Below are 72,089 nucleotides of genomic sequence, written 5' to 3'. Positions count from 1 at the left end.
GACTCAGGTCTTTTTGAGTAAGACTATAGCATGAAAGTTACCTTGCTTCATGTTCTAATGTGATATAATCACATCCTATCATGTAGTACTTCAAGCTATAGGCTGCTAAATCTTAACAACGAACGTGATACCTCTACTAATTGATTTGATTATCTTTTCCTTTAATATAAAGTCAAATGCTACGTTGAACTTAATTTGTATATTAGTCGGACTTGATTCACTTTGACTACTCGGGTCGGAATAGAAATCATCATCGAAACAAAGGTAATGATGGAAATGAACAAAATAGTTCAACTACTAGCATCTTAGTAATCTTATAACTTTCCTTGATCCAAGTGCGAGTCTTGTGCATCCGGGAGTATAGGCCTCTACTACCTTTCACACCTACTCATACTCATCCCAAGTATTGTCTCGCAACCCACTAAGTTATAACAAAAAAGAAATCATACAAAAAGCACATAACATAATTTAGGAAATTGCATTATCTCTAAAAACGGTTACAAAATTTATTTATTTTACATGCCTTTTATATCAAGCTACGTATCCTAATACTAGTTATCCTAAACTCTGGATACACCGCTCTCTATTCCCGACCTACTGGTACTTCGTCAATGATCATATGATATGTCCTCGCCTTCGACTTTGGTGGTACATTCTGCCTTGCTACTTCATTCTTCTTTGGGCAGTTCATTATAATATGCCCACCATCTCCATATCCGTAACACTTCTTGTCATCGAATGTGATATCTATAGAATAGTGACATGTCCTTCCATATTTGTAGCAGGTCACTTCTCCATCGTATCTTCCTAAGTGCTTCTTCTTGGACTTTTTGCACCACTTAGCTGTTGGGTTTTGAGCAATCTAACACTTCCTAAGTGTGCATGCAACCCTAATAAACCTTGGATCTATGTTTTCTTCTAAAATACATGCAAATAATAACTTCCAAAGTTTCTTCCTAACTAGCATAGCATAAGGATTATGAATCATAAAACTACTAGTAGAAATACATACCTTTTGATGATGGTTGATTGTTTGGAGTTTGAGAGCCAAGCACCAATAGTGTGAATGCCTCAAATGGAATCACATATCACCACAAACGTTTGGAAAACTTTGAGAGAGTAGTATACTTTCTTGTGGAATCGGCCACCACTAAGTCTCACACAACTAGAGTCTACACTTAGAGCCATATTTCTTGCATCATATGCTTCTTTATATAGTGTGCATGGTTAGGGTGAAACCCTAATAACCCATGTATTTTCCTTTCCAAGGATCCATGGGTTAAAAGCTCGATGGATCATCCATGGACTTCCATATTAGCTTAGCCCATTAACAAATGAGTATTAGCCCACACTATATAAAATATAATAGCCCTAATTTAATCAATCTTCTTTTTAATCTCTAAATTAATTCATAATTAATTTAAGACTAAAACTAATTAAATAACATGACTTCATATTAATATATTAGAACTTATAATATATTAATAAATAGTAAGTATAAAATTCTCATAAAATTATCCATAAATCGTTTGGATGAAGTGCAACCCAAATGGACCATGCCGGGTCGGGTCAAGTATGTACCAAATAAGTTATGGACTTAGACACCTTATCCAACATTAAATTCACTACTACCTACATACTTCTTATCGTTGGGATCTGTTTTCAAGAACCTTCCTTTCTTATCAAACCTTGAAGATCCTTCAAGCTTTCTTTTCTCTCCGTTCTCGTCCCTTTCCAGACTCTTCTCCCTTATCTGGATCTCAATATTCCTAACTGCACAAATAGCGACTCTCAATGTGGTTGCGTGTTTGAACATTGGACCAAAGTATGCTGGTAGTCCATTAGCAAACTTATTCACCTTGGAAAGCTCGGTGGGAACCAGGTATGGAACTAGCTTCATCTTCTTTGTAAAAGCTAAAGCGTACTTGATGATGGTCATCTTGCTGATCTCTAGAAGGTCTTGTTTGGTGTAATATTCTCTCTTTAACTGCATAAGGAAATTTTCCCACAACATCTTATTAGCCTCTCCTTTCAGCATGATATCATCCAACAGCTTCCACAAGCTCAATTCCTCAGTCTTTAGTTGCCAGACTTCAAGGACGGTTCTCTGCTTGTTGCTACAGTTGAAGCTCTCAAATACATCTCCATCTTAGAGATACAGTCCATAATCTCTATTGGATTTAGGTTTCCTGAAAGGCTTGGTGGTTTGGCTTCCATAAAGTCCTTGTACTTGCATCCTTCTCCTTCAATCCTGACCTCAGGGTTACTCCATCTAACCACTTTAGGTTTCACACAACTCACCGTTCTACTATAATTTCCTTCCTCAGATTGCTCCTCGTTGAGCTCAGGTCGTATGATAGGTATAGTAGGATCTCTTCCAACTTCTTGAATGAACTATCTCATTTCTTCCCTATGTTATGCTAATAGTACCCTAAGCATTGCCATAGTGATAGGTTTAGCTACTAGTACTACTCCAGGTGCACGTTTGATTACATGGGGTTCAGGCTGTTGATTCTTGTTACTGCTTCCTAATCCTCTACAAGTTCTCACCATGACGTTATAGATACCAAAACAAAGTTTAGCGTACCAAGACAAGAATATAGATAGAGAAAGTTTAGACGTATAATTCTCCTTATCGCTCTGAAAAGTTATATGTCAGTTCTAATACGGTAATTAAATGTTTAGATACCCGACACATAAAATTTCCTAATTCTAGGTCAGTAATAAACCTTAAACTTATTCAGATAATACCAATTCATATAGGTAACTTAAGGCATGTTATAATTCCAACCATTTAGCATATACAAGCAAATAGGCATCTTATCCTAAAGTGAACTAGTTCTTGTGTCATTTCAGGTGTACTACCTAGAATATAATAGACACATATATCACGATCATCACTTAGCATTCTAAGTTGAAGTCTATAAATCATCTAAATTTCTAGTTCGCTCAAACTAATGCTTTGATACCAAATTGTGACATCTCCAAATTTACGGTCATTTAAAAAAAATTATTTATTCTTATTTTAAAACATAGTAGTTCTTTTGTTGCGGAATTGGTCCTAAAAATATCCTTGATGTGATATAATATCAAATCAAGACGTTTTAGATGAAATGCTTTTCATTGATTTATAAAAGTTTGGGATGTCATAACTGATACAAAACATAAACATAAACGGAGACTTACAATGTCTCAATAATCTAACAGTCTATATCTCCTTGAATCTCTCATCGTACATATAGCTTTGTATTGCTTTTTGTGATACAAAGAAACTAAGTGGGTCAGGTTGGGAAACCTGGTGAGTACATAGGGTTTTCAATACGCAATAATATAGTTAATATGTTTAATTATAAAACAATTAACCTAATTACCCATCACTATTTTATTATTCTTTCTTCCTTAAGGATTTATCCTAAAGGTCATCACCTACATCACATTTACCTATCATTGCCTACATTGCATTTACTTATATGTTTGTTGCTAAGGAATTTTCCTAAGTATCATTGTGTACACCACATAGACATTACTGTTTTGGGAGTACTCCCTTAATACGTATCCCGTAAGGGTTAGAGTATCATCGCATGAGTACATAGTTACTACATCGCCTGAACTCGTAATTCATCACCTACAGGTTTTGAGCCTGCCGGTGTTTCCACATGACTTGTTTAGATTAGTTAGTGGTTTCCATCTATACTTTGGTAGATGACAACATTGCAACAACGCAAGTCAAGGTCAGGGAATCACATAGTCATCTTTTATTTATCATCACCTATCTACCATCACATATCTATCATTTACTATCTACCATCACCTATTATTACCCAATATATTTTTATAAGTGTATAATACTTATAGGATTAAATCAAGTTAAATATCATCTCATAATATCATATTTAACACATAATATTCTCAGCTCAGATAATAAGCACATAAGCATGTATTTATCTAGATACTTCATATCTATGTCTAAGATGAAAGTAACTATGCACTCATTTGATGAAAATAGGTGACTAACAATTTTGGCAGGGCTTCACTTCTTACTTTGAAAATCTATCAAGTGAGGATCAGTTAGACAGGACAGTTGGGATGCAGGACCATTTTGACATAATAGCTTTTCTGAAATCCAACAACCGAGCAACGTGACCATTCTAGAAACCTCTCCTATAAGTAGATCGATCAGTATAATGAAATTTAATTGCTGGTAAAACTTATTTATGGGTTTATCATAATAACTTATGACTGTAAATATAAGTTATACTGAAAAAACTAGATTGTAGCTTAACTTACAGAGGTTATTTCTGACAAAAGTTAGGAAATTGCATTGGCAGAGCTTTTACTTGCTAGCTACTACTACTTCAGGGGTCACAGGCTTTCACCGAAGACTAAAACTAAGGCAAAATGGGCTAAAATTGAAAGCAACTCAAGAGAGAAGATGTTGGGAGGTGTGGGAAGGGAATGAGGCTTGGCCTCCTAATTATATCCATTTTGGGTGCACGTCGCACATTTTAAGGCTACGTCCCCCCAGCCACTTAGTGCCATGTGTCGGCCTCTCAATGGTCCACGTTTTCACCTTCTAGAAGTGTGTCACGCACTCGGCACGCTCTAAACGAGGCACAAATCAAAAATTTTGTAAATTCCATAGCTTCTTCATATGAACTCCGTTTCTGATGTTCTTTATATCACCGGAAAGCTTTCAATGAGATCTAAAAATTTCCTTTTGATTCCATCAGCTAGATCTGACTTTAGTTTTCATCCATATTTTTATAAGATTACAAGATTTTTCTAAAATCATAACTCGCTCGTAGGGACTCCGTTTTTGGAATTCTTTTTCTCAAAATTCATATCTTAAAGAGTACTACGATTGTCCTTATGGTGGCTTTAGCTAAAAGTGATCCAATTTTTTCATAGCTTTTAACGTCACACATTCATTGTGGGTGACTAACTTTTATATCTTATAAAAATGATATCTAATTCATACGAAGTCGGATTTCAACGAAATTTGTATTTTCAGGATTGGGATGACGTGTACTTTATAATATATATATATATATATATATATATATATATATATATGTTTTTGCGCACTTATTTTTACAGTTTATGGACGATTCGGTTGGTTTTTAATATTTTGTAAGTGGAGACTGACGTAAAAGAACGACACTTTGATATACTTCTTTCTAAACAACAAAACTTGGATTAGGATTGGTTTGGTTCACAACGTCTTTGGAAAGTATCAGGAAGTGGATGTAATCATCAATTTAACAAACAAAAATTTAGTAGAATAGAAAGGTTATATTTGATTCCACCATCGAAGATAATCGGAGGATATGAGTTTGATGGTTAACATTCGAAGGATGGTGGCAAGAAGAAGAGAGAATCAAACTTAGTGTCGGATGAAAAAGTATTGGAAATCCGGAAAAGCTTTCTCTTACCAATGGAAATGGATCGACCATAATCAACTTAGTTGACTAAATGGTAAAGAGAAAGGCTAAGTCTGAGATTGTCCCATGTACCATTACCAAAGAGTTCATATGTTTCTATTGCCAAAAGAAAAGGGAATTGGAAGTGAAGCTGCCCTAGCTACCTGAAAGAAAGAAGAATCAAAAAGTTTGACTCTGCTTCAGGTAAGTCCATTATCTAACTCTATTAAGTTCCCAGTTTATGATTCTTAATACAAAATGTGACTCGGTTGGATTTTGATATTTAGCAGGATAAAGCAAAGGGAAGGAAACTTAAAGAAAGAGTATGATGAATCTGATCGTGTAGATGGATTTCTATCGCATGGTTTGAAGATCGGATTCTTGAGCTACTTCATAAGAGTTATGATAGATTGCCAGGAAACATGTAATAGCATAGTTTTCATTTCAAGTTGCATTGTAAGGAAAAGTTTTTTCCGTATTTTTATAAATAAATAAAAGTTTTACTTAATTTTATATCTCCTTGCATTGACATTTTTGAAAACTTGATGTTCGTATGTTTCTAGAAATATTGAAAATCTGAATTTGATTCTTTCATTTGTGGTAGTGTTTAAGTTTACCAAATAAGGAAAGATTATCATCACCCAAGTTTCAATTGGACCGAAACTTGGAATCATGCAAGTAGTATGATGAATGAGAATTTTCATCTTTGGAAAATTAAGACTAGTTCCTTGTTCACATGTATATGTGAGTCAAGTGATGGACTAACGGACCGGGTACACATTCTTGTGCACTGATCAGGTCCACCACAAAAGATCGATAAGACTATTCGTCATGATTTACTAAAGTTTAATATCATGTTTTATGATCATCTTAATGATCGTGAAACCATATCACAAAATAATCCTCTAGGGACACCTTAGTTCATTCTTATGGCTAAGAAGAGGAGTCGTGAATTGTTGAAATGGTTAAATCAAGAATATGAGTCATACTTCGTTCTAAAACAAGTATTAGAGTCATACTCCAAGGTTAATCCATATGAGTTTGGGTTTTTATTAACCTTGTCTTGTGATTATGGTGTTGATAAATTCAGATGAATAAGAACACATACACCATAAAATCTAAGGGTCATAAGGTTTCTCTCTGATTCATGAAAATGATAGTGAGGAAACACTTCCACCAAGTAGATTTTAAGTAAGATAGCAATTGTGATATTTGCATTCTCAAATTCATTAGCGGAGCATGCGTGGTTAATTGGCACACTAACATGGACTTATGCGAAATGACAAAAGTCTAAACAATTGAGACTATGATTAGGGCATCCCTTTTCATAGTTCTAAAATTGTTTAGACACACCTATGAGCTATCTAAGATAAGGTGTATGATTTTGATAAAGTCTTATCAAAGCAATCTCGTATCAGAATTCAGAACTTTGGTAAGAAAGTCAATAAAGTATTGACTTCTAGAAGTCCACCTGTTTTCTAGATACATGTCAAAGCTAGTGGGAGCATAAGTGTTATGCTAATAATCATCATGTTAGTAGGAGCATGATAATTATGATAAGTATTGCAAGTTAGCAATGTTAATTATAGAAAACAAAAGTTTCAATTCGTGAGGTTTCAGGGGTTGAAAAAGTTGTTTTGCTATAATTAAGGGAGAGGAAATTATACTTCATTTCAATTCTAAAAGGCTTAGATTGAGATTTTAATCATTCTAAAAAGGCTTAGATTGAGATTTTAATCATCTTTAGTCAAGTGTGTGTGTGTGTGTGTGTGTGTGTATATATATATATATATACGAATTTTATGTTGTTTTGGTTCAACTTAAGAATATTCTATATATTGCGTTCTCAAAATTCGATTATGATTACGACATCCCTCTTCATAATCAGAATTTGAAAACATGGCAAATAAAAAATATTGTAGCAAAAGACTGGTCTAGAATCATGTCTATATGTGAGATATCATGAATCGTGTCCCATTTGCTTTGGGTACAAGATCGATTGCATGTGCTATAATATTTATCCTTTCTAAATTTTCCAAATGCTTGGGGCATTAAGAAGGGGAAAAGGTCTAGAATTGGATATGACTAAAATGATTAAACAATTTTCGAGTACAACCTTAGATATGTTTCTCAGGGACAATCGGAAGTATAGTGTTAACTTTGGAAGGACCATATTGACATATTCCGAAAAGAGGCAACTCTTGTTCAGAAATGATCGTCAAAATGGGAATATGGAGTTGTCTCCATAGATGGAAGCAATTTGTGTAAGATTAGAAAAACTTAATGCAAGAATCATATTCAAAGCAATGTATTTTGAATATGAGATTTTGTTTCCACGGAGTAGATCTTCATTGGAATACCCTGTAATGATTGTTGACAAGTCTTTGTGACTTTGTACATATTCATTACAAGATGGTAGTGCATATAAGTTTAAAATCTAACAGATTTCGATAAATGATAAGAATTTGGAATTCTTACATTTATGATAAGGATTTGGGAGTGTGAAATTAGAATCACTGAAATTATGTTCAAATTGGTTTATTTCACAAAGTAAGGATCATAGACAAACATAGAGTGCATAATTGGTGTATGGCAAAGCTATTGTTTAGAAAAACATAGTGTACATGCTTGGAGCATGGGACAACTAGTGTTTTAATTCAAGTATAAAGTTAATAAAACCGAAACAATGAATAATGAGTAATCATTATGGTGATAAATAAAAAGTGTTCTATTTATATTCATAGTTTTGATACCATATTGAATTCAATTATTCTTGTGTTTCATTTTGCATGTTTTTACTTCCACAATAAACTAGGTCATTCTTCCCGAATGACTAAATTATTCAAACCATCCACAGTCGGTCATGTATTGGAAGTAGATATGAATCAAGACTGTCATGTGTTGGCTTGTAGATGTCTAAGATGTTTGTCATAGCAAGAGTTGCTACAACACTCATGAGTACTCATAAGTTCTGAGTATTGTATTCAACCCACGCTCATTTGAATCACTTCATGGATTTTATCATGAGTGATCATGAGACGATAATATCTTATATTCTTCAAACCTAGAGATATGAGTTGTTACTATGATTTGGTTCTACATTGATTGCACGAAAATGCATTGGTAACTCGATGTTATAAAACGTGCCTTTGTGTATGATTCAACAAGTAGTAGAACAAGCCATATGAGTCAAAATTTATCCATTCCTTTTACCTTCGGGATAAAAGCGATATATGTGGGCCCCCTGATGATTTACTGATGATACATGTGAGTGCTTGGCCAAGACAGGACTGATTTGATCTGTTCAATCAGTTAGTCATCATGAATCGAAAATCGGGAAAGAACAAATGGACAGAGAGAATGATTTATAATCCATGTCTCAGTCCATATGATATCTAGAATGGATGAATATATGATCCCTCATCTAATGGAATAGTCATTGACAAAGGTTAGAGTTCATCGACGAGGTCAGAGTTCGACAGCGGCTTTTGAGAGCTACTGTTGGGATTATGATGTTGCGTCTTGGGCTGACACCATCATTGGACAAAACGAATCCAGAGGTACCTGTTCACTCTAAAGCACCTTCTCCTCCACCTGCTTCTATTCCTATTTTTTACCCACAACCTTCATAGTTATCACATCTCAACCTTCTTCCACGATTCCCATCCCTACACCCATTTTTGTTAACGCTACTACTACCACAACCACAGGAGTTCAGACCAACATATCTGATATGGAGGTTCGTTCTTCTACTCAACATCCTGAAACCCCCGTCACTACTCAACATCCATCTCCTACCCGTTCAACTGACACCAACACTATTCTTGGAGGTGAGATCAGAACGCTCCCCTTCATTTGGACTTTCGGTTGAACTTGATGAATGTGATTATGGATTCTCCCCCTTAAATGATGAACCCTGATTATTCTATAGAGGCAAACCCTCCCCCTGGATAGTAGAACAGTCACCAGAAGGTTCGCTTGAGTCAGGCCTTTCAGTTGCCTTTGGTTGTTCGGCTACCATCTTCTGTGCAACATCGTCAATAATTTGCTTCAAATTGTCGACTATGTTATCTTCAGGCTTGGATTCAGAATCAATAGTTTTTTCTTTTTCATCGAAGAGAAGCATATATTGTTCGAAAAGATTTGAAATAGGCATAGTGACTTGACTAGACTTTGGAAAGATATCCTGCATTGCACCTTCAGTTGTCTTCAACTTCTTGACATAACCGTCATCGAAAGTTACATAGTATGTCTCTTCAATCTTCTTTGAGAGTTTATTCAAAACTCTATATGCCTTAGAGTTCAAGGAGTAGCCCAGAAAGATCCCTTCACCAGCCTTAACATCAAACTTGTTTCGATTCTCCTTTGAGTTGAAGATGAAGCATCTTGAACCGAATACGTGAAAGAACTTCACATTAGGCTTGCGGCTGTTCAAGATTTCGTTAGGAGTGATTGAGAATCACTTGTTTAGATATGATCTATTCTAAGTGTAACAAGCAGCAATGATAGCATCAGCCCAGAAATATAAAGGCAAGGAACCGAAACTCAACATAGTTCGAGCCGCTTCACACAGAGAACGATTTAGCCTTTCGACGATTCCATTCTGCTATGGAGTATATGGAGTAGAAAAATTGTCAATCGTTCCCTTCTCAGCTAGAAAATCTTTGAAATCCTTGTTCTTAAATTCCAATCTATTGTTGCTTCTAATGTTATGAACCACTTTTCGTAGTTGAACCTCTACATGCTTTATGAAGAGTTTGAGTTTAGGAGTTGCCTCTGATTTTTACTTCAAGAAAAATACCCATGTGAAGCGAGAGAGGTCGTCTACAATGACAAGTATGTACTTGTTTCCACCAATGCTTTCGATAGAGGAAGGACCACATAGATCAATATGTAACAGTTCTAACGGTTCTATCACCTTTGTTTTGATAATAGAAGGATGACTTTGCTTTCCCATTTCACAAGCTGCACATAAATGGTCTTTGTCAAATTTGAGAACTGGAAGGCCTCGAACTTGATCTTCTAATACAAGCTTATTGATATCTTTGAAATTGAGATGAGAGAGCCTTCGATGCCATAACCAACTTTTGTCTGAGTGTGCCTTCATCAGAAAGCAAACTGCTGGTTTCCCTCTAATAGGATTGAGATTTAAAGGGTACATTTCTCCCTTACTCTTCGACTTCAGCAGTATATTATTTGACTTCTTTTCAATAATCTCTGAGCCTTCGTCATCAAAAGAGACCTTCAATCTGGTCCCAACTACCAGCTGTGAGACATTGATGAGGTTGTGCTGCAGTCCTTCAACGTATGCGACCTTTCTGATTGAGAAATCGCCATTTTTAATCATTTCATAGCCTTTGATAGTCCCAAATGAATTGTTTCCATACTTAACAGTTCCACCATTCTTGAGAGATCGAAACTCCCTCAGTTCTTCCCTTCTTCCTATCATGTGACGCGAGCAACCACTATTAATGGACCATTCTGCGTCAAACTGCTCGTCACGAATAACCTGCAAAATATCAAGCAAATTTAGGAACCCAAAGTTTCTTGGGTCCTTGCGAGCCTTTTACAGGACGGGGAATAGTAAGAGAAACATCAACCAGATACGTTCTTTTTATTAGAGTTGTTTCGTCTTTTCTTTTTATTGTAAAAAATTTGATTTTGTTTGACTTAGACTCATTTGATTTAGCCGTAGGATTTGTGGTTTTTGATGTCTGTAGTCTTTTGGGTGTCTTTTGGACGTCCATCATTATCTGGAAAGAGCTTTCCTTTCCCTTTTGAATCGTTAGATAAGTGAGAATTAGAATAAGAATGAGAAGAATGAGGTTTAGAAGCTTGATTAGATCGTTGATTATAGCTCTTCTTTGGTTGAGTATGAAGACTTTCTTCACAGCTGTTCTTCTGATAATTGGATGCGAAACTGAACCCATCCTTTCGGCTGCTATTATGTTGGGGACCGAAACCTTCCTTTCGGTTGCTTACATGTTGAGGACCGAAACCTTCCTTTTGATTGCTTACATGTTGAGGACCAAAACCTTCCTTTCGGTTGCCTCTTGGTTCTCCTCGTGACTTATTTGTCTTTTCATACCGAACGTAATGAGGATTCTGGAATCGCCAAAACTGTTTTCTTTCTGAAAGATTCTTCTTGTATATCAGATTACGTTGGTGTTTTCGCTCTGCCACTTGTTTTGGATTTTTATGAATATTGGCCTTTTTCTTCGGTACTTGAGCATGGCTTTTGCTCTTTGACGAACAAGTCTCACTGGATGCTATCACTGGTTCACCTGAAGATGTTTTGGTGCCACTTGTGCTTGGCACATCATATCGTGTGGGTTCATTAAGTGGTTCTGCCACATACCTACCCTTCACTCTCCATGAGGTTCTCTGAGATAGGCCTTCTGTTTCATCAGCGTTATCTATCACAAGGGGGAGAAAAGAAATCCCAAGGAGGCAATATTGACAAAACTCATCCTCCACCTCCTCCAGAACCGAAAGCTACTGCTGGACCGAAGGATAATGAAGCTTCGTCCAGTAAGAGTCAAAAGAAAAAGAAGATCATTGGCGATGATGATGAAGAGGATGATTCTGATGATATCGTTACAGGAGCTCCTTCCAAGCATGAGACAAAATTCAAGCCCTCTGACCAAGAGCTTCAGGAGAAAATGAATCGGTTGGAGAAAGAAATGAAAAAGAAGGAACTACTTGATAAAAGTAAATCGATGTTTCCCGAATGGACTATTGAATCGCTCCAAAGGGAAGTCATTGATGAAGCGAGCACTCTCTGGCTTGAACCTGTTTTATCGTTCAGTCTTGAAAACTCAAAGGACGCTCAGTTCGACATGCCGATCAACCGAAAGGCATTCATCTTTCATTGCTTTGCCTCGACTGCTGTCGTTCCTTCTCCAGACCCGAAGGTTGATCGGGATCTGCTGGTATTTTATCTGGAATTTGCTCAACCACAATACTTGACCTGGAGCTTGAATAAAATCACAACAGTCAAGGTATTGAAGCCCTATTCAACTGGGAAATTAATTAATTCCAAATTCAAAGTAACCCGAGGCTCAGATAGCTCGGTTCATACTATTTCCCTAGTTGACCTTCTGAATCTAAACCCTCACGACTGGATACTCCTCAACAACATTCTGCTATGTAATCCTCAGGAGTATCAGCCGATCATTGATCATATCAAGCGAATGCTTGTTTGTTACATTCATGAAGTAGCAAAGATGGATCAAGAGATTCCCACTGCTATTCACAAGCGAACCACGATCAAACCAATGGGAAGAGTTGGCAATATAAACACAATGATCAAGGGAAAGATTAACACGAAGTTTCACACTGTGATGTTCATTAGGGGCGAAGGTCAAAAATGCTTATTCGCTCTTATTGACAAACACCTGTTCACTACTGCTTGCTTGGAACATATTTTGGAGATCATTCATAGGTGTAATCAGAACAGTGAAGCTAACAAAAAGCTGTTTACTGATATGCTTCGTTGGTATATTCAGTTTCGGCATACGCTTCTTGTTATTATTCCTTGACTGTTTAAAGTTGTGAAGCAAGTCAAGGTCACATAGCCAAAGTGAAGGTCTCTCCCCAATTGACGCAAAGGGGGAGATTGTTGGGATTATGATGTTTCATCTTGGGCTCGTTCCTTTTAGCCCATTTTTGTAGCCGGTTTGGGCCTGTCCAACCATGCATTATTTTATTCTGGGGTTTTAGTATTTAAGGTGCATGCATGCATCCTTGTAAGTAAGGCTTTTATCATTCTCATCATAATATTGTAAACCCTAGCTCGCCTCTACAGTGGAAATTCTTTATCGAGCTCTGTTGAGGCATGACTACGTTTGAATCATAAGCTTCATATTGATTCTATATTGTGTTCATTGTTGTGTTTGATTGAATTGTTTGTTCTTTATTAATTTACCTGTGAAATATCTAAACAATCAAGAGATTTATTCTTATCAGCTACGATTTCCAGTTAGGTGTTGAACTCATACTCAATAATAGTTTTAGACTTATCCAAATGGGAGACTGTTGGATTAGTGTCTAAGTCCATACCTATTATTGGTATGTACTTGACCCGACTCGGCATGGTCCATTTGGGTTGCATGGCATCGGAACATTTGGATAGACCCTTTGTGAGAAGAGGACATTTGTGACATATTAATATACTATAAGTTCTAATATATTAATATGAAATCATGTTATTTAATTAGTATTGATCAAGAATTCATTTGGACTTAATTTAGTGATCAAAAGAGACTAATTAAATATATGGGGATGGATTGTGTAAATCGTTCATTCTTATATATGTGGGCTTATGATCCATGATTCCTTATGTTGGGTTTAACCCATGTGGTGATCCATGGATACTCCATGGAGGTTAAAACCCATGGAGCATAAGGATTGGGTAAAGTCATGGGTTACATGGTGTAACCCTAATATGCACAGTATATAAGGACCCTTTAGCTCAATAAATTGGCACTAGTGATACATATATGAGGGTTAGCCGATTTGAGCATGAGTGTCTTTTTCTCATGGTTATTCCATGTGTTGGTGATGTTGTGTGAACCATTTGAGGTGTCACACGTGAGGCACTAGGCTCTCGAGCTTCATGGAGTCAAGCTACATCAACAAGGTATGTATTCTATCTATTTTATTACCCAAGTATCAAATATGGTGTGCTAGTTAGGGTAATACCTTGGAATATTCATATTTGCATGTATAATAGAGAAAACATAGATCCAAGGTATTTAGGGTTGCATGTACACCATAGGAGTGTTAGAATGCTCAAAACCCATAAGTATCTAATATAAATTACGTATGTGCATACTATCTGTGTTCCTGGTATCTATGCTAGATGAATGATTTACACATATTTACGTGATTTAAATTGTATACGTATTTTATACTTATAAATATATATTGCGTAGCGAAGGGTGATGAGAGATAGGTGATGATAGAAAGGTAATAATAAATAGGTGATGTGAGATGAGAGGAAATGCCATAACCTTGACCGATGATGTAGCGATGTAGTCATCTACCAAAGTATAAATGGCGGCCACATACTATTCTAGACAGTCATGTGGAAACACTAGCAGACTCATAACCTGTATATGATGAATTACGAGTTTAGACGATGTTGTAACTATGTATTCATGTTATGATTCTCTTACCCTTACTATGAGTTACGAGTTCAAACGATGTTGCAACTACGTATTCAAGCGATGATACTCTAACCCTTACTTTGAATTACGAGTTCAGGCAATGTTGTAACTATGTATTCATGTGATGATACCCTAACCCTTACTAGACATGCATTGGGAGAGTAATCCCTGAAACAAATGCTCTTTTGCTTAGATAAAAGAACCATTACTGTCTTTCTCAGATGAGCATCTTGAAATATTCTCCATTTTAGCAACTCAAAAGCTGCCTTTGCTAGTATTGACAAATCTTTATTCAAGGTTTCCTTCAAAAAGTAACAATAATAACTTGTAAAAATAATATGGGAAATCGACATAGCCATAAATACATAAATTTATAAATTCACATACCTGTAAAGAGATCACATGGTAAAGAAAACAAACAAGAACATCTAGCAGGAATGCAGATCTTCTAGACTTATGTAACATCCTGGAATAGCAAGAGTAGAATTGAAGGGCTAAAAGTGTAAGTTTTGGAGGGCAACTCGGCGAGTCCATGGATGGACTCGGCGAGTAGGGTCGCGACTTTGGTCGCGTGTCAAGTGGCCTACTCGGCGAGTCCAAAGATGGACTCGGCGAGTAGGTGCTGGGTGGAGAAAACCCTAATTCTCGGGGTTGAGCTCTATATAAAGAACATAATGTTTCCTCCCCAGCCTCTTTGATCCCCCTTGAGCCCCAGAAACCCTAATTTCGTGGAGAAACACCATTGTTGGGAAAATTGGAGCTTGGAAAAGTGCTAGTTGAAGAAATCTTGAAGGAGGAAGGTCTTGGATCAAAGGGTTTTGCTTGGATTCAAGTTTCATTGCTGTTAGGGCATTCCTTGAAGGTAATATCTCGTTCTTGAGCTGCTATTGTCTAGATTCTTCATTTTTAGGGGTGTTGAGATCACATCTTTTGGTGTTTTGGAGTCTAGAGGTTAGATCTGAGGTTGCTACCTCGGATCTGGAATGGAGGAGGGTTGGAATGTCTGAAAGTCCCTGTGATTGAGTATGTAGAGAAGCTATCTTGTCCCAAACTTTAGCCCTAATGTGTATAATGCCTAGATCTTCATGGATTCACGTAAAGTTTGCCACTTTACGTGATGGATGGGTTGTAGGAGGCTAGATCTATGTTTTGGATCAATTGCATGGCCTGGAATGCTTCGGTATGGATTCAGACCGGTGGTACTCGGCGAGTTACAAGGATGGACTCGACGAGTTGCTTGAAGATGAGCTGGAACTCGGCGAGTTGGATGAACAACTCGGCGAGTAGGTTGAAGATAGCCTTGGACTCGGCGAGTCTGTTCTTGGACTCGGCGAGTCTTGTCGAAGAGTCCCAATAATTTCTGGTTGAGTCGAGAATCGGTGAGTCAAGGGATGACTCGGTGAGTTGGGTGTGAGTAGACTCAGAGTGGTTGGACTCGGCGAGTCTCGGGGTGACTCGGCGAGTCAGGTCGCGGATTGAGGGAAGTTCTGAACTTGGGGACTCGGCGAGTCATCGGGTTGACTCGGCGAGTAGAGTCAGTCAGGGGTTGACTTTGACCTTGCCCAAGGGTTGACCAGTTGTCTTCCAGGGGTATTTTGGTAAATAAGGGTATATATACTGAGTTAAGTGTTTTGGTGTTCAGTGAAGGAGTTCGTGTCGGAGTTCAGGGCAGCGGAATCTTATCCTTTCAGCCGACAGTTTCGAGGTGAGTTATCCTCACTATATCAACAGGGTCTAAGGCACCAAGGCCGGCCCTTTTATCGGATTGAGATCCGGGTATCTATTGTTATGTTATTGTTTGATATGTTTGTATCCTGGTAGAGAGGATGATGCTATGCTAGTGACCGGTTAGGTCGGTATCCTGTTAGAGTATGTTGTGTTATGTGATTTTCTAGATCGGTTTGCCTGAATATGAATTGTTATGTAATTGTATGTTTATGTGCACATGGTTGTTTGGACTGGAGTTGGGTTGAGGCGGGTCCTGCTTTGTGCTGTAGGCCAAGATACCCAGGGCGGACCGGTTATTCTGAAGGCCCAGCGAGCGGACCGGATAGGCTGTAGGCCCCACGAGGGCGGACCAGACGTGCCGAGGCTCGGAGAGTGGACCAGGCCGATTGAAGGCCCGATGCGGGCGGACCAGTCATACTGTAGACTCAGAGAGTGGACCAGGTGAATTGAAGGCCCAGTGCGGGCGGACCAACCACACTGCAGACTCGAGGGACATGATTGGACACGGAGGTTGGACCAGGTGGACTGAAGGCCCTGCAAGGCGGACCAGTCCCATAGTAGACCCGATATGCATGGCTGATCTGTGATTCATTATGAGATAGAGTGATATGTGTATGGTATTCGTGGTTGGTATTTTGGGGGTATCTCACTAAGCTTTTGGGCTTACAGTTGTGGTTTAATGTTTTTTAGGTTCTTCAGGAGACTGTGGCAAGGCGAAGGCGTGATCGTACCGCTCCTCATGATTTTGTAGCAATGTGATTCTGGGAATACTCTAAATGATTTGTAATGAAAACCTTTTTGTAAACGATTTAATGTAATCAGGTTGTTTTTGAAAAATTTAAATTGGTTGTATTTTCCGGTCGTTACAACTTCATTAACAAGATAACAAAATGAAACTACACATAAAAGGAGAACATAAATTAATTTTTAATATAAACTACAACAATGAAACAAACACATTTAAACACATTATGAATGCTTATGGATTAGTCACATAATAACTTGGATATACATCAAAATTAAACACTTAATGTATAATCTTTTTCATAAATTGTAGAAGAAATTCAAAGAACATGTTGACTATTAGAAAAGTTGAACATCCAAATTACTCTAGAGTACAAGTTATAGTATGCATTCAATTTGGCGCATAAAAATAAACATGAAATCCCTTTAATTAGGATCAATTCATTTGATGGTTAAAAATCAAACCTTAGGGTGTCAAGTTCTGAATCAAAAGCAATTGAGAAGAATTCTTTGATGGTTAGCTTCAACTTCATACAGTATGCACCTGATAATCGGTGTGGCAATTTTCACCTCTGCTGATTTCTTGGTTTTGATGATGCGATAGACAAGAAAGTGGGGCTACAAACATGAATGGTACCTGAGAAGGAGATTGAGATGGAGATGGTGACATGTTAAATTATGTTTTAGGAGCAAAGAAGGAGAAATGTAAGGGATAGGAGAACGAAGACGATTGTTTTGGGGGGAAAGAATGTGGGATTATATCATAACAATTATCAATTTCAAGTTGAATGCAACATATATATTGTTCGTTATCACTAAGGAATTTCATCGAACACTCGGTGTGCAACTTATCAAGCAGGTAAAAGAAAAACTTTAAAACTTGGTCGAGGATGCAAATATAATAGCTGATGAACAAAAACTAAAATATAGATGAAATAGGTCTTACCACTATACTCTGCATCCTAAATGTGATTTTGACAAACACTAGGGCTCACGAGTACCGGATGGGAGGGTTTTGGGCCAGGGGATGCCAAGGAATGATGATGGTCGTCGTTCTCCAATACCAGAGGTAAGATTGGGGTATCAATCACCGGATAGAGGAGGACACAAGTAAAGGAGGGCAACTAAAAAACATAGAAAAAAACCCTAGACTTGATTAACCTTATAGGAACTGCCTTCGAGACCTTGAGACGTATTGGGCGATTAGTTAGGGTTCTTACATTTATAAGTCTCAATCAACGGGCCTTAAAGGAGCTAGAAGCACCTGCTAGCCTGACTGATCGATAGGTATGGACCGCTGGAGGGACGAAGCTTTGATTGTAACAGGCGAGAGAGAGAAGATATTGAAAACAAAATAGGAAAATTAATAAGACATGAGAATTAAAACGGAAGAAAAACATTTAATACCGTAGTGCTTTTGTTTTTTATTTTTCTGAATTTAGACATTTTTTTACAAAGCAAAATTTTATGAATTACATTTTGCATCATGAATTTTCATAATAGATGACCGAGTTTTACAAGGAATAATCATGTATGTCCTAAGTCCAATGAGATGATAGACTTTTATGACATACATTATTTGTACGTCGTAATTCGTCTATCATTAAAAGCAATTTTTCTAGTACTGTAATAGTTTTTCTGCCGTTCTAAAAAAATAAAAATTATACCTCAGTAAAAAAAACTTTTTGACAAATATTATTTGATTATGTTCTTCCCATAATCGACCATATCGTATTTAATTGTTTTAATGTCTACTAAATTGCACACGTTTCTAATGTTTTCAAGTGATGCAATTATTATTTCCATGAGTTGTTATTTAACCTACACTTCCTATATTTATATTGGATGTCTATATCTTTTTATCCCCAAAGGACGTGCATTGGGTGTCTTAAAGTTGTTTTATACGACTAGTCTTCTTTTTGGACCATTTCTAGATTAGTGTGTCATGCGTTTGTAGGTGTCACGTTAATCTTCTATGTATCGTTTCAATTCTATCACATGTCCATGTAAACGTTTTTGTATGGCTACTTTTAAATAGAGTTTATGGTTTCATGCCCTGGATCAAGGAATGGGGACATGATTAGGCTAAATTTCCTAGTATTTGGTTGGAGTTGGGGGACAACATCATGTGTTGACGATGGGTAGTTGCTTTTAATGAAAAGGACCAAAAGTGGGAAAAAGACTACGAAGTTGGTGTTACAAGTATTGCACAAACATAGTTGGATACCACAAAGGAAAAAAAAAACAACACTTATACCCATCCATACCTAATATCTTTGAAGTATATTGCTTTGTCTTTCAAACAAAAGTTGTTGCTAATAATCCGGACATGTAAATCTGCAAAATAATGATTTTATATAAAAATGTTATTTTTTACTACCCAATATAGAAAAATGTTTGCATTTTTTTTTCTAAACAAAGACAATATTCTGTATATCAGTATATCTTTAGATATTTATTTTTGTTTTCATATAATTTAAGAGAAACACAAAAGTAATCTTAATATTGCGGTAAGTGGAGACCCACCGTTAATAATCATAGTGTATAACAACCACCATCAGCTTCCTTTCCCTCTAACCACAATCATTTCTTTCTTCTTAATGGAAGGCAGCAACTATATATTTTGTTTTTAGAAAAAAATATATATATGAAACTGTAAAATATATTTTATATTCTGTAGAAAGAAACCAATTGATGAATGATACCAAAGTTTATTCGCATATTAAAAATTATATTAACAAAGGGCATTTCATTGTTGAACCTTAGTGGTCTAAAGTCTAAACTACCTTACCACAAAAAAAAAATGTCTTTTAAAGGTCAAAAAACAAAACATGCCATGTGATCATTGCCCATCCCTTGAATAAAAATTAAGCCCATTACAAAGTGCTTAAATAAATTTAATTTTTAATAAAGTTTCAACAATCATTTTCATAAATAAAAACAAATCGTACATTAAATGAAGACAGCGAAATAAAATTCCCATAATTTTAATATCAATTGGGTTCTCAAGATTCTTTTTAAGTTAACATATAATTACAAAGCAATTAACAAAATAAAAGTTATCACTTTTGATGAAAATTATAAATGATTAATAATACTCCTTACGCGTTAAAAACATCTAACTCATGGTACGGTTGTTCATATATAGTTTACTTTATATATATATATATATATATATATATATATATATATATATATATATATATATATATATATATATATATATATATATATATATATATATATATATATATATATATATATATATATATATATATATATAGGGTTAGGTTCATGTGAGACGGCCTAATTTTGAGACACCATGAGACACATTTTTTTATTTTTTTAAAATTTTTTTTAGTTAATTCAAGTTCCGAAAATAATATTTAAAAAAAGAATTTTTTGATTTTTCCATTTATTTTGCATTTTAAAATTATTTTTAGAACATGTACAGTGTAATATTCTATTTAGAATATTTCAAGTATTTTTCAAAAAAAATAGGATTTTTTTAAATTTTTTAAAATTTTTTTTTAGTTAATTCAAGTTCCGAAAATAATATTTAAAAAAAGAATTTTAGATTTTTCCATTTATTTTGCATTTTAAAAATATTTTTTAGAATATGTCAGTGTAATATTCTATTTAGAATATTTCACGTATTTAAAAAAAAAAAAAACGGGATTTTATTTTATTTTATTTTTTATTTATTTTTTAATTTTTTTAGTTAATTCAAGTTCCGAAAATAATATTTAAAAAAAGAATTTTTGGATTTTTCCATTTATTTTGCATTTTAAAATTATTTTTAGATTTGGGTCTTACAAAATTAAAATTGTCTCAAATGAACCTGAACATATATATATATATATATATATATATATATATATATATATATATATATATATATATATATATATATATATATATATATATATATATATATATATATATATATATATATGGGTTTGTTTAAAAGGATACCTCATTTTTCCATTTAGACACCCTATATAATTTTTAAAGTATTTTTATTAGTTAAAATTACATTGTTTTTTGAAAAAGATGATTAAAAATAGTTATCTATAGATTGACTTTTGATAAAGGTGTGTATAAGGTGTTTAAAGAGTGTCTTAATAGCAGCATATATATATATATATATATATATATATATATATATATATATATATATATATATATATATATATATATATATATATATATATATATATCGTTCAATCGAAAACATTGTTATTTTGAGAACATTTGAAAACAAATTTTGATCACACAATTTTTTTAATTAAAATTATCATATAATATTAATATAAACAAATAAATAAGTAAAAAATATTTAAAAACGCACTAGCCAACACCACTCACCACCCAAACAATACCATTCACCACCATTACCAGTCGCCACCACCCCCACCCATCATCACCACCATCTGCCATTGCCAACCACGACCATCATCCACCTCCACCACCACCCATCAACACCACCCGCCACCACCAACCTCACCCACCACCACTACCACCACTATCCACCTCCACCACCCATCACTACTACCCAACCACCACTATGACTACCACCACCACCCATAGCCACCACCCATCACAATTTACCACCACCACCTCGTAGTATCTCTGCCACCCACCACCCACCATCATCACCATCATTTACCCATCCCTACCACCCATCATTACCACCGAGCCACTACCCATCAATTTGACCACCACACGCCACCACCACCAATCACCACCCATCACCACAACTCGCCATCCATCACTACCGACCATCACCATCCATCACCACTATTCGCGAAACCACCCGCCCCGATCACCCCACCCACCCCCATCACCACCACCACATATCACTACCACCCATCATTATGACCACCACCTGTCATTACCACTAACCACCACCCACCACCCACCACCTATTACCACCACTCGCCACCACCACCCATCACCACCACTCATCACCACCACCACTAACCACCAAAAACCACCGACCACCACCCATCACAACCACCCACCACCACCATCCTACCCATCACCCATCACCTACCAAAACCACCATACACCATCACCATCCTCACCACCAACCACTACCCAACCACCCACCACCACCACCTATCATCCTTACCCGTCTCCATCACCCATCATCACCGCTCGCCACTACCACCTGCCACACATTATAATCACCACCCCACATGTCACCCCCACCACCTTCACCACCACCACCACCTACCACCACCAAACATCGCCATACACCACCACCAACAATGATTATGTGTATATAATCACATGTGATTATTTGTATTTAATCACATATGATTTATATAGACAATATTTCTTTTTTGTCTACGTAAATCATGTGATTAGATACATATAAACACATGTGATTATATATATTTAATCAAATATGATTAGATATATTTAATCACATATGTCATTATTGCGTTCCCGATTCAATAATTATTTTTTGTCATCTTTAATCATATGTGATCAAATACATATTGTAACATCCCGACTCCCAAGTATAATATTTAATTAATTTGCATTCATGTTGTTAGAGCAACTTGATGATTTGGATGCCCCAACTCGCCGAGTAGAGAATTTAATGACCACGTGATTTTTAGAGCCTACTTGATGAGTTGGAGGACCCCAACTCGATAAGTGGGAGCTAAGTGTGAAAACCCTAATTTTTAGGGTTTGTGTCCTATTTAAAGGACCTTAAGCCTTCCTTTCCACCTCCCTTATAACTTTAACACCCTGATAGAAACCTTAAACTAGCTGATATCATATGTGAGGGAGAGAGAGACTAAAAGTGTGTGATTTGGTGCATTCTTGGAAGGAGATAGAAGAGCATAAGGTTTGGAACGAGAATAAGCCCTTGGATCCATTGTTCTTCCAGTGTTAGCTGCTATTTGGAGGTAAAAAGCTATTACCTTGATCATTGTTTGGTTAGATATCTTCTTTAGGGAGTTTGTGGTCATTTCCATCTTCCTTTTTAGCCTCTTCAGATCTGGATAGTGTGAGGTCCCTTAGACCTAAAGATTCAAGCTAGCTATTGGCTAGCTTCCATGCATTAAACCCTCTTTAGAGCTTGTTTTGGCATTTTGAGCCCTAGATGCCTTACATGGATGTAAAGCTTACAGCTTTACGTGATATTTTAGCCTTAGAAGGCTAGATATAGAGTATCAGGCCTTAGTTCTACTTAAAAACATCTGAATGAGAGAATGAGCTGAAAGGACTCGACGAGTGGATGAGCCAACTCGACGAGTTGGTTAAGGTTTTTCCCCATTTGGACGCGTTACAACTCGACGAGTTGGTGAGACAACTCCACGAGTTGAGTTAGATTTTTCCGATACTTCAAAGGAAACGAAGGAACTCGTCGAGTCGCATAGATGAACTCGATGAGTTGGGTCAACATGGACTGATGACTCAAGCATTGACTTTCGTTGGGTAAAATAGTCTTTCACCCTTTCCAAGAGTGAGGAAAGGTAATAGCCTAACTTTTTAGAGTTATAATTATAAAGTGTTAATTAGAGATGATTATATTATGTAAGCGGAGTCTAGACTGTTCGTGGGGTACTAGATCTACTTGCTTACTTATGAGGTGAGTCTTCTACTTACCTGAACGGTAATACTATGTGACCGGAGGGTCTTATTTGAGTTATCGACCGGAGGTTCCTATGTGCTTAGACTGAGTTATGTGATATTATGCATTTTATCTTTATGATATATGTTATATCATTTTGTGCCTTATTGAGTTAAGACTGGAGGGTAACCGAGCTGTGAGACCGGAGGGTCTTCACTGAGATGCAGGATTGGATGGTCCAAATCGAGCTATGAGACCGGAGGGTCTTCAATAAGATGCATGACCAGAGGGTCCACACTAAGCTTCATGCTTACCATGTTGTGTGATATGTGTTTCAAGTACTTTTCAGGATCGTGGGAAGGCACTGGCTTGATTATACACACCTAGGGCCGTAAACGAACTGAACGTTCGGCGAACCGTTCGTGAACTGTTTGGCGAGAAGTTCGTTTATGTTCGTTTATTTAATAAATGAATGAACATGAACAAAAATTATCGTTCGTTTAGTTAAATGAACGAACATGAACAATGGTCTCGTTCGTTCATTTATGTTCGTGAACGTTCGTTTATGATGTTCATTTACGTTCGTTTATGTTCGTTCGTTTAAGTTTATTTATATTCATCTATATTCAATTATTTTTTATTATATTGTTATATTATATGTTCGTTTATGTTCATATATGTTCAATTGTGTTTTTTTTTCTTTGTTCGTTTATGTTTGTTCGTTTATGTTCGTTTAGCATGTTCACGAACATAAATGAACGAACATGAACAAAGTAATTTTTTAAACGAACGAACATGAACAAGAAAATCTTGTTCGTTTATCCGTTCGTGTTCGTTTGTTGTTCGGCTAACTTAAACGAACGAATATGAACAAGACCTTGTTCGTGTTCGTTTGGTTCGTTTACAGTCCTATACACACCTGTTCGATATTATGTTTGAGGATTCTGGGATATTATGAATCATTTTGTTGATTTGTGTTTTTGACAACTGATACATTTGTGGTTTCTGAGAAATGTGATATTGAGTTTTATGTGGTTTAAAAATTAAAATTTTGTTTGAAAATTTAGAGTGTTACACATATGATTGCATCTGATTATATGTATCCAATCACATATGATTTACATGAATAATATTCATTTTTGAGTTTACGTTTCAATAATTTTTCTCATTTTATAATCACATGTGATTATAAGTATTTAATCACTTATGGATTTGGCCAAAACAAAAATGAGCAATGGTGTTCACGGTTGAAAGCTTTAATTCACAAAGGTGTTTATGGATTTGGCTTAAATCCGAAAACACCCCTTAATGGGCTAAAAACCCATTTCGAGCCCAATTGTGAACCGTAAACACCTAGGGTCCAATGTCAATGCAACCATAAACACCCCTTATATATTTGTGTTTACACCCTGAATCAATTCATGTCTCATTTTTCAACCGTGAACAACTCCAAGATTCTCTTAATCTTCATCCGTGATCAACTCCAATTCCTTTCAATCTTCAAGTGTTTACACCCAAACTCATTCAAATCTTCATATTTTCTATCAAGAACATTCTTATCCACCTTCAAATCTTCATATCATCTTCAAATATTCATAAGTCCCCAAGGTCCAACTGTGAACATAGTTGTTCAACTATGAACTCATTTAAACCTTTTGCAACCAAAACACTTAGCAACATTTCCTATTTAATTTGTAAGCATTCTTTACCTAATTAAATTATTATTTAACCTTTATTTAAATTAATATTCTTATTAATTTAAATGCGACGTCAAATATAATTATTTTAGGGTAACGTTATTAGCACGTACGTTTACCCGAGGGATCATCTCTGCAACTCGCTAATTCCGATTAATGCACATACGATGTTAGTTCATACCCTTACATTTTCACTATTTTTAAACGTTTTTAGGAGGGGAATACAAGTAAAACACTATACTAAGAACCGATCTTCATAACAAAGATATCGGATCTGCTATCTATGTTGTACTTATCTATATTACCTAATATACAAACAATTACATAGAATAACTATAGTATGCATTGACGTTGATAAGTTTGATACGTTGTCGCTTGTAGTAGAGAAGACGTTGACGTTGACAAATAACTTGTACAAGTGTTTGACTCATCAAATCATAAGGTGTAACCTTACAATCATATCCTATCTGATGATGTCAAAACTAATCTTCAATGAATTCTTTAACTCGAGCTCGTCGTATGCTCCTCCTGAGAATATGATTGAAAGTTATAGAAAGTTTAATTTTAAGTTCTTCAGCTTTTAACGAGTGCTCACCCTGAGAAAGCGGACTTTAAAACTGCTTGCAATGGGTACGAGCTATCAACGAACGAAACGTGAAGAGCTAAGAGTTTTGATGTCCACGTGTTAATACGCTTAACCCCCCTTTTATTGATAACATCTAGGAGCTACTTCATTTCTAGCTAGGTTCTCCCCATTATTAACATCAACAAAAAACAAAACTGGAGAAACAAAGTTATAGAATCTAAATTGCAGCTTGTAGTTTAGATAGAATATGATGTCTCCTGATAGTGTGGGCTTAAACTATCACTCATTTACATAGTATTGCGAGATCTCATAAGCGTGTTTGTTTCATACGCCGACTCATTAATCACTTTTACTAGAAGAAAAGGGCAAGAATGGTATGATGCGTGTAATAAACTATGGTGTTTTAGCTTAACCATCGGCATAGATTTGTCAAGCTCTCATCAGCATATGGTATATTACGCTGAAGCATAAAACTTTAAAGAATAATATAAGGGAAAGAATGGGTTGGTACGTATGATAGCCTACGTTACATATGTTAACCATCAGCACAAAGTTTCAAACTTTTATTAGTGTGTGGTATAACATATTGAATCGTCAAGTTTTATTTAGAAGATGAATAAAATAATGGATTGTTTTAATCACACTGAGGTGGAATCAGGAATCATAAACAATTTTATTCATACACAATTTTAATTTAAGTTTTGACATAATAAATTCTTCCTCATCAATGTTATAACTTTTTTAGTTCATTCTATTAATTAAGTCAACCATTTGACAAACTCACTTTGCCAACTTTAACATTTTGACTTTTTAGTTTTTGAAATGTTATTATTTTGCTTCTTGTTTTCTAAACATCCTATCAAATATTTGATGATTTAATTATATAAATCATATTTCATTTATTTACTTTATTTATTTAAGGATATAGTCTTAAAATTTTAAGATATTACATTTAATTAATAAATATATCTCTTATGCTGGTATGTTAAAACGGTAGATGTAAATGTGAGGTTGATGTTGAATTTCAAGATTTTTATTTTTTAAATTTAATATATATATATATATATATATATATATATATATATATATATATATATATATATATATATATATATATATATATAAAAGGTGTGTTAGTTATTTTTTCTAACGTTTTTAAACTAAAAATCTGACAAGAGCAACAACTAGATGTAATTAGTCAACATTTGATTATGGAAAAGATACTGGGAAAGACTTTTTTTTATATAATTATTAATTTTAGTTTGATAATATTAATACAAAAGTCACATATTCAAAATTTTGAGCATAATTCCGCAAGTTGGACGTCAAAGTAATTTAATTCTATTTGTCTTTTTTTATTTTTGAGAAATTATTTTTACTAGTGGTTTGAAGTTTTCTTTATATTAAGTTGAGTAAATTACACGAACGGTCCCTATGATTTGGGGTAATTTACACGTTTGGTCCCTAACTTATTTTTTTAACTCGGAAGATCCCTGCTGTTTGCTTTTATTACATGTTTGGTCCCTACTTTGTGTTTTTGTTACATGCTTGGTCCCTGTCTTACCTAAAAATACTATTATTTAAATATGAAAAAATAGTGGGGTAGGTAAGGTAAGGTGAGGGCGGTGGGATTGTGGGTGTGTTTATCTAAATAAATTAAAAACCAAGGGAAAAATAGTCATTTTAACTAAGACAGGGACTAAATGCGTAACAAAAACAAACAGTAGGGACCTTCCGAGTTAAAAATATAAGTTAGGGACCAAACGCGCAAATTACCTAAACCATAGGGACCATTTGTGTAATTTACTCTATTAAGTTTATAGTTAGATAAAGAATTCTTAGTTATTTAAAGTAAAATTCGATTTTTGATAACATAAACTTTTAAGAAACTGAATAAAAAGTCTAATATAAAATAAAGTTCAAATTCAAATTGAAATTTCACTGTATGATTGAATTCTATTAATTTCAATTTTAATGTGAGTTATGGGGGACAATTCTGCCACCTAACCATAAAAAAAGAAATTATTATTAAAAATTACTTTATAATTCTTAACTCTTGTGTAAAATATATCATTTTCAAAGAATCTTTTTAATAATGAAATCAATCCAATAATGCACATCTTAATAAAATAAGAGCGGTAAAGCAGCAAATGTCCCAAATATTAAATTAATACCCTTAAAAATTGGATTTTTACTAACCACCCCCTATGAATAATAAAAAATAGCATCTTTTTCAATACCTGTAAATCCACTAACATCTTTAACTTTTCTTTTGTCACACCAATATTTTAAAACTGTGGATGATATATTTATATTTTATTGATTTTTATAAAAGTTAGGTTTGTGTTCATTGGGTCTAGTCAGAATTCACCAAAGCCAACCTGTGATTCTTCTAATTATTCCTAATTTTTAATTTAATATTTTAATCTTAGATTTTTTTTTAATTTTTTTTTTAATTTTAGTTTTTATGATTGCTGTAATCATGAATAAGGAAGAACAGAAGGTTCTGTTTCTGGTTAATCTCTGAAAATTACAGGACCAGAAAATGTGGCAGATATTATGCAAATTAATCGATTTTTCCCATAGTTGTAATCATCAAATTTAATTTAGCTTTTGCACAAATGAACTAATATTTATAATTTTGGATCTTGTAATGAGATCATATATGAAGATAAACACGTAATATTCACTTTACAAGTCAATTGGCGAGAGTTGCTCTAAATAATTTTTGATATAGAAGAATAAGTTTAATATTTTTTTTTATTAGTTTGCAGCAATATACCTGATTATTATTATTATTATTATTATTATTATTATTATTATTATTATTATTATTATTATTATTATTATTATTATTATTATGCCTAAGATACAAGTAAACAATACAATATATTGGAATGAAGGTGGAGACTTGCACATCTTCATTTCTCTCTATTAACAAAATATATTTTACAAATCGTGTGATATATGAAGAAAGACAACACACAATCTAGAAATACACTACAAATACATATTAATAAGAAGAAAATTATAAAAAATTATCAAATAACTTGAAGAATATCGCTTCAATTAGACCTAAAAATGGATTGATTAGCGTAATAACGATTCATATTATTTTTAATATGAACCACTTTGATCTCTTTTGTATATACAAGAGTCTTTTAAGGTTGCAATTAGAGCTCCATCTTCATATTAGATGGTTGATCTCGAAAAAATGGTGCATCTAGATCAAGATTTTCACCAAAACCCATCTGAACAATGCTTTGAAGATCGTCTTGACCGAATCCTGGGAACTGCAAGAACCAATTCAAGCCCAAACTAATGATTAAAATCAATGTAAAGGTGTTTATAAACTATCATAAAGATTAAAGATTCAGTTGTTTACTTGATGAGTTTAACGAATACATGATGAGTTTAACGAATACATGAATTAATAAATTAAATTATTATAATTTTGTTTGTATTAAAAATACGAGAATAAATGTTTTCTTTTATACGTCAAAACTGTTTACAAGTTTAACCTTTCCTTTTAGCCGAATACGTTGTTTTTCATATTTTTAAAATCCTTAAACTAGTATATAAGACCTAAATGGGCGATTAAGGATTTTACCTGAAGAAAAGGTTCGGTTAATTGGTGACCCGATTGGATAACTGGGGCCGACCCGTTGAAGAGTACTTGTTGGTTTTGTTGATAAAAAGTCGATGTAGAAGATTGAACGTGGTGTGTTGGTTGAGATAAATTCACATTAGATTGATTAGCCTGCGATATAATTCATACACATATAAGAATACTCTCAAATCATAATTGAAAATTTTGGAAGACTTGAAAAAATAACATATGTTTTTAGACATTACGTTTTGTGAGAGTGGGTTATCCCCGTCAAAATCAAGGCACGGGTTTACTGTAGCTAACTTCATTGAAAGAAACTGTGCAAAAATAAAGATTACAAAAAAGTCAGAATTGCAAAAAATTTAAATAATTCAAAATTAAATATCGGTAAAAATCTAATGTTACCTCGACTTGTCTTTGCAATGACTGTACGTAGTTGATTATTTCATCGAGCATAAGTGCTTTTCCAGTTACCTAAACATCAAAGTCGTTATTATTTAGCTATTTTTGACACTAGAAAGACAGCCAATATTTTTACCATTTTTTACATTAGAATTAAGCAAAGTCTAACATTTTTACCATGTTTTGCCTTTAAAAAAGTTGAAAGTCCAAATACATAAGCCATCTTTACGATAAAAAGATACAAAACAACATTTTAGGCCAATTTTCACCTCGGAGTTTTTAGCCATTGTTTACCATTAAAAAGTAAAAACAATCAAAATCGACAAGTTTAATGCTTACCTTGTCACAATTTGGTACAAGATTCTGAAGAAGCTTCATTCGTTCACCTATCTTCTCCCTTCTGACCTGACAATCATATGCAAAATTGTGGATTTATGAGCACCAATCTCCAAAAACTGCCATTATCGAAGGAAGAAAGTTTTTAAGAAAAGCTTACTCTTTCTGCTAAGCTATGGCTATCTGTAGCTTGCCCTCTTCTTGCTCTAACGTGAATATAATCCTTTGGTGCCTCTTGTGGCTTGGTGTCTCCGTTTTCTTGCTCTGGTTTTTTCAATTTTTTCGAATTTGAATCGTCAATGGGTTCTTCCTCCTGAAACATGAAAAAACAATCCGATTTTTAGTAAAATTTGGGTCGAATAAGTTAAAGATTTCATATCGGATTCATTCATGTAATCGATATTGGTTTATTACCTTTTTTGCTGTTCCCTTGGAAGAACCACCTTTCCGTTTTCTCGTATTCGAATCTTTCTGATTCTTGAATCCAAGTTCCCCACTTGGAATTTGTTCAGAAACAGAGGATTCTTCATTAGAATTAGCAGCAGAGCCTGGTAATCTGCTAAGTTTCATGTTGATTTCTTCTGAATTCCTGTTATCTTCCAACCTCCCCGGAGATGGGGCGATTTTCAATGCCGGACTACTTGAAACACGAGGGAATTTCGCGTTACTTGTCAACGGAGAAGAACCATTAGATCCAATTTGAAACTCTGGGGAGTTTGGATTTATCCCCAATTGATGAGTTCTACCATTGAAACTACGACTACCGAAACAAGAAAACTTGGCTGCTCGCTCAGCAAAACCAGGATCCGCCGTGAGCAATGGTAGATTCGGATTCAATGGCATTGAATTCCGAATTCTGGGTAGGTTTTCTTTCATAAAATGGTCAATAATTGGTAAATTTAACTTGGGTGGTGATGGATTTAATGGTGTATTAGTATTACTGTACGGAGGCGGTGGAGTCATAGCAGCCGGAGAACCATCACGAAATTTTCCGATGAGTTCACGGACGGCGACAATGTCGTTGGATACTGTGGAATTAGAAACAGGGGAAGAGACCATTGAACTCAAAGCAGACTCGAAATGCGAGTAATTTGGCCGGGAAACCCCGTCGGCAGAAGCTTGCTCCCCCGGAAAATTCATCTCCGGCATCAACGTCATCAGCTTCCAGGGTGATTGAGACGACGGTTCAAACTGCAATCCGGCATTAAGGAAGAAGTCTCTATCCATGGCAGAACACAGAATTGGAAAATCTGGAGTTAAATACACAATCTTTTTGAGCTAAAATCGAAAACCCAGATCAGAAATTGTTCCAAAATAATATTGAATCACGAAAAACTCAAAAGAATCACATTATATTTATATGGGATTGAGTAAGAAGTCGAAGTGATGAATGAAGATTGTGGTGTTGGGTCTGATAATGAAAGTTTGGTGCGATGGTGATGCAAACAAAAGCAACACAAAATGATCGATCGAGGGAAGGTTTCAGGCTGAGTTACAATGAAGTTATATAGAAGAAAGTTAAAGGGGTGGGGGTGTGGGGGGGGGGGGGGGGGGGGGGGGGGGGGGTGCGGCTGTATGTTTGTGGGGAATATAATTGGGGAAAGTGTAAATGCCGGGCCTTCAACGTTAAAACACCAAACAAAAGGTTTTTCTACCCTTAAAATATGGGTTGCAACTAAAAACATCATTAATGAATTCATGTTTTATAAGAGTTTTTTTTTTTTTTTTTTTTTTCAAGATTTAGTACCAGATTACTAATTTATATTCTTATCGCGATCATTATTTCCATGTACTTTGTAGTGTAACGTTATAATAGTTATGTAATGTTGTGAAAGTATTTGACCATTGTGTATTTGTGTTATGTTTTTTTTATTAAAATATCATCAAAATAAAACATTTTTCTACCATCATGCGTCTTTTTTTTTTTTTTTTTTTTTTTAAGAGTAAATTACTGAAATCGTCTCTATGGTTTGGTGAAAACTTCACGTTTGGTTCCTAACTTTTCTTTTGCACTCGGATCGTCCCTATGGTTTGATTTGGTTGCGTTTTTCGTCTCTTACATACATAAAATTAGGGACCAAACGTGCAATTTTGATCAAACCATAGGGACGAAAATCGCAACGAAATCAAACCATAGGGACGATCCGAGTGCAAAAAAAAAAATAAGGACCAAATGTAAAATTTTAACCAAACCATAGGGATGATTTTAATAATTTACTATTTTTTAAATTTCTACCATCAGTCTAATGATCCTCACACTCAAATTGCTAGGTCACTTGTCCACTGTTGTTAAGTAATTATAGTAGAGAAAGGGTTATTTGCTAAAGTTTTAACATTAAAATTATGATTTCCAACTAGCCATTAAAAATTGTCAGTGCATAGGACCCTTGTTGTCAAAGGGACCCGATTTTTTATAGCATTAAGAAGCTTTAGTCGGAAATTTGTTGTTAATCTGTTGCTAATTAGTTGATAATTTAACGTCAATTCGTCGCTAATCATTTGGAACTAATCGGCTTCTGTCACCGTTCTCTTGTTAACTATATACTTAGCAATGGTCTATTGATGTTGAATCTTATCGTAAATAATTTGTGGATGAGACAATAATCGATGCATCGTAATTTTGTCAACATTTCTTGCTAGTCACCATTAAATGTAAATAATAACATTTGGAGTATATATACTTTTCTATTGCAAAGAATTAGATGCACGATGAGATACATTTTCACAAGATAAAGTATTTTATATTCCTTCTAAATCTTTTTTCTTCTCCATCAAATTTCTTTATCAAAGCTACTAGTTTGGTTTGGTTTAACATTACATTAATTACGCTTAATTTATAACACAATATCAGCACGGAAGCTCTAATCAAGGTTATTATACAAAGGAAATCACATCTATCTTAATCAATGTATGTATTACTTAGTAAAAACATTATTAATTATAAAAACCCCCCATCATATTAAAATAATAATAATACTAATAAATTAATGAAACTTATATATTATGGACTACTAACAATTTTTATTTCTTATACTAACATTTTTTTTATGTATTCTTATTTTTATACTAACATTTACATTATGCAACTAACTTTTATTTATGAATACTAACATTTATATTATGATACTAACTTTTATTTATGCATACTAACATTTAAATTATACTTATTTATATATGTTAATGTTTATTTATAATTTAGATACTCTTCATAATTTTATTTAAACATTTACTAATATTTATTTATGTTTCTAATTAGTAAAATTATACCAAGTAAAATTATGTATTAGTTATAAGTCTTTTTAAATTATCTCAACAGTTATAAACAACAAAAGCAGTGTCTATTTTTTTTTTTTTATCATAAATAAACATCTTTACCCACTTATTTTACCCCACAACAAATATTGCTCTCTTTTATCAAACAAATCAATTTCAAGTAATCAAGCTTCAAGATGATTCATCATTGATTTCAAGCAATACATCATCCCTATGATGTACATGCAAATCCTAATAGTTTTTGGATCTAGTTTGTCTAATGAACATGCAATTGATTATCCAAAGCCATTAACCCTAGATCTAATGAACTATAACTGAAATTAGGGTTTAGATCTTACCTTTGATTGTTATATAGCAATAACAATCAATCCTTAGCTTCAGAAAACTTAGTGTCTCAAGTGTTGCACCTCTAATGGAGTCACAAACACCACTAAGCAACAAAAACGAAGAGGGAAGATAGGGGAGGCACCAAAAATGTGACATCCCCAAAATCTCGGCCAGAAAAGACCGATTTCATTTATGTTTCTTAAAATAATTTCAGAGTAAATCTTTTTGATTTAAAAGAGTTGCGGAATTTGTTCCCAAAAACAAAATATGATAAGATAATATTTATCAAAGCATTTCATCAAGAGATGCATTTTCATTATATAATCAAAACTCGGGATGTCATGTTCCGATACAGACCATAAAGCATAAACGATAACACTACAAGTCGTTCAACAAATATATACATATACAGACTTGTAAACAAAACAACTCGATGATTCATCCATCTTATGCCCTTGCGCCACTTCCTATAATACAAATAAAACTGAGTGGGTCAGGCTTGGGAGCCTGGTGAGCATATAGGGTTTTCAACCCACAATAAATAAATTATATTTAATTTCACCAACCAACAATAACCCGATTACCCATTCCCGTTATCCTCACTTTATGTCTTTAAAACAACATCTATCTCAAGGGACCAAATCTAGGATTTTCATCGGGACGGACATTACTGCTAAGGGGTTTCCTCAACAATAGATATCCAAAAGGCAACCATGAGGGGGATAGAGTACACCGGTGAACACATCGTTAACAATACCTATAGGTTATGAACCTGCTAGCGTTCCACAAGACTGTCTAGAAAGAGTCTGTGGTCGTCATCCATACTCCGCTAGATGACTAGGTCAACAACAACAACATCGAGGCCTCTCATCTGTTTATCACACATCAACTATCGACCCATGTTCTACCCAACATATTAGTAGATAAAAATATATATTTTTATACATAGTTTAAAACTTGTATAAGATTATCATTCAATACATATTTGTAACGTCCGTAGATTCGGGCTAGTCAATTTAGAGGCAATAGGGGTCGAAAACGACTTTTCGACAAAAGATTATTAAGAATAAATAATCTCAACCAAGTTTTAGTATATGTTACAAGATTTCCGTACATATAAAGAGCGTCAAAATCCGAGTTATAACGAAGAAGTTATGACCCGTCGAAGTTTCGCGACGGAACCGACACGATACCGGGAGGCGTAAATAGTGAATTTATGATAGAGCGAGATTTAGCCTTAGTGATCTAAATGAAAGTCGTAGTATATGTTAAACCGATAGTGTGCATATAAAGAACATCTAAATCTGACTTCGTATGAGGAAGTTATGATTTTTCTAAGATTTAGCATAGCAATGCGCATCCTGAAATCTGAATTTTAGATCGGTCGATTTTTAGCCAAAATAATCTAAACAATAAATGAAGATATCGTTAATAGGAGTTAAACGATAAAAAGACAGTCGAAAACGGAGCTCGTATGCGAAAGGTATGGACGAAGCTTAGTCCCTACTCTTCGAGCATTGCGAATTCGATACAGTTTTGTAAATTCGAGATAGAATGAGAATTAGCCAACGAAGTCTAAATGAGAGTTGAAGATCTCATTAATAGGAACTCAACGGTAAAAAGACAGACAAAAACGGAGCTCGTATGCGAAAGTTATGGACGAAGCTTAGTCTCTACTTTTCGAGCACGGCGAATTCGATACAGTTTTGTAAATCCGAGATAGAATGAGAATTAGCCAACAAGGTCTAAATGAAAGTTGAAGATATCATTAATAGGAACTCAACGGTAAAAAGACAGACAAAAACGGAGCTCGTATGCAAAAGTTACGGACGAAGCTTGGAGACTACTTTACTATACAATTCATATAAATACAAGTTGAACTCTTCATAATTTCCTCACACCTTCAAACCTTTCTTTCTCTCTCCAACTTCTCTCTAACCTCCCTAAACCCCTCCCAAGTCTAGGGAACCTCCCTATCACGAGAAGAAAGCCCCGGAGCGCCCGACGGCTCCGAGAAGAAAAGCTTTCGGCTTGGAAACACTGCTCCAGCGAAGCCCGGTTTTTAATAAAAACCTGTTGTAAGTGAGTTACGCCTATACTATATTTAATATAGCTTTTATTTAATTATAGTAACATTATTAGGACCTTAAAATAATTATTTGGGCTATTATTATGAGTTATATTGAGTGTTATTTAACGCTTATATAATAGTAATAATAGCTAGACTATTAATTAGTCGCGATTAATGTTAAAACTAAACTCTAGTGGTATTAATACTAGGTTTTGGTCAAGGAAAAAAAATTGTTTTGAGATAACGAAGTGTTGTTCAAGTATTGAGTCACCACCTAATCAAGTGAGTGCATAGTTATTTTCAGCTTACACATAGATATGAAGTATTTTATATAAATTAGGTGCTATGTGTGCATATTATCTGAATACTTGCTATCTATGCTGGATGAATGTTTTATACATGTTTTCAATGATTTAAACTGTATATGTATTTTATATCTACAAAATGTGTTGGGTAAAACATGGGTAGATGTAATAGTTGTTGTGTGACAAAATAAAATAGTGATAGGCCTCGTTATAGATGTTATTAATGATCCAGTCATCTAGCGGAGTATAGATGACGACCACGGACTATTCTAGACAGTCTAGTGGAACACTAGCACGCTCACAACCTGTAGGTGTTTATTTGAACTGTGTGCTCACCAGATGTACTCCGTCCCCCACATGGTTGCCTTAAGGACATTTATTGCTGAGGAATCCCCTTAGCAGTAGTGTCCATCCCGATGATAGTCCTTAGACTAGGTCCCTTGTGTTAGATGTTTTAGGGGTGTAAAGTGAGGATAACGGGAATGGGTAATCAGGTTTGTTTGGTTTGATAAAGTTAATAAACGTATTTATTGTGGGTTGAAAACCCTATGTGCTCACCAGACTCCCATGCCTGACCCACTCAGTTTCTTGTATTACAGGTAGTGGCGCATGAGCATAAATGTGATATCTTGGGATGAGAGATTAATGGATTTTAGGCCTGTAAATACGGAATAATGTAGTAAGGTCTATATTGTATTGTTTATGCTTATGATCTGTATCGAACATGACATCCCGAGTCTTTTTAATGAAATACATTTCTACGGAAATGCTTTTGATAAATCTTTATCATATATTGTTTTGGGACAAATTCCGCAACTTTTTTTTTAAATATTACTATGATTTTTAAACAAAGCATAAACAAAATCGGTCTTTTCTGACCGTGAAAATGGGGATGTCACAATATTCCACATAATAGATGAGGCACACCCACATAACACGTATTTCATAGAGAATAAATCATATCTATGAGATAGAAGAAAGTGAATATACAGTCACACACATAACAACAAAATTATACACATAACACATATTTCGTATACAATACTTCATAATTATGCGTTAGAAGAAAGTAAATACACACTCACTTGATCAGAAGATGATCGGACAACACTACGACTTGTAGAAGTAGTATTCTTCGGTAGATCTGGAAGATCTTCACAAAAACCGGGCTCCTCCTAGGCAGAGCTTCAGCTCGGGAATCACACTTCTTAGGATCTTCGGGGATTCGGGTCTTGCTTCGGGGCTCGGGAATAATAACGGGGCTTCGGGGTATAAATGGCACGCAAATCGAGGCAAAAACTAGAGAGAAAGGAAGAATTTGGAAAAAGAATAAGGCTGCACTCGCTTGCCCTTTTATAGGAGGCTGAGGCCTCGCAGTACGCTAGGCGTACAGCTTTACGCGGGCCGTACACCTCCGAAATCATCATTGCTTACGTATATGAAGAACTCGAGTGCGAGGCGTGTCATGCTTCGTTGTATGTTGGGCGTACAGCCCTATGCTGGGCGTAACTCGGATAAGTCCGGTGACTCCCCTTCGGATAATGTCGGATTTAATAATTAAATTTAAATTTTAATTATTTAATAAACTTCGAAAATTCATATCTTCTTCGTACTGCTCACGTTTTTTATGACTTTTCAGGGCCATTTGGAGCATATGGATGATTGTGCAAATTCGGGAGGCATTTGTGGATGCTTTGGAGCTTAATTGGAGTCTAGACCAAGGATGGATGCCGGAAAATGATCAAGAACTGCTTGGAAAGAAAAAGGACAATCAAAAGAGCCAAAAAAGTAACATGTGATCGCACCTTGTCTCCTTGAGATCGTAGGTTACCCTTTGCGATCGCAGGTTTAGTCGTAGCTTGCCTTCCTAGTTTTTTCGAGCCACGAAGTTCATCATCTTAGCAAAAGTGATACATGCGATCGCAGGTTGTGCCCTTACAATCGCAGGTTGGTCAATTTGCATCGAAATGGCAACGTACTTCATTAAAAAGGCTCGTGACTCGTTTTGGGTGATACATGCGATCACAGGTATACCCTTTGAGATCGCATGTATGGCGTTTTGACAGTTAGACATATAAATACAGCCCCATACTCTTCCAGTAACCCTAATTGGCAATTCAGATGCGATTTTCATAGGTTTTCAAGTGAAGAACGCAGATCTATAGGAGACAATTCGATTCCTATTCATAGTTTAGTAAGATTTATCGTTTAGATTCTACTTCTACTATTTGTAATCCGTTTTTAGCCATGTCATGTTAAAAACTCATATTTCAATTTTATCAACCTTTTCGTATGATTAATCATTAGGCACTATGTTTGACTATGATTACTGTTTAGTTTTATCAGTTCTGTGTTAAGTTAAGTGTTTCATTTTTATTTCAATTTCTGTTCGCCACTTAAATTGTTTGTGAATCATTCCAGTCATTTAACTATTTTGGATTAATTAGTAAAAAGTGACATATATTAGATTAATTCTGCATTTAGGATTAACTCTAGTATGAAATGATCAAACAAGTTTTAACGCCTCCGAGCTTATGAGAGGTATTGAACTTTACTGGGAATTACACTGTGTCTAATGCAACTTTTCTTTGTTAGTCAAGAGCTTGTTTGGTTAATCTAGTAAAAAGTCAGATTTAATTCAAAGAACTTATTTTGATTAAATGATTTTGTAATAGAGGTCGCTAAAGCTTGTTAATGATCCTTAGTACCAATTTAAAAAAGTGCATAGTCAAATATTGTGTTGAAGGTTAATTACACGATTAGGGGAGTTATCGCGAAACTGGAATTGCTTTCTCTTAATTGAAATTTCATCACTTTAAATTTAATCATTTTCTTGTCATTTTCAATTTCCACTAGTTTAATTTTCAGAAATAAAACCCCCCTTTTATGTTTATTGCATTCATCAAGAATTAGTTCATACCATACGCAAAGAGGTGTAAACGTTAGGACGTGTCCTTGAGGATCCAACCCTGCTAACCTGTACTACCTGTTAGTGCAATAAAGTAGTTTATATTATATTCTTATTTGTTAAATTGTATACGACAACGGTCTTAACAACTACATTGTTAAATTTCATAGATCTGATGTGGAGTTTTCTCATCTTTTCAGTTGTGAAAACTATTTGGCCAAGATCACTATCAAACTTCCAGAACCCAGATCTTAGCAGAAGGTTCGATTTAAGATCCAAAACTTGGTTATGTCTACCTCAAAAAGAAGACCAATCGAAGGGAATTTTTCAAAGTACATGACAAATACCTCGTTCCAACCAAAATTCTTCAGAAGTTCATTTCAAATGTTTCCAAGAGTGATTCTTCTGAGCATATCAAAAAGAAATTTATTGAGTATCTCAAATGGTACATCGAAATCCGAAGCTAGCTCCAGAGTGCTTACTTGTTTGTGTTTGATGAAGCTAAGTGATGAATTGGATGATTGCTAAGGTCACGTAGCGGTAGATTATTAGAACAAGAATAGTGAGCCTTAAGCAATTTGAGGGGAAGCATTTTAGAGGTGATGAATTTTGAGTCTATAATGTGCATTAATAGATACAAGTACTATTTTATTCTGTTCTTATTCTCTTATTTTATAGTATACGAGACAAGATCAACAACAACAACTGTGTTGATCTATTGATCTTCAGAAGTCTAGCAGTCCACACTTACTTTTTGTCATTTGTCTTTTAGTTACCCCTAGTTTAGTTAAGTATTCATCACTTATGTATCACGTGTTGAACAAACACCTTTTTCACATCTATTAAGAACTATTCAGTCAATCATTATCTGTTACATTCTTCTTGTTCTTGAATCACTTTCATACTTATTAATCATTGATGCTTTTTGCACTTTGTTGTTATCTTAATTCTGAGACAAGACTGGTTTACCAGACTTGGCTGGATCATTATTATTAGCAGACATTGGTCTTAAGTTAATTCAATGTTTGAGTTCTCAAACCTTGTCCGCGCACCCTTTAGTTATTTCATTCTTATTATGTTACTTACTCATAAATTAGATAATGCGTAACTTGATTTATACCTTATATATATATATATATATATATATATATATATATATATATATATATATATATATATATATATATATATATATATATATGTATAATGATAATGAGTTTTTATTTTCGTGCCATTTTACATATATAATAAGATATCTATAGTAAAGATTTTTGGAAAACTTCCAATTTAAAAAAATAATAATAATTCAAAAGAGTGAAAATGTCATATTAGCCCATCAAACTTGTCGTGTTTGTTTTAAAAGGTCACCCAACTTTTTTTTGTACATTAATGGAATGAACTCTCGTTTAACTTATTAAAAAAGTCACTTAACCAACTATAATAGGTTTTAATCTAGGAAAAGAGCAAGGGCTAGGGCTACGACTGAGGCTCTGAACTGGAGATGGAATCGCAGATTTGGTTGTGGTCGATCTCGAAGAAGAAACTCAAGGTGAAGAGACTCAAGGGGAAGAATTCCGAGGTAATGAGCCTAAAGATTCTTCACGAAGTGAAGTATTTACGATGTTTTGCCTTCGATTTCTCAGCAATGAAACATAGTCGTTTCCATTTTTAGGGTTTGATGTTACGATTCTTCTACTGGATACTGACGGAGACCGTGGGGATGAAATGGAATTGCTTATGTCTCCACTGGAGGATGAATGGAATAACAATTGAAGAAAAAAAGAGGAAGTAGAAGTGAGCACAAAGAAGAGAGTAAAGGCCACAACACTTCGTGAAAGGGTGTTGGCTTGTGCACAGACTCAACATGTAAAACTCCGACCACCGTACCAATTACCATGTTCATCCATCTGAAAATCCCAATTCAAAACATCAAAATTCTTGTGTTTTCACCAACATCAACATCAAATGATGCCTGATCATCTAAATCCATGTGAAACCAGTTAAAATACACATAAATTTTATATAAGAAGATCAGAAATGGGTATGGATACTAACCAATTAAATGAGATGATTGCACTATTTAATTGTTAAAGATATATATACAGAAACCCTTGTACAAATTTTAAATTTTAAACTAATGTTTATGCAGTCAAAAAACCAAGAACGAGATATGTATCAAACCTTGGGTGCCACAAAATTTGGGTGACCCAAGTTGGATCAAAGGGGTGGCCATAGGAATCATGTTAGACCTTATGGTATCTTGGTTTATAGATTCTATGCTTATCTTTATCTAGATCAATTTGAATTCTCTGTGATAAGAACAGTATGTGATATATATTCTCGATGGATGAATGAATAAAGCAAAGTTGAAACCATTTATTTCATGGTATCAGAGCAGACTTAAAAACCTAAAACCATGTCTGGCGGCGGAGCAAATCCTCCACCACCGGTTGAAAAAATCGAACCTAATTCCCCCTTCTATCTTGGTCCTCAAGATAGACCAGGAGATTTTATCACTCCAACAAAATTATGTGGAGAAAATTATGAATATTGGGCTGGTGATATTCAGACGGCGTTGGAGGCAAGGCGTAAGTTCGGCTTTCTAGACGGATCAATCACATCACCGGTACCCCCTGTACTCAATCCGACTGGCAGACTATCAATGCAGTCTTAATTTCCTGGATAATGAACACTATTGATCCTGAGGTAAAGTGTTATTTGTCGAAATACAAAGATGCTAAGAAACTTTGGGATACTCTAAAATCCCGATTTGCTATAGTTAATGGCCCTAGAATACAACAGTTAAAATCATCTATCGCCAAATGTGAGTAGTCTAAAACTATGCCAGTGTCGGAATACTTTGGCAAACTTACTGCCTTATGGGAAGAACTTCACAGACATGAGCCACTTATTACTTGTACATGCTGTGAGGAGTGTACAACAGGTAGTAGACACGAAAACAGAAGAGATACCGACATGCTGCATAAATTTCTCATGGGCCTACGGTCAGATTATTTCTCTACTCTTCGATCAAGCATATTATCACAGGACCCTCTTCCTTCGTTAGATAAAGCATTTCAATTAGTTATACAAGACAAAATGGTACAGACTGCTCAAGGAACTGTTGATGAGAAACCACCAAAAGTGCTTGGTTTCTCAATTCTAGCTAACATGAATAAAGGTACAGATAGGGGAGGAGACAAACCTGATAAATCATACCTTCTTTGTAGCCACTGTAAGAAGACGGGTCATGAGTCTTCAAGCTGTTTTGAATTGGTGGGATACCCTGAATGGTGGGAAGATAGAAGTAAAAATGATGGAGGAGGATGTGGAGGTAGATTAGGTGGACGAGGAAGAAGTAATATTCGTGCAAACTCATTGTCTGTAGGTCATAATTCTCATTCCACAGTGATTGGTCAAGCCGGTGGGGGAAACAATAATACAAGCCCTCTTCTCTTCACAACTGAACATTGGAAAGCACTTACAAGTCTTATCAATACTTCAAAAATACCTGATGAGTGCTTAAATGGTAAGTTCCAAAAACGACTTTGGATAATTGATTCAGGGGCTACACATCACGTAATAGGTGATGCGACTTGGTTAACAAATATTTGCAAGATACCAGGATGTCTTGTATGTTTATCTAATGAAAAAAAAAGGTGATAGCAACCCATGAGGGAAGTGTTTACTTATCAGACAAAATTACACGTAAACGTGTTCTTTTGGTTCCCAAACTAAATTGCAACTTGATTCAGGTTCACAGTTAAATGATGATATGAAATTTATTGCTCAGTTTGACTCTTATATGTGTGCTATACAGGACCAATCAAGGAGACTGATTGGAAAGGGAGTTAGACGGGATAGATTGCACTACTAGGGAGACTCTATTTTACATATTTAAGCAAACGGGGCTACTTCAACCTTGGAACTCTGGCATAAACGAATGGGGCATCCTTCTGAGAAACTGGTGAAATCTCTTCCTACAGTTAGTAATCTTAGGGGTAGTTTAAATAAAGCTTGTGATGTGTGTTTTCGGGCTAAACAGTTTAGAGACAAGTTTCCTTTAAGTTTTAATAAAGCAAGTAGAATCTTTGAAAAAGTTCGCTGTGATTTGTGGGGGCCTTATAAACACGCTTCAAGTCGTCATGCACGTTATTTTTTAACCATAGTAGATGATTATTCTAGATCTGTTTGGGTTTATTTGTTGATTGACAAAACCAAAGTTTTTCAAATGTTTATATCGTTTATAGCTATGATTGCTAGACAATTTTCTCAAAAGATTCAAATGGTTCAAAGTGACAATGGTACTGAGTTTAATTGTCTCTTTGATTATTTTGATACCCATGGTATTTCATTTCAAACATCTTGCGTGGGAAGCCGACAACAAAATGGTAGAGTCGAACTGATAAACATATTTTGAACGTTGCTCATGCTCTTATGTTTCAAGCCAACTTACCCATACGGTTTTGGGGAGAAAGTATTCTTACAGCTGCTCATCTTATAAACCATACTCCTTCTATTTTATTACAAAATCAATCTCCTTTTACACTTTTATTTGGCACTTTTCCTTCATATGTCACGATAAAAACCTTTGGGTGCTTATGTCTTGCTCACAATCAAAAGGCCAAGGGTGAAAAATTTGCTTCTAGTAGTCGAAAATGTATTTTTTTAGGTTACCCATTTGGCAAGAAAGGGTGGAAACTTTATGATTTAGACACCGGGGATTTCTTTGTTTCTCGTGATGTTAAATTTTTTGAAGATATTTTCCCTTACATGATCCCAACCATAAGACTGACACTCCTACTATCCGAGAAATTCCATCTTATTTTGATGAAGAGGTTGAGAACCTGAATTCCACACAGATAGCAACTCCTCAACCTGATCCAATCTCCCCCGGGTCATCTCACGGCTCACCTACGGGGTTCAACCCCTGATTTCGATTTGGACAACATTACACTTGAGATGGGTCGAGGTCAACATCTCAAGTTACCTTCAGTTCTGCTTAAAGACTTTATTCTCAATCCGTCTACTACTCACAATCCGTCTCCCGTCAACCCATCTCCATCGGCTTCCTCAGGTACTCCTTACCCCTTAGCACATTATATTAATTGTGATCGTTTTTCTTCTAGTCATCAACACTTTATAGCAGCTGTAGTCTTGGGTCAAGAACCCAAATCCTTTGAAGAATCCATGACAGATTAACATTGGAAGGCTTCTATGCAAGAAGAAATACATGCCCTTGAAGACAATGACACATGGACTTTGACTTCTCTTCCGTCTAGTAAACGCGCTCTTGGAAGTCAATGGGTGTACAAGATTAAATATAAATCGAATGGAGATGTTGAACATTTCAAATCACGATTAGTTGTCTTTGGAAATCAACAAAAAGTCGGGGTCGATTACAATTAAACTTTTGCCCCAGTAGCCAAGATGACAATTGTTCATGTTTTCTTGCCTGTTGCAGCTTCTAAAAATTGGGAACTTCATAAGATGGATGTCCACAATGCTTTTCTGCATGGAGATTGAACAGAATAAGTATACATGCATCTTCCTCCCAGCTTCAAAAGCTCCAATCCAAACTTGGTGTGTCGTCTCCGTAAGTCTCTTTATTGCTTAAAACAAGCTCCACGGTGTTGGTTTGCGAAGCTTGTCACAACCCTCAAGAGATACGGTTTTAAACAATCTTTTTCTGATTATTCTTTGTTCACTTACACTCGGGGATAGGTACCGGTGCATGTTCTAGTATATGTTGATGATCTGATCATATCGGGCAATTATTCCAATGCTATTTGCGCCTTCAAGAGGTATCTCAACACGTGTTTCATAATGAAGGACCTTGGCACCTTGAAATACTTTCTGGGTATAGAAGTTGCTCGGAGTCGTGCGGGTATTTTCCTATGTCAACGCAAGTATACGTTCGATATTATTACTGAAACACGTCTTCTTGGTGCTAAACCAAGTGGGTTTCCTCTTGAACAGAACCACAAACTTGGTCTTGCGAAGGGCACTGTCTTAGACGATCCAGAGGCCTATCGACGACTTGTCAGGAGTCTAATTTACTTGTCTGTTACACGTCCTGATCTTAGTTATTCGGTTCATATCTTATCCTAATTCATGCTAGTTCCTAGAATTGAACACTGGGAGGCTGCCTTGCATGTTGTTAAGTATCTAAAAGGCACTCCAGGTCGTGGTATCCTGTTACAAGTTGATAGTAAGCTATCTTTGACTTGTTGGTGTGATTCAGACTGGGCAGCTTGTCCAATCACTAGAAGATCACTTTCTGGTTGGATTGTTTATCTTGGGGATTCTCCAATTGCATGGAAAACAAAGAAAGAACACACTGTTTCATGGTTATTGCTGAAGCAGAGTACCAGTCTATGGCTGCTATTACTTGTGAGTTTAAATGGCTGAAGGGCTTACTTTTGAGTCTCGGTATTCTTCATCCTCACTCAATTCGCTTATTCTGTGACAATCAGGCTGCTCTTTACCTGGCTGAGAATCCTGTTTTTCACGAACGTACAAAGCACATCGAGGTGGACTGTTACTTTGTCCAAGATGCTATTGTTGACGGTCTGATCGCTCCATCCTATGTTCATACCTCCGAGCAACTGGCTGATATTCTTACTAAGGCGCTTGGCAAAACTCAATTTTATCGTCTGACTGAAAAGTTGGGCATTCTTGATCCCCATGCTCCAACTTTAGGGGGGATGTTAGACCTTATCTTATCTTAGTTTATAGTTTCTATGATTATCTTTATATCTAGATCAATTTGAATTCTCTGTGATAAGAACAATATGTGATATATATTCTCGATGGATGAATGAATAAAGCAGAGTTGAAACTATTTATTTCAAATCACCATTCGACAATCTACAATCTGGATGGAGAACTTGGGGAAGAACAGGATGGAACAAAAGAAGTAAGGAATGAAGAAGGCTCGAAAACCTATAGTAATCACACATTTTACAAGTTTACTTGGTCGTCACATACTGATATTTTAAAATAGAAAAATAAGAGTTCATTCCCTTAATGTACAAAAAAAAATTGATGGCCTTTTAAAACAAACACTACAACTTCGATCGACTAATATGGCATTTTCCCTTAAAAAGCATTTAAGTATAGGAGTTTAAAACTTATATTTTAATTAAAAACTTCGAAATATGAGGAGCTATAGGATCACGCCTTCGCCTTCCCGCGATAATCAGAAGTACCTGAAACAATAATAGATAAATGTAAGCTCGAAGGCTTGGTGAGTTACCCCATAAATACCAACGTCATAAAATATATCAATAACATATAAGCAAATAGCATGCATAATGAGCCGTCAGCCTGACTGGACCACCTCGTTGGCCTTCAGCCTATCTAGACCGCTCTCCAAGCCTTCGACATGTCTGGACCGCTTCGCAGGGCCTACAACCTATCCAGACCGCTTGCCGGGCCTTCGGCCCAACTGGATCACCTCACAAGCTTTCAGTCTATCCGGACCACCCTAGGTATGTTGACCTTCATCATAAAGCAGGACCGCCTCAACCCAACCACCAATCTGACAATCATGTGCATATAAATATCGTACGCTAGCATATATAACAGTCAAACTGATCTAACATATAATTAATCATAGCAACATCCAATAACCAGGATACAGACCTAACCGATCACTAACATAGTATCATCATATATACCAAAATACCGACCTAACCGGGTCACTAAGCATATCACCATCCTAATTACCATGATGTAAATCAATAAGCATATCATGCAATAACCCGGATACAAATCCGTAAAGGACTGACAATGGTGCCTTCGACCATGTTAGTATAGTGAGGACAAATCACCTCTCAAGTAGCTCGGAATGATAGTATCAATCTCTACCAAATACAGCTCCAACACCAACGCCTATATACAACAATGATCCAATTCCATAAGTTCCCAAATTACCAAAATACCTCCAGAAGTCAACTAGTCAACCCTTGGTCAAAGTCAAATTCAACAGTCCATATTGACCCAACTCGTCGAGTGAAACTCACTGACTTGTCGAGTCCTTATAGAACTCAAGAAGTCGTGAAAACCCTAACTGACTCATCGAGCCCTCTTACTGACTTGTTGAGTCCATGTAGAAACTAAACAACGTGAAAACCCTTCCCAACTCGTCAAGTTGGCTTATCTGAATCGTCGAGTTCATGCAATTCATTTCTTATCTAGATGATTTTAGGCTACTCTAAAGCTCTAATTGCTAGATCTAGCCTCCTAGGGCCTAGTTACCATGTAAAGTTGCAAACTTTACCTGCATGCTAGGCCTTAAGAGTCAAAACTAGGCTAAAGAAGAAGTTGAAGGCAAGGGGAAATCCATAGCCTAACCAAGACTAGAACTTTGTGAAAATAAGGGGCTAATGGAGTCCAGATCTGAAGTTGCAACCTCAGATCTTGACCCAAATCTGGAAACACTACCACAATACACTAGAAAGGGTTCTAAACCATGCATGAACAGATCTAGCTAAGGGAGAGCCAAGGTAACGACTTGTTACCTTCGAATTGATGCTAAGATCGAGTAGAATTCGGATCCATAATTTCTCCTTTCTCCAAGCTTCTTGGGTTCAAGCTCTTCTCACCAAAGTCCACCTTCCAAGCTTCATACCACACAAATATGGAGACTAAATATGATTTAGGGTTTCTGAGCTCAAGGGGGCTGTTAGGGAGGCTAATGACCCTTTAAATAGGGTGCACAACCCTGTAAATTAGTGTTTCATCCTCCATCTCTAACTCGTCAAGTTGTGTCCTTCAACTCGTCGAGTTGGTCACTTAAGACACACGGTAAGTTCGTTCCTACTCAATGAGTCAGGGCATCAAACTTGTCGAGTAGACCTTTGAAAATGAATATAAGGTTGTAAGGTTTATACCTGAGATTCAGGGTGTTACATGATAATTAGGGAAACCCAAAATTTTCGTCCTGGGTTATCATGTGTTCGTGAGAATGATACACCACAAACATCACCATAGTCGCATCTTATTACCTTCTTATTCCTCATTCTTGTGCCACCATTAAAGCTTTGTTGACATTAAAACTCTAAAGATCAAATAGATTCAAACAAGAAAAAGCAATCAAACACAAAATATGAATCAAGAGTGTGTCGAATGATTTAAAAGTCATAGCCTCAGAAGAGTTCAATAAGGAACTGCTACTATAGAGGCTATGAAGAGTTTATAATGACACGATTATATAATACACGATGCATGCATGCACCTTAAATAGTAAAACCCTAATCATTAATCACAGGTGGACAAGCCCAACCTAGTTATACAAAATACTATGTAAAAAGCCCAAAAGACGCAACACCATAATCTCTAACAATCTCCCCATTTGCATCAATTGAGGCGGGAGTCTGTCATAATTGAGTTCGCTTGTGCACTTCTAATAATTTTGGAATCACGCTTATCAGAACTTTGCAAACTTGGATACACCATTGAATCATATCCGAAAAGCACTTCTTGTTGATTTTGTTGGTCCCTCTGTACTTGCTGACGAAGTCCAAGATATATTCCAGGCACGAAGTGGAGAACAAGTGCTTATTAGTAAGAAATAAGTAAGCCTTGTGAAATTCTTCATCAGTTTGTTCTTTCATCTGAAAGGCCACACACCAACCTTCCTTTTGTATCTTCCCAGGTTTCATTTTATCAAACCTTTTGGGGCTTCGTTGGGGAGTACATTTGGCTTCCTTCGCAGCATAAAGGCATTCTAAATTTCCATCTTGCCAAACTCTTCAATATATGAGATTAACATTTGCTTGAGGTGAGCAACAATGGGCTCATATTTCTGTTCATCCCTTAGCAAGAAGTTATACAACATGATCCAGTCATACGAGTTTAGGCATCGCATATCAGCAAGTGTGGATTTGTAGACCTTTACATTTGTGAAGCTATCAATTTCAATTGGACCGGTGATCTTCATAGCCTTAATTTTGCTCGCACTCCATGTTTTGTACCGCGACTTTATATGCTTAAGGTAGAATAAGAAAATCAAGTGATCTGAACCACGGTCTATTGCTGGGACATTCACAACTTTCACAGAATTGCGAAACTTGAAGGCTTTCGGTGTGATTGAAAGATCCAACTATGAATCTTGTGTATTTTGAAGGTCAAATAACACAACTGGTTCCAACCAGTAAAGGCTCAACATATCCACAGCCTCAATAAGAATTCGATTCAAAGTCCATACTGGAAACAAAAGCTTTCGGCTTTCCAGCGTGACTTGAGCTTCATTTTTGGCTTTTTCTTTCTCTTCAGCCTCGCGAACAATTATTTGGTGCTCATCCATCTGAGCTTCATGATATTTTATTCTTTTTAGCTCATGTTCTTCAGGCTCTTCATCTTCACTGTTATCAATTACTGGTTCTTCATTGATCAACTTCTCTTTGCCTCGCTTTTAGGCTTGAAAGTGGGCTTGACTGAAGGTCTGGGGATTTCCTTTTTGGATTGTTTCACTCCTTTTCCCCTTTGTTTCAGAATTGAGCCTGATTCTGGAACACCTTTCGGTCTATGAAGCATTGTGAATACGGGCCTGAGCTTTTCAGAGAGATGCTTCTTGAGTGTTATCGGGATCATCGAGTCACAAGTCTCAATGATGTCCAAAAGCAATGCATTCACGTCCGAGATACAACTTTTCATGACGGCTTTTTCAGATAGCAGATCATTGATTCGTTTCTCAGCATTCTCTAGCTTGACTGTTAAGACTTTCACCTTCTCTCGCTATATGTTACTCATGGTTGCCAAGTCATCTTGAAGTTTCATGATCTTCGATGAAATAGAGGAGTTAAGCTCGACATTGTCTTTTTCGAGGCCAGAGTGAGCCTGTTTGAGTTTTGCCTTCTCCATTTTAAGAGTCGAGCCAAGGCTAGAAATAACTTCATTAGCCTTCGCTATGTTCGACTCGAATAAGCTCTGAAAATTTTCCATCAATGAACGAGCATTTGTAATTAGTTTATTGACTTTTTCGGTGGTTTCATTGCACACTAAAGCATAAGCATAAGCATACACCACTTTGTTCGTTTTCTTCCAATTAGCGAAGTGTTCTTTTGTAAGGGTCTCGAGGAGAGACTTGATCGTTGCTTGTGAATAGTCTTTAATAGATGATGCTTTAAAGGATTGGAGAAACGAATCCAGTTTCTTGTTGATTGCCTTGAGCTACCTTCTTGTGACTGGAGCTTCGTCATCACTTTCATTCCAAATGTTGAGTGGACTATAGGTGAATCCTGCGAAGTTGTCGTCATCACCACCATAGTTCATGTCCAAACCATCTTGGCAGAACGGAGAGATGGGTGGAGTGGAATGACCAACTAAGAAACCCGAAGCTCCTGCCCCTGCATCTGATGCGTTCACAGTTACTGGAGTTTCAACAGTTTTTGAAGTGGTGGTAGCTATTGAATCTGTAAAAAGTAGGGTTTGGACTTGCGAAACGCCCAATGACACCGGTGGGCATGGACAATTATAATAGGAGTGGAGATAGTGGCAGTGGGAGAAGGAATAGAAAAGTCTTGGAATAATCCTTTAGTGATTGCAACAAAAGTTATGATTTCATATGTTACCTCAGGATTCGTAGTTGTCGGCTTTGAAACCTTTGGTTGAGAAGTAACATCCTCTTCGTTGTGAACATCCTTCTGAATTGGAACCTCCAAAAAAATTATGATTACAAGTCCTCATGATCGCTTAGTGCTAGATTTTGTGGTTGAAGAACCATTTTCTTGACCCTTTTTCTATTAGGTGCTTGTGGAGGTTCGGATGGTTCTGCATCAGGTTTTCATTTCCCACCCTTCTTTGGAGATAGGGCTGGTTTAGACGGACCAACCTTCGTACCCTTCCTCTTTCCTCCCTTCTTAGTTTTGTCCGCCTCATCAAGATCCTTTCACATTTCATCAGACAATGGACGAAAGCCTTAGACAAGAAAACTGTGGTAGGCTCGTCGTATATCACTCGATGCTAGAACATCATGAAGTAGTACTTTAGGAATGGAGCCGATGAAACTGAACTTTGAGTTTTCTGCGAGTATAATATTCGTTGTGTGGAAAATCTGGATCGAAGCCATAGAGAAACCTTCCAAGACGGTGAGTTTGCTAATCACCCCTTGAACGACGATGGTACAGAAACAAGCATAGGAGATTTCACTATGTCGTGTGGTAGAAAGTGTGCTTTGTACTAACCGAGCCCAAAGAACTTACCTGTAATCCAAGTTGCTGCCGGAGTATATCCCGTACATCATAGTCATGAATAATTTGCTCGCACAGTCCGAGCCAGTAACCCTTTTCGAGAAACTCCTGAAGAGCAGTGTGAATAAGTTGTTCCACATCATCGGCAAGTTAGGGTTCCTGAACTTAGAAACTGATGAAATTCTTTCCTTCTAGCCTATCTAGTAGAACATCTCCAGAATTGTTGAGTTGGATATGCTCTATGATCAATTACGTCACGACCATGTGGAAGCCCTAGGAGGTTGCAGAACCTCGGTTTTGTTATTTAGGTTTTGTGGTTGTGGATTTCGAACGAGATCAGTTCTTCCCCTTTTTTATTATTGGTGGTGGAGTAAGCCTTAGGGAGATGCACCGGATGAAAAATATCTGACTTGGTAAGAGCAATGATGAGTGGAGAGTACCTCAAACATTCAATGATGGGTTGAAGAAACTCATCGTATTTGGCTGGTTCGAGATCCAGAACCAAGTTTTGATTGGCCTTGAGGTTGATAATTGAAGACTGCACCAATTGTTCTTGGACGGAAGGGGTGTATGAAGAACCTGCCATCGATGCTTGTTGAAGAATATGAACAGTAGAGAGAGAAATTGCTTGGGAATTTGATTTCTTTGAAAATGATAATGTTAACTAAAGCGTCGATTTCTATTTATCACGTGTAGTATGAGAGAGAAAATCTGATGTTTGGCACTTCTACAGCCAGAAAAAGCACTTGAAAATGCATGAGTGACAACTGTTACGTCAGGCGTGTGTGTCAGGCGGTGGTAAAGTAGGCATCAAGTCAGGATCCATTTCAAATTCCACGCTCCCAAGTTCCAAATATTATCTTTTAGAATCGTCCTTTTAGATTTTGACTTTGGTAGCCGGATACATTCGCAGTTGATCGCCATTTGTAATACTCTGAACTTGAAAGTAACCAATAGGACTACGAACCAGAATTTTGAAAATCATAAAGATCTTCATGCAAGAGTGTGCCAAAGATACAACAATAAAGCGAGTTTTCTTAGGGATTCTAGTGATGTCATACAAGACATAAAGCAGATGGATCCCGGGCAACGATCTCCTCCTTCACAGTCAAGAAAGACTTTGAAGTGCTTGTGTGGTGTCTTGTTGAATTACAATCATCTGTTTGTTGAGAAACAGTGAAAGACATCTTTTAATAAGGTGAATGAGATGGCTTCTTCTAAAACTAAATCTGAAACTCAACATAAGTCCGGATGTTCGTATGAAGTACTTGTTTGACCAGTGTAGCCATAAAAACAAGTATGCTAGGGAATAATTTTTTGTGACTAGGATAAGTATAGAAATCTCAAGAAAAATAAAACTGGATCTATTGGGAAGAAACGTCTTAGGACTATAAAATTTCATCAAGATCTCGCAAAATAAAAAGAAATTTCTTGGTGCAGACCACAAAAGTGGACATTCGTTAATTCCATGGTGAAAAATCTAGAACATGTAATTGTTCACCGTCAATTTGTAAAATGTGTTGGATTTTGGGTTTTACTCAATTCGTGATGATAACGTATTTAAGACCATAAACCTTAGCGGTAAATTCTGATAGTATCAAGGGTTACGTTTGTGAAAACAAAAGTGCTGGAGAAGTGATAGGAGGTGGTTCCAAACAAATAGTGTAAGGCAGCTCATGACTTATGTGAATAAACAACCTAATTGGGAAGAAATGATTGGTGTTATTGATTCAACAAGGATTTAGCATAAAACTCTATGAGGCTTCGGACTACATGCAACAGCATGCTTCTAGGGACACTTAACTAGTGCATAGATTAAGAATGTTATATACATGCCCCATCATGCGTAAGTGAGATCACCAAGATATGACTCTGCAAACCTACTCAATTATTTAATATTTTTGGTATTTTTGATATTCTGAAAAATGAATAAAAACATAAGAAAAGAAAAGGAATTAACAAGGTGTACAAAGGATACATGAAATTCCAAACCTTCGAATGAACAGTAGACTGCGAGTCACTGCGAGCATTTGCACCAATTCGCAGTATGGAAAGTAGACCGCTAGTCACTGCGAGCGCTCACACTAAGTTGTAGTTAAAACATTATGAATGCGAAGGTTGTTTCAGATTAGAGTCAGCCTCTATCGTGAAGATGCCGTCCATTTAATCAGTGGATCTAACGAATTGTATCTTAACATTAGCATCTTCCACATAATCTTTGATGAAGTCATACCTCAGTGTTATATGTTTTGTCTTTGAATGTTGCATTGGGTTGTGACAAATATGAATGGCGCTCTCAGAATCGCAATATAAGGGGATTCGCTTCATGTTGATTCCATAGTCGTGAAACTGACTTTGAATCTAGATTACTTGTGAGTTACAAGAAGCAACTGCTATGTACTCTGCTTTAGCAGTTGATAGGGAGACACAAGCTTGCTTTTTGGATTGCCAACTTACAAGTTTCCCATCAATAAAATTGCATCCTCCTATTGTACTTCTCGATCTAAACCGTAACCCCCAAGATCAACATTTGAAAATGCTTACACAAAGAAACCTAAACTAGAAGGGTACCATATTTCTAGTGAGGATGTTCGCTTGAGAAACCGGAAGATGTTCTTAACAGCTGTCATGTGAGGATCACGAGGATTCGTTTGAAACCTAACACAATAGCAGACAGAAAACATGATATATGGACGACTAGCAGCCAAATACATCAATAAGCCTATCATTTGATGATAGAGAGTCATATCAGCAGCTGGCTTATCCAGAGATGGTGTGAGTTTCGATGTGAATGCCATTGGAACTTTCACCTTCGAATCTCCTATCATTCCAAATTTGGAGAGTAAGGTCTTTATATAAGACTCTTGATTGATGAAGATACCTTCCTGACTCTATCTTATATTCAAGCCAAGGAAAAAGTTAATCAGACCTATGGAGCTCATCTCAAATTTAGTTTCCATCAACTTTTAGAACTCAACTGTTAAATTGGGGTTAGTATCCAAAGATGATGAGATCAACGTAAATTTGGATGATCATCAAGTGATCACCATCTTTCTTGCGAAAAAAGGTTGGGTCGACCGATCCTTGTTTAAATTTAGCCTGTTTTAACGAGTTAGAGTTTCGTACCATGCTCTTGGAGCTTGCTTTATACCATAAACCACCTTTTCCAGAGCATAACAGTGGTTTGGATACTTTTCGTTTATGAACCCTGTTGATTGTTCCACATACACTGTTTCTTCTAGTTCCTTATTTAGGAATGCATACTTGACATCCATTTGACAAACTTCAAAGTTCTTTTATGTTGCGTATGCTAGAAAGATGCGAACAAATTTCAACCTTGCAACGGGTGTGAAGGTTTCTTCGTAGTCGATGCCTTATTCCTGACAATATCCCTTTACTACGAGTCACACCTTTTTTCTTATCACATTACCTTCCTTATCCAGCTTGTTGCGAAATACCCATTTAAGACCAGCAACGAATGCATCGTTTAGAGTGGGAATAAGTCTCCAAACCTTGTTTCATTTGAATTCATTGAGCTCCTCCTCCATGGCTTGCACCCAATTTGAATGATCAAGAGCAATTCGAACGTTTTTAGGTTCAATGTTAGAGATAAATGAATTGAACATGCAAAACTCCACTTTAGAGAATAGTGCAGTTCGCTTAAGAAAATGTACCCAAGTGTATCTATAAAAATAATCTATAATTATGATAATATATATATGTTACCACCAATGCTTTCAATTGCAGAAGGACCACAAAGTTCTATATACACAAGATCAAGTGGTTCTATGACTTTTGTGTTCACAATCGTAGGATTAATCTTTCGGCACTGTTTCCCCATTTCGCAGGCTTTACACAAATGATCTTTATCACGGTTCAGAAGAGGAAGACCTTGCACATGATCATTAAGAACAAGCTTGTTGATGTCTTTGATGTTGAGATGTGAAAGTCTTTTGTGCCATATACAACTATCATCAATGGAAGCTTTCGTAAGTAAGCAAATTGCAGGCTTCCCTTTGATGGGTTTCAGATTGCTGGGATACATTTCTCGTTTTCATTTTGACTTTAATAGAACATTTTTGGTTTCCTTTTCAATAATTTCTGACCCTTCGTCGTCGAATGAAACTTTTTAGTCGTGTTCCTACCACTAACTACGAAACACTAATGAGGTTGTGTTGCAGTACTTCCACATACGCGACTTTGCGAATTGAAAACTCTCCACTAGTTATCATCCCATAAATCTTGATTTCACCCAGTGAACTATTACCGTACTTCACTCTTCCTCCATCCTTCAGTGCTCTAGACTCTTGCAGTTCTTCTTACCTGTATGTCATGTGACGTGAGCAGCCACTGTCAATGTACCATTCAGAGTCAAACTACTCGTCATGTTTTACCTGTGAATATTAAGCAGATTTAGGAACCCAAAGTTGTTTGGGCCCTCATCAGGTTTTCACTGGAAAAGAAATAGCAGGATCAACTACATAAGTTCGTTTTATTAAGGTTGTTTTATCTTTCTTTGTGATTTGAAAAACAGTAATCTTATTATCTTTTGAGTTTGTATCCTTGGTGGATAGTTTCTTTTGTTTGTTTTGTATTTGCTGTCTGAAAAATCTCTTCTCTTCTATGTCACACCCCAAAACCGATAACGGTGGAATACGTTTCGAGATGGAGGACGTCATGTACAGTATCATCACAATTGCATAATAGTAAAAACAAGAAACATACAACCATTTCATTTCATAGTAAGTTTAATTACAAGTGTGTTCTGTATAGTTCAACAAACACCAAAAGTAATACAAAAATAAGAGATGGATCTTGTATACTCCATCTTCTCCAAAATGCTGCACCTGTACCTATCTATCTTTGACCTGAGGATACAAGTTATTTGAAAACGAGTATTAGCATAAAGCTGGTGAGTTCATAAGAGTTTAGTGTGAATTTTTTTTATAAAATGCATTAGAACATATAGTATGTAAGCTGCGATTTACAGTTTGAAAGTAGTAGAAAAGCCCTAGAAAATCCTATATTTTCCAGAAAGTACATCGTGAGTGAAAATCTTCAAGTTGTAAGTAAGTTTCATTGATGAAAACCGTTTATTGTAAGAGAGTTTTAGTAATTTACTTCGGGATATTAACTCATACTTTATTTTAGTATTTTAGTGTGGACATAGTGTGTTTCCTTGTATACGACTGATAGTGAGAGTAATAGAGAACCCCATGACCATCCCGGTCATACATAGTGTAGTGAAGTAGTGTCATCCCTGGGCTTGCACGGCTCGGACTGAAATTAACACTCGGGATGTAATAGTGTCTGCCCCGTATAGATCTATACATGTAGCGTCGTCTTCCTGTCGGAAAACTCTGGGCATAGTATGTAGCGAATAGTGTATCTTGTAGTGAGTTAGTGTGTATCATCCGAATTAGTGATTTGTCTTGTATTATAGTGTAGTAGTCTTTCATCTAGTTCGTAGTGTGTTCTCTTATTCGTATATTGACTTGTAATAGTGTGTATTATAGTGTGTAAAGTAGTAGCAGTAGCGAGTAGTAGTAGCCTTAACTATACCTATTATAGTTAATTTAATGTGTATGGTTCTTGTCAATTTAGTGGTTTAGGCATCAAATGGAATGAAAATACTTGTTTCCAACACTAATATACATGATATATAACTAAGAAATCAACGACAGTCGGACGGATAACAACTACCCTAAGCCCACAATCAAACAAGAACATGAAATAATGCGAGCCAATGGTCCTAAGTCCTTCAAGTCTTACTTATATATATATATATATATATATATATATATATATATATATATATATATATATATATATTAGTGTGGTTTCATTTTATAAGGAAATCTGTTTAATAAAAATCATGTCCAAAGGGAACATTTAGAAAATTGTTTATTTATCCAAAATAGTTTTGAAAACGCGAAATTCCTTTATAAGGCATAGTGGTAAATCACATGTGATTTGAACTACGGATAGTGAATCACATGTGATTAATTTTCATAAACATGTATATTTGACTTGTATCCCCCCCCCCCTAAAACATATAAAAACATTTGAAAGGTTCATTAAAGAGGTATGAACTCACCTGAAACCGAGTAAATCGGGTAAAATCGGGTGATAGTGTCGATTGAGCGTTTGGTGCCAAATAAGGAATTGTACACCTTTTAACACCCTATTAACATATGGAATATGTGTTTTACAAGAAATTATCCATTTATTCTTTTTATTAAGACATTTAGATACTCTAGCATTGATTCGGGGTCTTAGGGCTTAGAAGTGGTTCTCGGGGATTGTACAAGGCCAAAAAGGGATTACGGGGGAGTCCAAGAGTTTATTCCCTTGGAGTTTACGTCCCAAAGGCCACTCCTTGGGAGTTTACGTTTGTAAGCCCCTAGGCTTGGCCGTGAACTCTTGTTCACTCCCAAAAATGGATGCTAAGGGCTTAATTCAATCCCTTATAATTTCAAGTGAATGCCTAGGACCAAATTTGGGGGTTTAAACCTTCATTTAGTGTAGTTTGGGGGAGTTTATGGTCCTAGCTTATGTTGGGGCTGTAAACTCTATATTACCCCTCAAAATGTGTTGTTTAATGGCCCTAAGCATCCCCTAAATTCATATCTAATTTCTAACATGCCTTGGATGAGTTTTTGGGGCCATTTTGCATGGAAAATGGGTGTTTACGGCCTAAGCATGTGCTTGGGCCGTAAACCCTCTTTTGTGCACTAAAAACTTGTGTTTTGATGTCCAAACCCTCTTAGGTAATTTCCTTAATTAGTATACAAGCCTAAAGGAAGGAAAAATGGGACTTTGGCCATGTTTTGGGGTGTTTACGGCCTAAGGAGGTTCTAAGACTGTAAACTCCTTGTTTAGCCCTCAATATCATGATTTTCTAGCTATAAACACAATGATGTATGTTTAGAACAAGTTAGGAAGGAAAATCTTATGTTTGGAAGCCGGAAATCACGGTTTTGGAGTCGAAATCGGGTCTAGAGAGAGAAAGTAGTGAGAGAGAGTGTGTTTGGGTGGTAAAAATGTGCAAAGTGATATTCATTTCCTTTATATATGCCTCGGGTGTTGCACCCGATACACGACTACTCGATGTTGAAGTTTAACGGGGTTTAAACTTTTTACCCGGGTGAAGTGGTTGAAAGGTAATATAATTTTATTTGTTTAACGAGATTAACATTAACAGGTTGTATCCACTTATAATAATGACATGAAATATAAATAAATAGATTTTTATTTATTGACAACTCCAAATATTACAGAACCTTTTATAAAGCGACGAATTCCGTTAGTGAAAATGGGATTTTATAACGGATAAATGTTGGGTTGTCACATTCTATCTTATGATTAAAGTCAAATCTTTTGAGAGGAGTGTTAGATTCCGTAGTTATTTTTCCTTTCCCTTTGACATCTTGCGAAGTCTCAACTGGATGTGAAACATTCTTTTTAGGACAAAAATGAGACTTGGTTTTCTGCACATGTTTCACATGATTTGAAAAAGATTTTTTTTGAAAAACTTTTTGATTCGAAACTTGTGGAGATTGATTTGGTGGAAAACTCTTAGAGTTCGCATGTAAAGAGACTTTCGCATTTGGATTGGAGTTTTCTTTATGAACAAAGTTGGGATTCTTAGACTTCCAGAAATGCTTTCTTTCCTTGAGATTTTTGTTATATCTAGCATTCCTTTGGCATTTTTGAGTTGCGAACTAATCAGATGATTTGTGAATACTAGCCTAAGGCTTTGGTTTTCTGGTAGGGATTTCGGTCTGAACAGACGATGTGTCACTTGGAACATTCTTAGTTCCACTAGGACTTCCCTTTTCGTAGCTTGAATTGACTTTGTTTAGGGGTTTTGCTACGTGTCGACTCTTCATTTTCCAGGAGGTTGTTTCAGATAAACCCTTGGTTTCGTCTACATTGTCGATTGGAGCAGACCAGAAGAATTCGTCACAACCATCTTTGTTATCATCTTCAACCATGGACATTAATTCAACTGTTTGATTTTTGTTCAGTTCTTTAGTTGTAAAAACTTGGTTAGGGACAGTTTGAAATTTTGGGAAAACAGTTGCCTTCGCTTTTAAAACTATAGATTTATTTTCAGAAATACGTGCAAATTCAACTGAATTCTCAAAAATTAGGACTTTCGTAGGTATAAGTTCGTTTTTAACAAACTCATAGCAGTCTACCTCATCCTCCACAGAAATTTCACTCATATCACTTTCATCGTCGAATTCAGAAATGTTTTTAATATTGAGTTTATTTTCCGAACTCAACTTGATGCTTAATGAGTCAAACTTCTATACAGTTTTGGATTTAATTTTCTCTTTGTCCTTTTCATCCAAAAGTTGTTTAAGCATGTTTTTGTGATCTTTGGACTTTATGAAAGATTCAATTTTGTCCAGTCCTACTCTGTATGCATCTAAGGTTTCGTCTGATGAGACGACTGATTTTCACCTATAGCAGTCTGCATCGATTTCGTTATATTTCAAGTAGTGAAAGGGCAAAATCATCTTGTGAATTTTCTTTTCAATATTACAATTAAGATGTAACTGAGTAATATTAAAGTAGAGTCTTTTGGAAATCAAGCTAAAAATGTTATGTTGTTTTAAAGAACCTAAATTATCTCTCTACAAATAAATTGACTCATCCCTAGACTTAGACAAATCAGACTCCAACTGTTCAATCCACATGCGTCTCTCTTCACTTTTTGACGAAATCCCGCCGAGATGATTTGTTAAGTTAGAATTTGTTAAATGAGTTTATTTTAGACTATCACTGAAACTTGAAAATGTGTATATTAAGTCGTTCAATTCAGTTTCATATCTAGCCATAGGTATATTCAGAGATTCAAGAATGGAGTGTACCTTGTTGATCACCTGCTCGCACTCAATTATCTGCTCAAGAACTAGTTTTGCAGCGAAATAGCTATCAGCGCTACGTCCTCCATCTATTGCATAGCCCCTCATCTCTGACACTTCACTGGTAACCATCAAACACCTTCCATTGAACTGCGAAACTTCATCCTTCACCATGAAGCTCCTTCCATGAGTAGGTCTGCGAAACCTCTTCATCTTTTAAGTCAGTCGACCAGACATCGAGTCTACGAAACTCATCTTTAAATTTGTTTTCCTGCACAATCAAAGCAGGCATGGTGTTATCAGCGTTCTTCTTCTTTTTGATCTCCTCCAGCTTTCGTAGATAGTATGTATCGTCATCCTCTTCCTCCTTCCTCTTGTTCATTCTTCTCAGCATGCATTCCTTGGCCAGATGGTTTTTTCCATGGCAGTAATTACAATCATAGTCGGAGTCCCCTATAAGCTTTTTATCCTTCTTTGCTTATTCTTTCTGAGAGTTATTCACACTCTCTTCCTTTACCTTTTTAGAGCTATAACTGTCCTACTAGTTTCAGTTCTTGTTACGACCAAAGTTCTTCTTTGCGAATCTCTTTGGATTAGACACCATCATAGCAAATTCCTCCTTAGCAAGTTCACAATCAGAGAGATCAGACTCCAAAACATCATCATCTACTGCCTTTTTACCCTTCGCAACTAGGGCCAATGATCCCATCCCAGAAAATATCTTCCCTTATTTCTTCTCTTCATCTTCATGTGACTTCAGTATTACAACTAGCTTTGCCAATGTGTATTTCTTGAACTGCTCATGCGCTTTTACGGTAGAAACAACAGCCTTCCATTCAGATCTTAGCCCATTCATGAACGTGAATTTTTGCTCGATTAGTTCATGTCCAATCTTATGCTTCGTCATCCTACTGAGAAGATGATTATAGCGATTGAAAGTTTGATATAGACTCTCTTCAGGCTTTTGTATAAATGCTCCAAACTCTGAAAGCAGTAGAGTTTGAGTAGAATGCTCAAGATCAGCATCCGTTGAGCATAATTCCTTAAGCCTATCCCAAATGGATTTTGTTGTGTCGTATGAACTAACCAAACGAAAAGTGTCTGATAGCAAAGCAAACTTGATAATCCTTATTGCTTTAACATTACTTATCAAACTGTCCTTCTCATCTTGTGATACGTCTTTTACATTAAGGAGAAGCTTGTTATAGTGGGCTTGAGTTTTAATTTCTCTTCTTGATCCTGTATGAGTAAATGTTTGGACAGTAATGGCTTCCCATATCAAATAGTCATTATCTTCAAGCCCTAAGGCATACTCTTCAAAGTGAAATGCCCACACTTCATAATCACTGGGGAAAAGAATAGGGATTCTAGTTGTAGATCCAATGTCGTTTGAAAGATTTATGGAGTTAACGTGAGAATCGTATGACATGTTTAAAGATCGATTAAAACCTGTATGAATCAGATGTGTAAACTAAAATGGTTTTTGGGTAATATAAAGATCAAAGATCAGCGTCAATACCAATGATTACAGCTGAATCAGATCTAATAATAGTGGAAACCCTAAAAACTCTTTCAATAAAAGAGATGCGTATAGATTACACAGTCTCCTGCTCTGATACCAATTGTTGAGATTAAAACTCTAAAGATCGAATAAATTCAAACAGGAAAAAGCAATCAAACACAGAATATGAATCAAGAAAGTGTCGAAGATTTAAAAGTCACAGCCTCAGAAGAGCTCGATAAGGAATTGGTACTATAGAGGCTATGTAGGGTTTACAATGACACAATTATATAATCCACGATGCATACATGCACCTTAAATAGTAAAATCCTAATCATTAATCACAGGTGGACATGCCCCCCGGATATACAAAAGACTATGTACAAAAACCCAAAAGACACAACACCTTAATCTCTAACAAGCTTGATCTTAAAGGCGAAGTTGTCATTTTTCCGTTGGAGACTGATTCAATTTCGTGCAACTCTGCGACAAACTGTGGGGGTCGAAGGGATCAAATGTAGATGGAGATGTCTGTGAATCGATCTTTAAATTATAAATGCCACGTATCTTCCAGCTAAACAAGTGGTTAACGGTTGATTAAAGGAAAACTGGCTAATAGGAAAAAACGACCCGTTTAATGTAAGTTTCACGCAAAAACGCATATAAATTTAAACTTTAGGCAAATCCGACAATTTTGTGCAAATTTAAGGGTTTTTATGTCATTAGCCCTGTAATACACAATTGAAAACATCCAAATAGAAAAAGCCACATGCATATAAATTATAATCTTATAATGTTGGAAAGCTTGGAATGAGGGTTTTCCCCTTTATGGGCTTGTTTTACCAATATATATATATATATATATATATATATATATATATATATATATATATATATATATATATATATATATATATATATATATATATATATATATAGAATGTATGAAAAGCGATATAAATAGGGTTATAAAACGAACCAAACGTTTGATGAACCGTTCAACGGAAAGTTTATTTATATTCGTTTATTTAATAAATAAATGATCATAAACATAAATTCTCGTTCGTTTAGTTGAACAATGGTCTCATTCGTTCATTTATGTTCGTACATTTCTTTATGTTCATTCATTTAAATTTGTTTATGTTATATATGTTCAATTGTTTTTTATTACATCACTATATTATATGATCGTTTATATTCATATATGTTTAAATATATTTGTTTATCGTTGTTCGTTTATATTCGTTTAACATGTTCACGAACATAAACAAGATAATTTGTAGAACAAACGAACATTAACAAGAAAACTCATCGTTTATTCATTCGTGTTTTTCGTTTGTTCGGCTAATTCAAATAAACAAACATTTGTTCAGTTCGTTTACAGCACTACATACAAACATATTGGTCAAACTATTTTTTTATAGAGATTATAAGCCTAACTTAATGATTTCTTTTTATTCCTTAAAGGCTCCTTCTAAAGCTAATATTATTTGCTTGTTTTTGCATACAAAGCCAAACCTAAGCAACACACATCTAAATTAGAACTTGTAAATTACATAAAATCAAACAAATTAAATTAAATAACAAATTGATCAATTTTTATTTTAGGTTAAATTTTGCAATAAAGTCGTCATGTGAATGATAACCTATTGTATTAATTAGAAAAAATAAACGTTTTTCATAATAAAATGGACATGTATTTATAATTTTGACTTTTAAAACAAAACAACAAACACAAAAGTTTCGTTGACTAAAAATCCCTATGTTGAATATTAGTAGGATTGCGAGCGATTTGCATCGAGGTAAACCTCAAAATCCGTACCAACATTTTAAATTCAAGCCGTTTATTGACTATAAAAGTATATATAAAGGCCCACTTCAACTTTATCTCCTTTATTTTTTTAACCGACAAATATAACCTAAACTACTCCTTAAAGTTATTTTTGTCCACATCGCATTTAAACCCTTAACCATGAACCAGCACTAGATATCGTTGGGTTAAAAATCATTTGGTACTTTAATTTTATAGCTAAATTAATATATATATATATATATATATATATATATATATATATATATATATATATATATATATATGAAATAGTTGAGAATTATAATAATTATTTTTTAAAAATTATTCTTATAAAATTTATAAAATAATATAAACCTAATAATTAAAAAACCAAAACTCTTAAAAAGTTATTTAAGATATTATTCAACCTCATTTCCTTCAAACACACCATCAACATATGGAATATCCTCAACTTCATTTACATCCTATTAATCAAAATTTAAAAAATACTTATTAATAAAGGATATAAACAGTTTTATACTAATGATTAGAATTTAGAAAATAATGAAGTCAAACTAGCCATCTCAACTGGTGGCATATCATCCAATTCAATTTGTACCCCTCTCACGATCTCTATTTCAGCCATGTTATATCCTGTCCCAAGTAGGTCTACTACACTTTCTAGATCTAGCTTCATCATCTATGGGATAACATCACTTGTATCTCCTTCAGTGAATTCAGGTTTAGGATTACCCTCATTCTCATATATTTTTTTCATCAATAACTTTAAGAATAGCATCTATTGCATCTCCAACCTCATCAAGTATTTTTGCCAGGCTAGGTTTAACATCCTCAACACCTCTTTCATCATTACCATGAAGAATATTTTGAAGAATAGCATTCATTGCATCTTGGAATCCATCACCTTTCTCATTATTACCCTTTGGTTGGCTAATAGTAACTTCAAAAATACACATCATATCAACTACACTGTCATCGTCAATATCTTCTTTGTCAAACAAATCTTGCATTTGTTCCTCAAACCCCTACCTTCAACATGACCATCTATGTCATCATTCTCATCAACTAGAACTCTATCTTCCACAATACCACCACCTCTTTTTATACCCAACTTCTTTTTGCTTCTAATAGATTTAGAACATGATGCTTGATTTGGGTCAGATTAGGCCTTTTTTTCTTGTCCTTCCTTTCTTCTTTGGTGGAATAAGAACTGGTTCCTGCCTCTCAGACCTACCACATGATGCTTGATTGGGTTCACATTGTTCCTTCCTTGGAATTACTTTCTTCTTTGGTGGCATAGGGACAGGTTCCTTGGTTGCATTATTGCATCCCTTCTGGTTATGGCCATACTCAAAGCACTTACCATACCTTTCAGTTCTTGGGGTGTGTACTCTTCCATCATTTCACTTACATGTCTCCTTCTATTGACCTTCAGCCTACCAGGCATTCTCCTTGACACTAGTGGTAAGGGTTTTATGAATTCAGTTTGAGGCCATAGATTTGAACCATTCATAGGACTAGTGTTAGTAGAGTAACACTAAAGGAATTGTTCCTTGGACAACATGTCATCAATATACTCATCAGGTGCTTGATGGATATTGTTGATGGTTGCAATGGCATGAACACATTGGATCCCAGCCAGATCCCATAACCTGTAGGTATAGTTCCTTCCATTCAAATCCACCATGTAGCTATCACATCCTCTCCTTGCTTCAAACACATGTTGTTGAATATGAATTATTAACCAAAACCTACATCCACAAGTTTAGGGATAGTATGTTAAAGTGTTATTTAATGAAATTAAAACAAATTTACATGTTAGAGTGTTACCTCATGTTCTTTCGAAAAAGCTTCATCTTATTTAACACTGTTGGATAGATATTGGCATTCCATTTAGTTCTTTCCTCAATCATATGAGAAAACCTATCCATGATGTATATCCTTATTTCTTCAAGCATTGTGATCAATTGTTTTTTCCTAGCATCCACAATGATGGATTTGAAGCACTCTGATATACCATTTTCCACTCCCTCACATGCATACCCAGTACTCATGGAAGCTCTACACCATGTTTGGGGTTCTTTGGACATTAGATGCTCATATGCACTAGGATTGAGCTTTTTAATTATGTTAATGTGACTTTTGACATCACCTTCCACACAACTCATAACTGCAACCAAAAATAGCTTCTTGAACTCCAACCCAGTGTAAGCTTTCTAAAATTTGCATATATGTGTCGGGCACATTGCCTGTGCTCCACATGTTGCAATATATCTTTAACAAATTGCAAAAAAAAAACCCTATACAAAAACCATCATACATGTAGGTATTCATAAGTAATTTGAAAAGGATTATTATTTTATAAAGAAACTTACTTTACGTTGATCTGATATAACTACCAATCCCCAACCATCAATCAGGTCTAGATCATCACTTAGAAGCTTAAGTAACCAAGTCCATTTGGACTTATTTTCCACATCAACAACAACGCAAGTAATTGGATAGACTTGGTTGTTTGCATCTCTTCCAATCGATGTTAACAGTTTACCCTCCACCTTTCCCTTTAGAAAGCACCTGTCAAGCCCAATTAGTCTCCTACACCCACTTTTCCAGCTAACAATTAATGCTTTGAAACAAATATAAAACCTGTGAAAATAATTATTTCCATCTAGATTGGTTGTTACACCAACTTGACATGTGGACCCTGGGTCTGACCTTAACAATTTATTAGCATAATCCCATATCCTTTCATAATGCTCAGTGAGTTTACCTTTTATTAAATTTTTTGGCCCATTTCCTTGCATTCTAACTTATCCTATAGATACCACACACCTATACCTTTGTACGATGTCATTAATCATTTCCTGAAGTTTCATCTTTGGCTTATTTGCAATTTCAGTCACATAATTTCCTCCAATCCCCAAACTTAAACTGCCTAGAACATTTATGGTTACCATTTACAACTTTGATCTGAAATGATCTTTCATTGTACATCCATGTAGCATAAAGTCTAAAAGGGCATTTATTCTCATCCTTCCTCTTGCCATATCTAACTATAATTCTTTTACTATCACATTTTTCAAAGTATATTCTATTACCATGTTACATTGCATAATTGGGCAGGGGATTTAAAGATGTCACCAAGCTTTGGTACCATCTTGTCCCACTTCATGGTTAGGTCATGAATTCTATAGTTGTTTTTCAATACCTCATGTTTGTCTTCATCACTCTGCCAATCAGTAGCACGACACACTTGTGATCTGATTTCATCTGCCATACTAGAATTTCGTTGGTTTTCATCACTGAATAGAACATTTAGAAAGATATCCTTACATTTATCAAGTGAGGACACAAATTCTTCCTCTAGTTGTGGTCCATGTAAATGTCGTGGAGTTCAAAATCCATTTCACTCAAGCCAGAAAATGGTTCATGTATGCCAGCAAAGGGGTCAGTGTACCCTTCGTCTCATGAAGCAATTACACCCTCCTGCATAAACACAATAAGTTTAGAAACCCATTTCAAGAAATGTTGAATGTAAACACAACAAGATCATGATTTGTAAAAACCATACCTTTCAAAGAACAATTTTACCCAATTCGTCTCCTAGAAAACCCTCTTTTGTAAAGCTTTTCTTTGTGTTCAGTCGACGAAATGGAGAAAATATGAAAAGTGATCGGGATATAGACGGAGGATGAGGATGCGACAGTTTAACGTCCGTAACGGACTTGGAGTTTTCTCCCAAACGACATTAATGAGCCTTCCAGCTAAGCAATTGGTAACCTGTTAATAGGCAAAATTGACCTATTTAATGCAAGTTTCAGGCAAAAACGCACATAAATTTGAACTTTGGTCAAATTCGTCAATTTTGTACAAATTTGAAGGGTTTTATGCCATTAGTCGTGTAATATATATATATAACATCCGAAATAAAATTACCATTTCATTTACGATGATAACATCTTTAAGCATTTGATGTACTCATCACTATCATAAATATAATAGAATGTCATTTAAGTGTCATCTCATCATCATAGGAGATATCACATTAACTTGATATAATGATACATCATTTTTTTCAATTATAAAAAAGTAAAAGTACTAGATTTTTAATTAAAATAAAAGCATTACTAGTTTTTGCATTAGAATAAAAAATTACAATCATTAAAATTCAAAAGGCAATACTAAAATTAAAATTAAAATATGAAAATTAAAAATACATAAATGAAAACAAACATAAAAAAATGTCAAACATTGAAAATAAAACTAATTCTATTCTTATATCTTGTTCAGACGTCGAAGAAATGTCTCTAAATCTTTGCTCTCATAGTCGTCGGGTTTCATTTTCTAAACCTCCAAATCAGCATTCATTCTTATTGTCGACTGTGGATCTACGTTTCTTGTTCCACCCGCCATTATCTAAATTTTGTTCTCTCATAATTTGACATATCGATAAATTTTTTCTCCAAAATGATCGATAACACTAGAATTTGAATTTCTTGAACATGAACCGAAAGCCGCTTTCTTTGCTTTATTTATTTTGTTATGTCGACGTAGATGTTGATCATCTTCAAGATCCATCGACTCATCATTGATGTCGATTGCAAGCAAGTACAATGTGTTGTCTTGTCGATTAGTGAAGTTTGACTATGAAATCATCTAGGTTGACTATGAATTCAAAAGGTTGAACTATGAACTACAAACAAGTATAATGTGTTGTCTTGTCGATCAGTGAAGTTTGACTATGAAATCATCTGGGTTGACTATGAATTCAAAATTTTGAACTATGAATTGCAGATAAGTACAATGTGGTGTCTTGTCGATTAGTGAAGTTTGACTATGAAATCAACTGAGTTGACTATGAATCCTTCAAGCTGAACTATGAAGTCCAAACATGCACCAACTTGTGTATAATTATAATTGGATTTGTGTGATGATTGTAAAACAATTTCATTGCTTGTGAAAATGAGTACTTACACTGAAAGAAGATTTTGTCACCTACCAATATTCTTGCATAATCTTCAAAGAACAAATAGTAATACCTTCACAACCATCAAGAAAATAGATACCAACCACTTTTAATTTTGTTTCGTGGCTTTAGGTTGCGTGTTATAACATCTTTATTTTATTGAGTTACTTAATAGTTCTAGGTAATGTGCCTCGTTTAAATTTTGCTTGTCACTAATATAAGTATGATTTTTTATATAGATCCATACCTTCCTTAGGTGCATGATATCGTTTATATATGTGGGTTTTTTACCCCTACTTGGCAACTATCTGAAAACAATGTACTTTGTGGTGGCTTTGGAACGAAACCATGAACACCTACTCTTAGCAGTTGGTTTGGGAACGTTAGAGTGTGAGGAATCTTGGCTATGGTTCACGATGAAGTTAAAAGAATGTTTAAGTGACGATACAGAGGTTGGTTTCATAAGCAATCTATGTGATAAAATATACTTTGTTGTTGAGAGAGTCTACCTATACTTGTATCATGGGTATTGTCCTAAAGATATAGCTCGAAAAATACGAGATTCTATCGGACAAAACGATACAGAAGTCGAAACGTTATTTTGGAACTCGTGCAATGCATATAGGGTTCATGATTTTTACTTGTGCTTGGAAAGGTTGCAAAGTGCATATAGGAATCCACCTTTCTGCACCTTACTTAGGATTCTAATTTTCTGGCTTGACAATATAGCAATTTCAAAATGTGCACGGGAATTTTTCCTTAAAGTACGTTACAATGTTAAATCGATTGATATTCCTGAAAGGGTGAAAACTATATCCACCTACACACGTGAGTTACTTATAACAATGATAATTGAGTTAATGTATAAGTCGATACAATCAACGTATGATGAACGGTATGAAGTTGCAGGTAACTTTATACTTATAGTTTGTTTTTTCTTGTGTTATTATTTATAAGTAACAAATATTACAGGGAGGATTTCTATTCAGGTTACCCCTTATGTTGAGAATAAGGTTCAAAAGCGTGTGAACAAGTCTTATAATTGGGTGGCAAGATGTATCTGTGGGGATACATTTGAAGTTGATGACAATTTCAACACCAGTAAAGTACAACTTGAACATATGGTATGTAGTTATGGGAAATGGCAAAAAAGAAATATACAATGTGGGCATGCTATAGCATCTCTAAGAACTTGTACATCTGAATCCATTCACAAAATGGTTTATGATAAGTTAACTACTACCATGTATCGAGCTGCATTCGGATCTGAGACGGTGAATTCTATATCATCACATGTGCACTAGCAAATACAAAATGAAAGGGTGGTTCTATTACCTCCCAAATAAAAGTAGTTACTCATGTACCCGTTTGCATTTTATGTCCTATTATGTAGTAGTCATTCATGTACGCTGTTGCATTTTAGGTCCAATTATGTAGTAGGTATGGGTTAATGTTTTAATGAAATGACTGTGGATGTGTTTTCTTAATTCATGTTTAATTGTCATTAGGGAAACAACATACACTAAAGGAGTCACAAAAGACATGTGAAAAAACAAACAACGTAACTAACAAAAACAAAAAACATAACTAACAAAAACAAACAATGTAACTAACATGCATATTAAAAGTGAGGGAGATTCTTTAAAAGATTCCATGCCTCCCCGTGCGTAAACTCCCCACTGTCACACCCCAAAACCAAGAATGGCAGAAATGTTATGGGGCGGAGGACGTCATGTAAAGTATCACAACACAGTAAATGTAAATAAGCAAACAACATCATCTATTGCATTAAATATATAATTTTAATACAAGCGTGTTCCGTACAGTTTTAGACACCAAAAATATAATTTAAATCAAAATAATATGATGAGTCTTGAATGCGCTCCATCTTCTCAAAAGCTAGCATCGGTACCTGACTACTGATGACCTGAGAATACAAGTTATTTTGAAAGAGTTTATCAGCATTAAGCTGGTGAGTTCATAAATATTTTAGTGTCGAGGTTTGTTATCAAAACGTTTGAACCTGTTGCAAGTATGAGTTGTAAATGTATGTAAGTGTTTGTAAAAGTTTGAATTTCTCAGAAAAACCTATATTTTCTGTTGAAGTAGCCCTCTACAAGGCTTAACTGTTTTGTATGCTCGTTTGACGTAAAAGTGTGTAATTTCCCAAGTGTAACTATCATTTATCAAAATATAGTTTGTACATTAAAGTTTAAGTGAGGTTATCACCAAAATGTAATGGGTAAATTATTGTAGTACTGTAGTTTTGTTTTATATGAACTACTGTTGTACTAACTACCTTAAACCGGGTTTATATTAAGGTATCGTGTGATAAATTGCATCATACTATCGACTGGTAACATCGACAACGTATAGTCGAAAAATAAGGTATGACGTTTGGCACCCGCAGACCTGTCGGTCCCACTATAGCTAGCAGCGAGGTGTAGGATAGTCAATCCAGTAAAGATCTATACGCAAACTCACGCTCTCCCTCCAAGAGACTCTGGCTACAACTCGGGTCATGTCAATTAAGACATGCTCCCATACAGTGGATCACAATTGTTAACGTATTCGTGTATATGCAATATAATTTTACTTGTTCTAGTATCGTTGTATATGTTCTCTTAGTAATAAGTATTGACTCCTGAATGAACTGACTCGTTGATCTAGAAATTGTAGTAGTATGATCCCGTGTTACCCCGATGGTAACTTACTAACAAGGTGCTGATAAGTATGAATATGGAAGTACTTTTATGTCAATACATGTATATATGATATATAACTAATATTGAAACGACCCTCGGATGGTCACCCGAAATTCCACCAGACCACATCCAAATCGAGGAAAAGGAAATAGGACAGGTGGCTTTCCTAAGCCCTTTAAACATTATTTATACAGCTATACATATATGGGCATGCAAATTTATAGGTAGTAAAACAAAGTTTACAATAAAGCATTTGATAAGTAAAAGAGTTTGTAAAACATTTTGAAGTAAAACAGTTTGAACAGTAATAAAATCATTGGTTTCCTAGTTATTAATCACATGTGATTAATGCAATCGCATGTGATCGAAGCAATAACTATAAGTGTTTAACGTGTATTCCCCCCCATAAAGTATTTAAAACATTTAAAAGCATTTCAAAGGTTGAATAAAGGGGTATGAACTCACATGGAAGTTTGAAGATAGCGAGATCGAAAACCGGGCAGAGTTTCGTCTCGGGAAACGGATTTTTCTCAGGATTCTCGGGAGTAAAATCGACCCTCGGGACTTGAGCAAAAATGACCAGGGCTTTGGGGTAGTGCGAGCACGGAAAACGAGGTAAAACACAAGGAAAATGAGAGTGAATGAGCAATTTTTCCGGAACCCCTCGCACCCCTTTTATAGGGGGCTGGAAGGCCCTCGTACGTGGGGCGTACTCCCGTACGCGGCGCGTACGGGACGTCATTGCTTACGTATTTCGGATGGAGCGGGTCGGATGGGACGGCGGGTCGGGTAGCTTCGCATAGGGCGACGTGGACGATCCGAGGCCGTGCCCTCGAGTACGCGGGGCGTACCTCAGCCCTAG

At 35.6% G+C, this 72,089-nt stretch overlaps 3 protein-coding genes across 3 annotated transcripts; 1 reads left to right on the top strand and 2 right to left on the bottom strand.

Annotated features, from left to right (window-relative positions):
* Window positions 1-28,827: 28,827 nt before the first annotated feature.
* LOC145048452 (transcription factor bHLH62-like) lies at window positions 28,828-31,779 on the bottom strand. Its single transcript, XM_078996933.1, has 7 exons — window positions 30,700-31,779; window positions 30,446-30,598; window positions 30,289-30,354; window positions 29,953-30,021; window positions 29,793-29,864; window positions 29,548-29,697; window positions 28,828-29,230 (listed from the first exon to the last, which is right to left on the bottom strand). The coding sequence occupies exons 1-7, from the start codon at window positions 31,510-31,512 to the stop codon at window positions 29,111-29,113; spliced, it is 1,443 nt and encodes a 480-aa protein (XP_078853059.1). The 5' UTR covers window positions 31,513-31,779; the 3' UTR covers window positions 28,828-29,110.
* Window positions 31,780-65,093: 33,314 nt separating this feature from the next.
* On the bottom strand, window positions 65,094-66,513 carry LOC145046982 (uncharacterized). The gene is made up of 5 exons (XM_078995237.1): window positions 66,395-66,513; window positions 65,932-66,169; window positions 65,709-65,830; window positions 65,387-65,617; window positions 65,094-65,307 (listed from the first exon to the last, which is right to left on the bottom strand). Exons 1-5 carry the CDS (start codon window positions 66,511-66,513, stop codon window positions 65,094-65,096), a joined length of 924 nt encoding a protein of 307 aa, XP_078851363.1.
* Window positions 66,514-68,839: 2,326 nt separating this feature from the next.
* On the top strand, window positions 68,840-69,826 carry LOC145046981 (uncharacterized). The gene is made up of 2 exons (XM_078995236.1): window positions 68,840-69,431; window positions 69,495-69,826. The coding sequence occupies exons 1-2, from the start codon at window positions 68,840-68,842 to the stop codon at window positions 69,824-69,826; spliced, it is 924 nt and encodes a 307-aa protein (XP_078851362.1).
* The last annotated feature ends 2,263 nt before the right edge of the window (window positions 69,827-72,089 follow it).

The sequence above is a fragment of the Lactuca saligna genome, chromosome 5 (genome assembly GCF_052625555.1).
Source record: "Lactuca saligna cultivar CGN05327 chromosome 5, ASM5262555v1, whole genome shotgun sequence".
Classification (NCBI taxonomy): Eukaryota; Viridiplantae; Streptophyta; class Magnoliopsida; order Asterales; family Asteraceae; genus Lactuca; species Lactuca saligna.
The sequence above is the reverse complement of the archived record's forward strand: the minus strand, read 5'-3'. Positions and strand labels throughout refer to the sequence as shown.

Excerpts from the sequence above, each read along its gene's own strand:
- LOC145048452 (XM_078996933.1), bottom strand. The coding sequence starts at position 31,512 with ATGGATAGAGACTTCTTCCTTAATGCCGGATTGCAGTTTGAACCGTCG. Across the intron at positions 30,599-30,699 it reads CCAAGGGAACAGCAAAAAAG|GAGGAAGAACCCATTGACGA; the intron begins GTAATAAACCAA and ends TTCATGTTTCAG. Across the intron at positions 29,698-29,792 it reads ATAACCCACTCTCACAAAAC|GCTAATCAATCTAATGTGAA; the intron begins GTAATGTCTAAA and ends ATTATATCGCAG.
- LOC145046982 (XM_078995237.1), bottom strand. The coding sequence starts at position 66,513 with ATGGTAACCATAAATGTTCTAGGCAGTTTAAGTTTGGGGATTGGAGGA. Across the intron at positions 66,170-66,394 it reads ATTAATGACATCGTACAAAG|CTGGAAAAGTGGGTGTAGGA; the intron begins GTATAGGTGTGT and ends ATTAATTGTTAG. Across the intron at positions 65,831-65,931 it reads TTATATCAGATCAACGTAAA|ATATATTGCAACATGTGGAG; the intron begins GTAAGTTTCTTT and ends AATTTGTTAAAG.
- LOC145046981 (XM_078995236.1), top strand. The coding sequence starts at position 68,840 with ATGTACTTTGTGGTGGCTTTGGAACGAAACCATGAACACCTACTCTTA. Across the intron at positions 69,432-69,494 it reads TGAACGGTATGAAGTTGCAG|GGAGGATTTCTATTCAGGTT; the intron begins GTAACTTTATAC and ends CAAATATTACAG.